We start from the raw sequence: 70,706 nt of genomic DNA, 5'->3' as shown, positions 1-70,706 counted from the left end.
TTGTTGATTAATTTTGATGCAGGGGAGTGAAATGGTTGAAGGTATTATATTTAACTCATATTCGTTAAGTAAAATATATGTTAAAGGCTTGAAGATGATGCCCAAATTAAGATTATTACAACTTAGGGGGCAAACCTCAAAGAGTGACTTTCAGTGTCTTCCTTCTACGTTGAGATGGCTGAGTTGGATTAATTGTCCCTCACAAAAGCTACCGGCTGATTTTTATCATGATCAACTAATTATGCTAGAGTTATGTGATGGTCATTTTAGACATACTTGGCAAGCTAATAAAAGAGGAGGATGCTGCAACTTGATTGAGTTCGATTATGAAAATAAGGTACGTTTCTTATTTTGCTTCCTTTTCTTTTGTCATTTACACAAACAAATAAACATTAATTCCACATTACTATTTGGCAATCCACTGACATTTTTTTTTTGTAATAATGTTTTGCAGCAATTTCGAAAACTAAAAATTCTTCGAATCAGGGGTTGTGACCAGTTGATCAAGTCTCCTAATTTCTCTTGCAAGTTTCCTCTCTTAGAGAGGTTGTATATTACTCATTGTAGATCTTTGGTTGATCTACATGAATCCATTGGACAGCTTCAACAAATGGTTTACTTGAACTTAGAAAATCTGTCGAAGTCTTGAGAAACTCCCAAACAGCATGTGTAGGTTGAGTTCTCTCCAAGAGCTTATCCTCAGTGGTTGTGAAAAATTGGTTATGTCTCCAATCTTCTCTGAATGCTTTTGCTTAAAGAAGTTATACTTTGATGGTTGCGTGTCTTTGGTTGATCTACATGAATCCGTTGGACAACTTCCACAATTGGTTTACTTGAACTTGGAAAACTGTCAAAGTCTTGAGAAACTCCCAAGCAGCATGTGTAGGTTGAGTTCTCTCCAAGAGCTTATCCTCAGTGATTGTGAAGAATTGCTTGAGCCTCCAATCTTCTCTGAATGCTTTTGCTTAAAGAAGTTATACTTTGATGGTCAGTGTGTCTTTGACTTATTTAAGTGAATCCATTGGACAGCTTCAACAGTGGTTTACTTGAACTTAGAAAAATGTCAAAGTCTTGAGAAACTCCCAAGCAAGCATGTGTAGGTTGAGTTCTCTCCAAGAGCTTATCTTCGGTGATTGTGAAGAATTGCTTGAGTCTCCAATCTTCTATGAATGCTTTTGCTTAAAGAAATTATACTTTGATGGTCTGAGACTTTGACTTATTTACATGAATCCATTGGACAGCTTCAACAAATGGTTTACTTGAACTTAGAAAAATGTCGAAGTCTTGAGAAACTCCCAAGCAAAGCATGTGTATGTTGAGTTCTCTCCAAGAGCTTATCTTCGGTGGTTGTGAAAAATTGGTTGCGTCTCCAATCTTCTCTGAATTCTTTTTCTTAAAGAAGTTATACTTTGATGGTGCGTGTCTTTGACTTATTTACATGAATCCATTGGACAGCTTCAACAACTGGTTTACTTGAACTTAAAAAATTGTCGAAGTCTTGAGAAACTCCCAAGCAACATGTGTAGGTTGAGTTCTCTCCAAGAGCTTATCCTCAGTGGTTGTGAAAAATTGGTTGAGTCTCCAATCTTCTCTGAATGTTTTTGCTTAAAGAAATTATACTTTGATGGCTGCATGTCTTTGACTTATTTACATGAATCCCTTGGACAGCTTCAACAGCTGGTTTACTTGAACTTAAAAAACTGTCGAAGTCTTCAGAAACTCCCAAGCAGCATGTGTAGGTTGAGTTCTCTTCAAGAGCTTATCCTCAGTGGTAGTGAAGAATTTGTTGCGTCTCCAATCTTCTATGAATGCTTTTGCTTAAAGAAATTATACTTTGATGGCTGTGTGTCTTTGACTTATTTACATGAATCCATTGGACAGCTTCAACAGCTAGTTTACTTGAACTTGGAAAGCTGTCAAAGTCTTAAGAAACTCCCAAGCAGCATGTGTAGGTTGAGTTCTCTCCAAGTGCTTATCCTCAGTGGTTGGGAAGAATTGGTTGAGTCTCCAATCTTCTCTGAATGGTTTTGCTTAAAGGAGTTATACTTTGATGGCTGCGTGTCTTTGACTTATTTACATGAATCCCTTGGACAGCTTCAACAAATTGGTTTACTTGAACTTAAAAATGTCACAAAGTCTTGAGAAACTCCCAAGCAAGCATGTGTGGGTTGAGTTCTCTCCAAGAGCTTATTCTTAGTGGTTGTAGAACATTGGTTGAGTCTCCAATCCTCTCTGGATGCTTTTGCTTAAAGAAGTTATACTTTGATGGTCTGCGTGTCTTTGACTTATTTACATGAATCCCTTGGACAGCTTCAACAATGGTTTACTTGAACTTAAAAAGTCGTCAAAGTCTTGAGAAACTCCCAAGCAGCATGTGTGGGTTGAGTTCTCTCCAAGAGCTTATTCTTAGTGGTTGTAGAACATTGGTTGAGTCTCCAATCCTCTCTGGATGCTTTTGCTTAAAGAAGTTATACTTTGATGGCTGCGTGTCTTTGACTTATTTACATGAATCCCTTGGACAGCTTCAACAGCTGGTTTACTTGAACTTAAAAAGCTGTCAAAGTCTTGAGAAACTCCCAAGCAGCATGTGTGGGTTGAGTTCTCTCCAAGAGCTTATTCTTAGTGGTTGTAGAACATTGGTTGAGTCTCCAATCCTCTCTGGATGCTTTTGCTTAAAGAAGTTATACTTTGATGGCTGCGTGTCTTTGACTTATTTACATGAATCCGTTGGACGACTTCCACAATTGGTTTACTTGAACTTGAAAAGCTGTCTAAGTCTTGAGAAACTCCCAAGCAGCATGTGTGGGTTGAGTTCTCTCCGAGTGCTTATCCTCAGTGGTTGTGAAAAATTGGTTATGTCTCCAATCTTCTCTGAATGCTTTTGCTTACAGGAGTTATACTTTGATGGCTGTGTGTCTTTGGTTGATCTACATGAATCCGTTGGACGACTTCCACAATTGGTTTACTTGAACTTGGAAAGCTGTCAAAGTCTTGAGAAACTTCCAAGCAGCATGTGTATGTTGAGTTCTCTCGTAGAGCTTATCCTCAGTGGTTGTGAAAAATTGGTTATGTCTCCAATCTTCTCTGAACGCTTTTGGTTAAAGAAGTTATACTTTGATGGCTGTGTGTCTTTGGTTGATCTACATGAATCCGTTGGACGACTTCCACGATTGGTTTACTTGAACTTGAAAAGCTGTCGAAGTCTTGAGAAACTACCAAAAAGTATAGGTCAGTTGGGTTCCCTCCAGTCGCTCGTTCTCACAGGTTGTGTTTCACTCAAGGAGTTGCCCGACTCCATTGAAGAGTTAAAGAAGCTGAAGAAATTGAAAATAGAGGATCTTTTACTCCTTAAAACAGTCTCTCTAGAGAGTATGACGTCCTTGCGTAAACTTGTTGTTCGAGATTGTGTATATTTCAAGGTTTTGGAGTCCCCTGGTTCCCATTTTTCCGGTACGCATGCCAAAATTGAAATGGATGAAAATGTTGAGCTGCAAGGGTTTAAGAGAATATGCGAGGCCGTTTAGAGGGTTTGTAGTGGCAAGTTACAGGGAAATTGGTGAATTGACTGAAGCGGCTCATGACTGCGTCCTGACAAATCGTGCTTCATATGAGCGGACCCAGGTGAGTGAGTGAGTGAGTGAGTGAGTGATTGATGAGAGAGAGAGTTAATTTCTTTTGTTCTATTCGTTTGACTGACTATTGTATTTGTATTGTATATATGGATGGATGGTTTCTTATTATGCAGTTGGATTACGGATTTGGTTGGGAACAAATTTGGGTGTGTTTGCGAAAGACGAACTGTGGTTACTTGATTCCTAGTGATGTTCTTGATGGGATCTATAGCGGCAGCAGGTTAATTTTGCATGTTTCTCTTAGATCTGAAGACTACCTTGTTGATGAATTCGTTCTGAAAATTGAATCTTGTATCCATGATCATCATGGCGCGAGCAGCCTTGAGGAGGAAACGAAAATCTACCACGAAACATGGCTGAAAATCTGGTTTTCCATTCCGTCGAGGATGAATGGAGATATGGTCTACCGTCTACATTCACGAATTCGAAGGGATTGATTGGTTTGGATTGCAGCTGGAAGGCGGAGAGGCTATTGAGATCTCACGTATGAGCCTACAATTCAGAAATACTACTCTTCCTGTGCAGCCACAAGGGAATCTCTTCTTAATCAAAGAGAATATCGATGACTTGGATACGTTTTATAGTCTAGTCAATTCCGTGCAGGCCCTTGTGCTGGAGGATTTGCTGTGGTTCTAGGACATTAAAGAAATCCTCTCTCCAGAACCATATGATCGATCCATCCATCCATAGAGGTGCTGCCCCCTTCTCTTATCTGTTAATTGTTGCTATATATCCTCCACTTTGTTTGATGAATAGACATATATTTACTAGAGATGAGCCAGAGACTGCTCTTTTCTTACATTTACTGTGAAAAATGAATCTAAGAAATTATATATAGAAAATGTAATGTTACATATACTATCCTTATTTAAAATTCATTTCAATTTTAGCGTTCCCTTGGCCCATATAAATTTCTTTTGAATCATAATCAAACCAAGATGCAGTGGGTGGGGGGGGGGGGTTCCAACCCAAGACCTGAGCATCGTCATCACCACAAGCTATGATTATGATGCTCTCATGGGTGATCATGTAGGCAGTGCCTGCCGTCCCGTGTTGTATGTGATATGTTTTCTGATTCATTAATGAATTGATTTGTATTCTATGTATAAAACATACTCAGTATCAACAACAAATATCTCTTAATTGCATGGACTAAATTTTTCAAAACCTGAAAAAAGGAAAAAAAAAATTTCTCAGCTCTACATTCTCCCCTCCTTGTCAATTATCTAATCTCGAAAGTCTAGCTCTTAAAGGTCGCAACTCCATATCTAGACAAATCAACTCCTCTTCTTTGCCACCATGTGAGAATGTGTCCCTTGTTCTTTTACTATTCTTGGTCATTTCTATTGCCTGAGATTTTATTTTTATAGCTTGTTTATGTCAAAATTTGGAGATTATTAGGGATTCACATCCTCTGTAATTCCTTTCCCTACAATTCCCTCTTAAGATTGTACCATGTGGCATTAAGTAATCCAATGGTTACCCAATTCAAACTAAATTTGAATCTTATTTAAAGTCACCCATAAATTTGAATTTTATTTAAACTCTAGTTTGAATTGGGTGGCCCTTGGATTACTTAATGCAACATGGCACAATCCTAGGAGGGAATTGTTGGTAAAGGAATTACAGAGCATGTGAATCCGATTATTAGTGGGTAGCTTTGCAAAAACTTTTTGAATTTTCTTCTGATTTAGGATGGAAATTTTTTGTTTCTTTAATTTGTGTGTTGAAATGTAATTATTCATTTATTTATTGTTGAAGCGGTCTTCCCTTTTTTTTTTCTTTTTTTTTTTTTTATGGGTTGTGGAGTGTTTGGACCCTCCACTTGTCAGGGTGGAGGTCTGTGCTCCCCTCATACCTCTCCATATATTATATAGGAGATAGACCCACATTTGAGTTTTGACTAGATTAATTAGAGGTGGGACCCTAGTAAGCCCCTTCTAGTGTGTGTTGAAATGTTTGAAAGAAATACAAAGCTCCACTCCTGATTGGTAAAGAATCTAGATTTAGATGTTATGGTGAAAATGTGAATTGGGTTGCATTTATATTCTACTTTGTAATTGTCTACTATTGAAGTACATATTTCATGTCTCTCTATGTTTTTTGTTTTTTGTTTTTTTTTTGTTTTCTCTGTAAGGTTATTTATTTAAAAAAAAAAAGTGGGGAAATTTACGTCAAGAAATCTTATATTTGCAAGCCCTACCTTCTCCCTCACACCCCTAATATTTCAGAAGAATAACTATAATAGAAAAATATCTTCCCTATAGGAAGAGTAATGTAGATACCGAATTTGATTGATCAAAACAGTACCCAAATAGGACATTTTCACAGGGAGACAATTGCAAATTTGATGGACTTAAAGTGAAACAAAGTTTAGGTGGGAAAGAGGGCTGAAACTAGAATGGTATTATAACGGGCTAAAAAGATATTCCAATAGGGGCAGAACTATAATGAAGAAAGTGACAATAACAATGTAACACGTAACACCCGGGCTTCACACCGCAAGGTGGATCGATTGGATCGAACACCAACCTACCTTGATCAAACACAAGGGTTCTCCAAAGAGGAGAAATGCTAGCAAGCAATTTGATTTCAATTCATCAGTTGTGTCTTCACCACTTACATAAGTCTCTTTATATAGCATTTTAAAGAGACATAAACACTAATGGCAACATCCAACCATTAGCTAACACCACCTACCTATTAATAACTCAACTACTACCTAACTCTTGACAAAGGAGAACTCTTTTGACAATGAATTCTCTTATTTTCAAACCAAAGCCCATTTTATTGACTTTCCAACAACTAGACTTAGGCTTAGATCTAGGCTATGAGGTTCAACATATGTGGCCTAACTTTAACGCACTAAAACAGCCTTAGCCCATGAAAACCATGGGCTGATTCAGGTGACAACTTTAGGCCCATCTAACCCAATGAGCTTCTCCTTTTGTAAATATGTCTTCAATTCTGCATCAAAGAGCCTATAATCTAAGTTTGATTGTCCATCCTACTTTTTTTCTCTCCATTAAAAGTCAATCAATTTTCACAATTTCGTAAAAAACTATATTCTCTTGCCTACTTTTTGAGATTTTTCTTTCTTCATCTATGCCGGTAGACATTGAGCGAAGCTATGTCTCTCTATATTAAAAGAGACTGGCAAGAAATAGATAAAGAATGTTTAGTTTATTTTTATTTTTTTAAAGTTCCGTAGCCAAATATTTGTTTATTCTCACATAATTTGTGTATGTTCTTATTGGTCTACTAAGGCACATATGATTCGTGGAAAAGATGCTAATCTGAAAGGATGTAGGTGCTGTACTGTCTTCTCCTATGTGGTTTTTCATTTTCTTTCATTTTGTGCTAATCAATGATAATATGTTGATTAATACAAATGACCTTTCAACAAAAAAATTAATAATGGGTTGACAATTAGCTGTCCCTTGTTTTATTGCTACTTATGATCATCTCTTTTGCTGACTTGTGTGGTACTTCTGATCATTATGAGGTGTATATATATCCTGTATCATGATAAAATGGATAAGGAATACTAAGAGAACGAGCAGAAATCCAGCTGGACTATTCTCTACTTTAGTTTTGTTTATTGATTTGTAGGAGTTGCTGTACTGCCAAGGGTAAGTGCTTATTAAGATAACTCAAGCACTACAAGAAAACGGGCCTATGGTGGCACTTTGGGTAAGGATACGGCGGCGCCGTATGTTAACTTATAACGGCATTTCCCAAAAAACGCCGTCATATATAGCTTTTTAACGGTGTCTACTAGTAACTGGTAAGACCTTTTAACTTAGAAATGCCGTTGTATGTCTATTTGTACTCTAACATGATATACAATTTTTTAGCGGCGTTTATAAGAAACGCCGTTGTAAAACCTTTTAACGGCGTTTCTAAGAAATGTCGTGGTATGTCTATGTATGTAACTCTAAAACTCGCTACTTGAACGATATGTAACTTTTTTAGCGGTGTTTCTAAGAAATGCCGTTGTATGTCTATGTATGTCTATTTCTACTCAAAGATATACTAACTTTTTAGTGGGGTTTCTAAGAAACGCCGTTGTAAAATCTTTTAACGGCGTTTCGTATCTCTATTTGTAATTATCCATTTCACTTCTTTCACTTCAGCGTTTATTACAAACGCCGTTTCCCATATTCCTCCCGCCCAAGCCCGCGCCAACATTTCCCTTTGTCTTCAATTCAATAGTTTTTGTTTCTTCGCACAGACCAACCTGTATCAGCTCCAATCACTAGCGGATGAACAGATCCAAGGCAAACCGAAATAAATGAGGCATTTTTGGAGTTCTTCTTCAAGCATCTTCTTTGGCACATCGTTTTTGCAAATTTCATCGCATTCCCTTTGTCTCGCGCTCTCTCTCGCAAATTTGATCGGTTTTCTCTGTGTGTGCGCCGGCTTCTTTACTTGACAGTCGTTACGACTCAGAGATTTGCGAAGCTTTGAAAAGATTGCTGGTTCTAATTGCTCAAAGCTGATTCCAGGTGGTTTTCACTCTTGAGCAGCAGATATACGCCCGAGATTGTTCGATCCAAAATCTGCCTCGGAGACTCCCTCCTCGTGAGTCTGGTAATTCCATTTATAATTTCTTTCTTTTAGTGTTCTTCTCTGCTCTCCATCTCTCGTGTTAATGAGAAACATCTGCTAGTTGTTCAATAGATAAACCCTTGCATTAGTTATTGTTTGTTTTCTCTTCTGTTGTTCATTATGTGTTGAATTTCTTCATGCTGTTTGATAGCCAGAGATTACTAATTAAGCCATCCAAATCTACTTTTATTGGATGATTTAGTTGTTTACCATGTGATATTTAAGTAATGTCTTGGTTGATGATTTAACTTTTTTTCCTCATCAGGCCGCAGGTCAATGTGACTTTTTTATTTTTGTTTTTTGCTTCCAATGATGCATTCTGACCTACTTTTCTAATAGTTATCATATTTGGAATATTAAACTTAATTTATTCTCACTTCTATTCTTGTAATATCCTGTGGGCGTTTCAGTATGAATTCATCAATTTTCTGAAACACCCGATTCCCTTCTTGAAATGGTCTTGCAAAGACAGCACCACTTAGTACCATTCTTCTGTAATGAGACAGATTAAGGAAATTTGGTTCCATGTCTGAATTGTTGTTCCATTCAATGAACCTCAGTCATTGTTTACACTAGTGTTCTGAAATTCAGGGGAATTGCAGAGAATTGTGTGAAAGTAGGATTCAAGAGGATAGGCCACATTGGTGAAGTACATAAGTAGTTTCCTTGGCATGTTATCCCACCCATGTATACAGTATTCCATGAAAGCTCTGCTCATGATGAACCATGGAGAACCTGCTCAGCAGGATTAAAACATTAAGAACCAGTAACCTAAGTGTTTGTCAGTGAGCTTTAAAATTCTGTAAACTTTATCTAGTCCAATAGCTTTAGTGCTGTAGCTGATGAAGTTGAGATCTTTTGGCAAGAACTTGAAGGCATGAAGGAGATCTGCAAAGAAGAATCAGTGTTTTCTAACATGATGAGTAATTGACTTCATGGTTCACATCAACAGTATTAGATTTGGTTGATTTCTTTCAAGAAAAATAACTGTCAATGATTATTGCAATACAATAAGGGAAAAAGAGAGGAGATTATTTACCCATAGCATCCAAGTCTGACCATCACATTCTTGGAAGAGAACCATTCTCAACCCATACACTAAAACCATATCTTTTTCAATATCTCTTCTTCTTCTTCTTCTTCTTCTTCTGTTTTCTTTAAAGAAAAGTCTGTTACATAAATCCGGCTGTCAGAGAGATTGCGGTATGATCTTTTGTTTCAATTAAATTTAGTTTATAGAGAATACCTAATAATTTCTATCATGGTACAAACTAACTTATTTTACATTTGTTTATAGGAAAAACTTGATAACGAATTAGAGAAACAACTTCTAGAGGTAAGAGACACTCATGCTGCCTAAGACAATGCTTTTGAGGTAGTCATTGGGAAGGAACGTCCGGGGCAGGTTCGTGGTGCAGGTGTAGGAGTTACGCTTACTAGTCGTCACCTCACTCAAAAAGACAATGAGATGCGATTGGAAAGAGAAAAAAATTGAATAAAAGTTGGAGAATGAGATCAAAGACATCAAACATAAATTAGTGGAGAAGGAAAAAGATCATAGTCAACTTCGGCTTGAAATGACCCAATTAACTCAACTTGTAATGGATAGGCTTGGTTCACAAGGTTCAACTCACTTATAGACCAAGGACTCTCAGTCACAGATATGGTTGCTCTTGTGGGTAAGTAAGCTTCTCATGATCTCCAGATTTTGACAACTGTGAAATGAACTGGATGTATTTTTGAGCCTTGGAAAGATTTTATGTGCATTTAAAACTTTGAGGTGATTGATTATTTATTTATTTTGTTTTTCCTGTTTCAGGTTCCACAAACTGGATGGGATAAGTTATTTGTATCTTTAATTCCTGCTGATTCTGGAAAAGCAACAGCAAAGACAACCAAAACAAATGTGAGAAATGGAACGTGCAAATGGGCAGATCCAATCTATGAGACCACAAGACTTCTTCAAGATCCAAAAATCAAAGATTATGATGAAAAGCTGTATAAACTTCTTGTGGCAATGGTATTAATCCTTTTTAATTTCATCTTGCATTTCCATTTTTTATGCTATTTTGAGCTAATTTGTTTGCATGCAATTGAGCATCATCTTACTCCTATGCTTCTTCCATTGTTCAGAAAGCTCTCTGAGAAATTTAAATTCTTCCAAATCAAAACTAAATTTTGTATTTGCTGTGGATCTTGTTGACATTAGGGTTCTTCGAGGTCCAGCTTTCTTGGTGAGGCTAACATCAACCTTGCTGATTATGCTGATCCATCAAAGCCTTGTGCTGTTTCTCTGCCTCTTCATGGTGATTCTGGAGCTGTTTTGCATGTGGTTTTTTGTGGATATTTGTTTTTCTAGTTCATCAGTATTTTCAGGATAACAATCTAAACACTTCCACCAACTGGTTTGAGATAATGATTCTTCTTTAGTTCCCTGTTTGGTAATCATGCCCATGATGGAGCTGATTCCTTTACTTTTTTTGATAGTATATAAATCAATCACAAATAAACTGTTTGGCAATTTTTTGTTTTTGGGAGGGAGGGAAGCCCAAGATTTAACATCATTTTCTGCATTTCTATACTTAAATCTTGAATTAGTGACTAGCTTTTGGTTATATGATTCTTGTATTTCATTTATGTTCTGATAAATCTTTCTGCTTAACAGCAAGCAGAGGATGTTTTTGAAAAATGCATCAACTCATATACCAATTAGGAAACTATTAATCTTACAGATTGAAGCATAGAGGGCCCGACTGGAGTGGGCTTTACCAATATGGAGACAATTTTTTGTCTCATCAACGGCTGGCTATAATCGACCCCACTTCTGGGGATCAGCCTCTGTTTAGTGAAGACAAGTCTATTGCTGTAACGGTACTGATTTGACTACAGGAACAGCAATAAGTTTTTTTTCTTTTCTATTTCAAGTAATGAATCCATTGTGTTTGTTTGTGCAGGTGAATGGAATGAAGAGCTGAGAAAGTAGCTGCATAATCACAAGTTCAGGACTGGCAGCGATTGTGATGTCATAGCCCATCTGGTGGGTGTCATGATTTCTCTTTTTTCTTCTTCACTTCAAAGACTAAGCTTTTTGAAACTAAGAAGGCAATGGACGATGCAGGATTGCAAAAGAACCAGATTGATGAGATTGTTCTCGTTGGTGGAAGCACCAGGATTCCCAAGGTCCAACAACTTCTGAAGGATTTCTTTGATGGGAAGGAACCTAACAAGGGTGTGAATCCAGATGAGGCTGTTGCTTATGGTGCTGCTGTACAAGGAAGTATCCTGAGTGGTGAAAAGGTATATTTTGAAGGTTGAACGTTTCCTGATCTGAATCTATTGTTTCTATTTCATCCATTGTTCTTCTCTGTTATAATTCTGGGTCCTGATCCAACCCACATTGGTGGCAGAGGATTTTCTTTTGGGGTCTATTCATTGATCTCTTAATTTTTCATTCTATTAATTATTAATTATTAATTGGATGCATATGGTTGTAGCTGGACGTGATAGGGATCGATGAAGCTCAATTTTTTGAAGACCTATATGATTTCTGTTGTAAGGCAGCTGACGATGATGGCAAGACAGTCATTCTTGCTGGCCTTGATGGTGACTACTTGAGGTACTAAATTTCTCTCCTCTCAGGGAATGCAATTTATGTATATCTATTACTTATTTGTTTTAATTGTTTTGATCTCAATTGGATTAATTTTCCATGCAGGAGAAGCCTTGGTTCTGTTCTTGATGTTGTACCTTTGGTTGATTCTGTAACCAAATTAACTGCTCGATGTGAGATCTATGGTAAGCGACACAAGCAGAACTGATTGGTGGAAGGTTAGAGTTCTTCATGCGAAAATCAACCATCACAGCTAACAATATTGTGCTAGAATTTAGTTTCTGGTTTCTTCTCTGATCACAATATAAAGAAGAATACTACTGATGAATACCTCGTGATAGCTAATTCCTGATTGTATATCACCCAAATGAATTCTTTGACACTTGGAATTAGATGCAAACTATATTGGAATTGTTTAAAAGAATATCAGGCTTCAGAGTTTCTGCTAGGTGTTCCTCTTATTGATTGGCCATGCTGGTCTTTTTACATTACAGTTGCAAGTAAAGGAAGATGAACTGATTAGCTTCAAAAGTGAACTTGCTGACATTGGAGTACTTCATCAAATTGATCAAGAAGAAACATGGGAAAGACATCAGCAAGGACAAAGAGGGCAATTGGAAAGCTCAGGATTGTTGATTACATGATTAATTCGTACATTTTGGATTGTTGGTATATGTATAATGGAAAGTGGCACATTTACATTTGTAAAATTGAATTTGGATCGATGGAATTGGATATTCATTTGTAAAATTAAATTTGGATTGATGGAATTGGATATTCATTTGTAAAATTGAATTTAGCTTTCTGGAAATAATTTATTTTTTAATTTAAAAAACATATCCTGGCGTTTTAGAAACGCCGGCATAAGTAAATCTGACGTGAAAAAAGAATTTTATAGTCAACGGCGGCATTTAATAAGCGCCGCCATAACATACTTTTGCCAATGTTTCCCAGAAACGCCGGCAATATTATGGCACTTTCTATTACGGTTAACAAATGCCACAAATAGAACTCCTATAACGGCAATTCCTAAACGCCGGTAAATGTGTCGTTGTAAGTTACCATCACCGTCGTTTGCATTTAGTGCCGCTATAACAATACAGCACTGCTTTTGCTGGGGTTTTTTGTGGCATTTTTGAAGCGCCGGGGAAAATCTACAGCGGCGTTTTAAAAACTGCGCCGTAGGTCTCTTTTCTTGTAGTGTCATCACATTTATTTCTTAATGGATTTATTACTCTTTGCTCAGGATTATGTTTTTATGTGCGATATTTATTACTATGGTTGTAATTTGATCTTGTGATTGTAGATCACATCCACAAATAGTTGGGGCAGATCTGATACCGTTGGGTGAGGTGTGACAAAAAGTGAAACGAAAATGTAAAGACTGAAGCTTGAAGACATAAAGACCAAGAGAAAAATTGAAGACTTGACGATCATGAATCAAGCAAGCTCAAGTGCACCTTGCAACTTAATATGCACTCATGCATCATGTCCATAGGTAGGACATGTCAAAGACTAAGTCCAAGCAAGTGTAGACACTTGCTTACTAAAACCGAGAACTATTTAGGAACATCGAGCCATTTCCTCCAAATGGCTCATCGTTTCAAATGCAATCCTCATGTTTGATAAACTCCACAACCGGCAAACAAAATGGGTTCCATTTCAACAAAAAGTGAGTCATCAAAAAATGGCCAGTCATTTGGTGTCCAACAACTATTTTTCAACTATCACATTGCTAAAAATAAGAGTTGTTTCTGCTAAACGTAATTGTTATAGATCTGTTGAGACTCAAACTTCAAGCCATATATAACTCCTACTATAAGTACACGCATACTGAGAGAGTAAACATTTTTACTTGTGCTCCTTTTACATACACTTATAAGTGATCAAGGCCACCATTCTCTCTCAATCCAAGTGTCCTAGCCTCTCACTCCCTTGTGCATATCTTGAAAAAAAATTCCAAGGAGCCAAGACCATCAAGGTTGATTGTGGCTAAGGTAATAAAAGGCTGATTGGGGTCATTAACTCCCAAGTATTGCAAGATCATTAAGAGTTGGTTATTCATTCCATCTTGCATCACATTCACTCAAGAGATAAGGTGTCAAATCCCTTAATAGGTGACCTCCTACCCTTGCATTTTTCATTTAGTTGTAATTCTAGTTCTGGGTAGAAATAGAATTGTAAAGGTATTCTTGTCTTGATAATAAAGATTGTAAATGGTGCTATCGGCCTTGTTAATAGAACTTGTAAATATTTGATTCTCTACCCACCGCATTGAAAGCAGTTTTGAAATACTCTATTGAGGGCAAAAAGAAATGAACATAGACTTGCAAAATTAAACCACTATAAAATCTTGTGTTGTGGATGTGTTAAATTGTTTCCTTGTATTCAATTAAATTCTTAATTTACAATTATCTTTAAACTTTGATCAAATGCACTAGTAGTAACCTATTCAGCCCCCACCCAACTCTTGGTTACATTTACACTATCCATTTAACCACATAATATTAATTCTCGCATTCCCACATACATGTAAGTAGTCACAATAATAATGCATCCATAAGGTAGAAAACTAATCAAAATAAGAGTTTAAAATATAAAAATGCATTTGACAAGAAGTCCTAGAATTCTATCACACATCACATCACCTTGGTGATGGAATTCAAACCCTCATTTCAATATCTAAACCTTCTCGTAGGCTTCTGAACTTGGAGTTTCAAACCCTATACATGTAATACAAGAGTTAGAGTGTGTGTGTGTTTGTCGGAGCTTTTACCCAAGCCCAGTCTTTAACATTCAGTATTTACACCCCCTGGTCATTTGATCAAATAGCAAGGTATAGATCTACAAAGGTAAGATCGCAAAGAATTGGATCAGTATATAGGTATAATAGAGATCATGGTCTCATAGAGCTAGAAACTTATTCGTCTAAAAAAGGAGATCTCAAATAACGCAGTCTTGTCACCAACCTAAATGGTCTAGATGATATGGCAGGCACTTCTTTTTATGTGCCTCTTCTTCTTCTTCCACTTTTTTTTTTCTATATCGAAAGATCATGTGCCTGCTACTATCAAATAACCTATGATCTCAATGATCAATGTGCACAACAATACTTACACTTTGAGAAGACCTGAAGATCTTGCAAAACCTGTTTGCAACAAAGTGGCTATGGAAACAGGATCATCTACTCCAGTAAAGGAACGAAAGTGTGTGGAAACAGAAGTGGCTTTGATAACATGCAGAAAACTAAAAGAATACTACACTCCAAGGACAATTTCATTTTTTTTTTTTTTTTGGCTGAATAAAAAATTCATTAAACAAAGGGAAAGGGAAAAAAAAAGAAGAAGAAAAGAAAAGAGGGGGAGTGGAGTGAGTACAATAAGAAAGCAAAGGCAGAGCCTTACCAAACCAACAAGGCTCACAGTGAAAGCAAAACAAGAAAAGTAACTAAGCACAATCAGCTAAGATTAAAGTGCCTAAACAAACTCATGGACCGAAATTAATTTTTCATATTTTTCATTTGTTTCTTTCTAGAATTCTTAAGCTCAACAGTTTAGTTCTCATAAGATGGTGATGGCCTTTGGTAGATCTTCAAGAATAATTTCATTCATTAACGCTAATAAAGTATTTACAGATTTACAATTCAGAGTAGGACTGACTTAAAGAGAAATTAGGAGTATAAAACATTTTATGAAACAAATAAAGAACATAAAAAATCCTATAAGGATAGCGAGAGGGATGTCCTAATTTGATTAGGACTCTCCCCTATAGGTTTGGGTCCTTCAACATATGCACAATGGAAAATGACCAAAATGCCCTTATAGTCCTTTTTTTCCAATATCAAAACATCATGTGATCAATGACGTCGGCCTCTATTGTCTTTCATGTCTTACGACCGTTATTAGATTGTCGAGGATAATTTCATTTATTTATTGTGATTTTTTTTTTTTTACAAAGGTACTTTATTAAGCCGGGGGACTAGGATATTAATATGCCTCAATCATAGTCGAACCCACAACTTCTTTACTAAGAAGTGTTGGTTTCACCACTAGAACAGCTCTGCGATAGTTTTGAACCAACTAAGAGAGAAGACAGGTATACAAAACACATTAAGTACATAATAATGAAAAAAAAATCCTACAAGGACGATGAGAGAGAAGTCCTAATTCAATTAGTACTCTTCCCAAAGACAGGTTTGGGTCCTTCAACATAATCAGTATGGAAATTAATCAAAAACGCCCTCATAGCCCACAAAATATAAAAGAATACTTCAGGTGGTGGTCTTGCATTGGAGGGGTGTTATCAAAGCAACTAAAACCCAAGACAACCTCAGCTACAGATTCCCTACTGCCACCCTTGATGATCATTGAGGTCTTACCATACAAGCAGAAAAATACATACGTTATTTATGTTTACCTTAACCAAGCCACAGAATCTTTTGGTTTAACTATTGGATGTATTATGCTACTTGTGTAGCATGATCACATAATAGTCAACAATAGTGACAGTTAGGGCTGCAATTGGGCCGGGTTGGGCCGGGCTTTTGCAATCCCAAGCCCAGTCCTATATGGTATAATTTGAGCCCATTCCTGCCCTGGCCTTAGTTCAGGGTCAATGATTATTGTCCCTGGCCCTAAGCCCCTACAGGGCCAAGCCAAGCCCATTTCCGCCCTAATTGGGCTGGGTCGGGATGGGTTGGCCCTGATTGGCCCTTATTGGCCCTGATTAGCCTTGACCCTGATTGGCCTTGATTGGCCCTGTCCCTGACCCTGATTGGCCCAGGCCCTAATTGGTCTTGTCCCTAGCTTTAATTGGCCATATCTTTGGTCGTAAATATCAAATGTAAGACAGGTAGTAATTAAAATACATATTAAAGTAATTAAATTCTTAAATTCCAAACTCAGTTGTGAAAAATAAAATAGTAAAGATGTCAACAAATAATCCAAAACTTATATTCAATATGTATTTAACTATTTATACCCATTTAGATTTTAAAGAAATAGAGAAATCCAAATTTCTAGGGTTTTCTAATTTGCTATTCGATGAAAATTATGGTTATTATACGTAAGCTTGAAGGGAAAAAGAAAAAAAAATTATCTCAATTCTAAGACAATGGTCAAACTTCATTCCAATTTCTCAATTTGTCTTTTCCCCCCAAGTTTCTCTCTCTCTCTCTCTCTCTCTCTCTCTCTCTCTCTCTCTTTTATTTTGTTTTTTCCTTTGGTTTTTCTCCAGCAGCAAAGAGTTAAAATTATTCATGAAATGGAATAAGTAGAGAGAAGAATTGTAATTAAATTTAGGTATATTTGAAAGTCAAGTCAATTATAGAGAATGTCACACAAACTCTTTTTGTAAACTTAGAAACATCAAAGATTCAAAATTCAAAAGGAATCTGATAAATGAAAATTTTATCTTCAAAGTCAAGAACTTAAGCCGTAGATAGGTATGTTTTCATTCACAACTGTTCAATAAATTGATATCTTTATTCAATACAAAAAAATTCATATTCAAAACCTTGTTAGCAAGTAAATCGACGATAATTTAGTATTCAACAAAAAAAAATGTATTTTTTTCATAGTTAAAGAAAATGATGTTTTAGTTACAAACATAGCTATATGTTTTTAATAAAAAAAATTTGAAATATCACAGTAGATTTGTTAGATATTCATGATGAGAAGTTGGGTTACAGATTTGTTAGATATTAATTCTTTATGTAATAGTTTTTATTATTTATAATATATTATCTCGCCTTACTCAAAAAACAAAATCAATATTTTATTGAACTAAAAATGACTTTGTTGTAAAAATAAAAATTACTTTAAAAATAATATAAAAAGTGAATTTATAGTCTAACATGATCAAAGTGACTAAATGTCAAAATCAAGACTCATATCAATGTTAGTATGAAGATCAAATTAGGGTCAAGATAGGGATAAGGGCCAAAATCAAATAGATGCTTATTACATTGGTAATGAGGTTATAATTTATTTTTATTAATTTTCTACAAAACATGATCATGTTTCTAAAATTTGATACGTGTCAAGTATCCACCCATATGTATTACAATTAATTCCTCTCCATGTGGGTGGAGGGTCCAGAGTCTTTAGACTCAAATCAGGGTCAGGATTAGGGCCAAAATTAGGGCCAGGATCAGGGCCAAAATTAGTGCCAAAATCAGGGCCAAAATCAGGGCCGGGATCGGGGCCAAGATCGGGGCCAAATTCAGGGCCAAAATCAGGGCTAGGATCAGGGCCTGGGTCAGGGCCAAAATCAGGGCCAGGCTGGGATGGGCTGAGCGGGCCAGAAAGTAGTCTCAGGCCCGCCCTTGGCCCTAGTTCAGGGCCAGAATATTTTGGCCCTAACCAGCCCTTAGGGCCAAATCTTTAGCCCAAGCCCTATTCGGGCTTAGGTCAGGGCTGCCAGGGCCAAACTTGCACCCCTAGTGACAATAGAACATCTAAGGGGTGGTAGAGAAAAATCTGTCTATGCAAGACTTATCTATAACAAGATAGACATAAAATAATATGGGGCCCTAGGACACCCATTCACCTCCCTTAGAATATGTTATTATGCAAGGCTATGCTTGACTTCCATTATATTATATGAAGAAGGATACCATTATTTGGACCATGAAAATCAAGTTAATATAAACATTTTACAGTTGGATGATAGATATTAAACATCCTCTTCATGCCAAATTCGTAAACTTTCATTAAAAGAAAATTTAATGGTCCAAAGTTTACCTAATAAGTTTAAATTAGTGTACCAAAAAGCAGTTTTTGAGTTCACAAGAATTGGAAAGAAAGAATTACTTCTATCACTTGCTTTGACTCTTCAACTAAATGTCAATTATAGAATATTAAATTTGATGCTAATTGGCTTATTATACTGGCCAAGGATTGCAAGAGTGGGTGTGAATTCTGATGAAGCCTGCAACTTAATCTTCAATGCTGGGCCTCAAAATAATAATAGAAGATCCTTTGCGTACTCAGCTTTCCTTCTTAAGGTAAAAAAGATTCTTCCTCAGACCTGATTGATATTCAAATGCCCCAATTGATTTTGAAAGGGGAAAGCTTAGTCACATAAAGCAAAAGATTTGGTCCTCCTTATTCTTACGGTTGATCAAGAATAGAGTTAGGCCTTAGAAAAAGAGGGTAGGTTATTTCCCGTCACAGGGAGCTCTCTGTACTCCTCCGATAACTTTACAATCACAAATTTATGTAGATTCCACAAGTAAAAAATATTTTAGAAAAAGCTCAGTATCCTAATCCTATGGGTCCCCTGTAATTTATGGTCAGTAGCTGTCGAAGAGCACAGACTGCTTCCCATAGGGAGAGATGATCCTGACTCCTAGAAAAATGAGATACTCCCTCTTTTTTTTTTTTTTTGGTGGAAGGGGTGCTACTGAAAAAGCTTATTTAAGCCAGCCCATCACATGAAACCTAAGAAGAAAAAACCTTTACCACTTCTTTTTTGGCCTTTAAAAAGATCTATGCTTTTACATGGATGAGTTAATAAAGAGAAAATGGATTTTACAAGAAAGGGAAAAAAAAATTTAATAACAATAAATAAAGAAATAAGGAAACGAATAATTCTTCATTGATGACGAAATTCGCATTTTCTTTTCTTTTTTAAGGAAAAGCTCCTCTAAAGAATCAGCTAATAAAGTTTGTGATTCATTGTTAGTGCAAAATATTGTCCATCTATGGTGGATTAATCCATCAATCATTACTCATGATTTATTAATAATTACTTGTGATTTCCCTTGCCCGTTCACAATTATCCTTAAACTCATGATTCTATTATTAAAATATGCGTGTGGATCATCTCTCCTGATGGGGAGCACTCTGTCCTCTCTTAATGGCTTTAAAATAATAAATTATGTAGAATTCACAAATAAAAAATAATAAAATCTTTTAACAAAATAAATTTCATCACCTAATCTTGTGGGCCCCCCAATAATTTGTGGTCAATAGCCGTTGGGAGAGCACATAGTGCTTCCCGTGAAAGCAAACAATTTGGACTCCTAAAATGATGTAGAAAATTGGTTGAGTTTCAAAAGATAATGTTTCATATGTAAACAAGCTAACAACTTGTCACAAACCCGTGCTATGGGGTGTGGGAACTTGGGAAGGCCACCATGTTACACCCAAGGTTTAAAATATCCCACAAGGCAATGCAATACTAGCCTATCTATATTCATAAACCTAATCCTTTGGACCCTAATAAGAAAATATTAAAAAAAAAATGAAAAAAAAAAAAAAAAACAATCACTCTAATCTTGTGGACCTCCTGTAATTTGTGGTCAGTAGTCGTCGGAGAGCACAGAGTGCTCTCCACTAGGAGAGATGATCCAGACTTATAGAAAAATGGGGTCCTCCCTCTTTCTTTCTTTTTTTATTTTTTTTATTTTTTATTTTTTATTTTTTATTTTTTATATTTTGTGTGGTAGAGGAGTTGCCACTTAAAAGAACTTGTTTAAGGCAAACCCATCACATCAAACCTAAGTTGAGCTTATCAAAGTAAGGGAAGATTCAATAGTGCACCATCGTCTAAGTTCTCTCTCCTCCTTGTGAGTGTTCCTTCTGGCGGTTTTGCTCGGAGCTATCTCGCCATGGCCCCTCCAACTATGAGAGGTGGGCGATCTTCACACGGAGGTAGGTGGTCAGGACATTTGAAGCCTCCGGTGAGTTCGGTTCTTCTGATGATGAGGCAGAAGTTCAGTTATCAGACAAGCGTACAGTGGAAATACGGCTGTCACCGGAAAACACATTAGTCGGTAGGGTTTTGATAGGAAAGACCTATCGCAGGCAAGCGGTTCTTGAAGCACTGCCAAAAGCATAGAATACCAGATTCCCTGTGGAGGTTTCCCCACAGGGTGAGGAGCTTTATGTGTTTCGATTCGAGCATCCAGCCGATTTACAAAATGTTTTGATCGAGGGACCTTGGGCTGTGTCAGGTACACTAATGTTGTTAGAACGATGGCGAGAAGATGGATTGTGGGAGTTTAACGAAATAGAGATTTGGATTCAACTACATCATTTATTGTTGGATTATACAACACCAACAAATGTATTCCAAATATTCAAGCGGCTAGGAGATCCGATTAAAGGTATGTTCGTGGAAGGTCTTCAGTTTGGTAAACAACTTAAGTTTTGCAGGTGCAAAGTTCGAATTAATGTTGCAAAGCCATTAAAATCTCTGATAAAGGTAAGTGGCCGGCGAATGGAGATTCAAGTGAAGTATGAACATCTTCCTCTCCTTTGCTATCAATGTGGCCTCTTAGGTCATGAAGAGTCCAGATGTCCTACCCTATATGATCAGCGAGCTTCGGAAGGCTTTGACTGGGAATCCGAGGAGGTGCTACTAGTTTGAAAATATTTGGCAAATCTTCGCGGCATTATTCCAGATGGAAGACTGATAGAGAAAGCAGAGAAATTCTCATATCATAAGAGGAATAATGCAGAGGAATGTCGTAGCCATACCCGACGACAGGAAAATGGAGCTAATATGACGAGGCAGATAACCGGAGTAGTGGCAGAGGAAGCAGGGTATTCTGAAAATTAGGTGCACCAGACTGATCTGGCAGTCGTTCCACTGAAGACTGCTCTGCGTCACCTGCGACAGAGCACGCGTATGGGATGCGATGGGTCTTCGGCCAGAACACAGGAATTACCTTTACAGAGTGCTGTCTCTCTATCTTGCCAAATAGGTAATACACCCTCCCGGCCTCCTAATCCACCCTCTCATCCAACGGACAAGATGAAATTAGTTCCCCACTCTTCAAAAGTAAATCAAGCGTTAGTTACACACCTACTGAATTCTACCTCACCCATATCCCCTCTTTTACACATGGCCTCTCAACAGGAACTTTCCACCCTATTATTGTCCATCATACCCCATCTATCCAATTTTTCTCTTAATCAAGGGCCATCACCTTTTTTCCCTAATTTAGGAGAGCCCACCACATCTGCTGATATCTCTACCAATTTCACTATGCGTGGTGATCACCCTCCTGATGGAACTTCCTATTTGCCAACAGTCAATACAGAGTCCAATTCTACTTTTGAGCACCCTGCACTTAGTGCAATTTCAACCTATTTCCAATCTCACAATTAGTTGACCAATTCCCATGAAATAATTTCCATTCCTTCCACTACACATCATCCTAATAACCTTCATCACGTATTAGTTCCATGCCCAATTCTACACCCCTCAACACCAACTCCTCCTGATAATCTCACCCCTACTTCAGCCCCATACCCCTGCATTCCAGCTTCTATGAACCCGTCACACTCCTCCTTGGTCTCGACTCTATCTGGCCTAGAGTCTGCAACCACTAAGACCTAGGTAGAAGATGCAGTTCGCAGCGATCACTTGCACTTTGAAGAGCTGAATAAGATTCATAGTATGGTTGAAGAGACAAGTGAGCCAAACTGTACAGTCTCTCCTCAAGCAAGTGTTGAGGAAACTCTACATATCAAACAAAAGACAGTTCAGAGTTTAAAAGCTAAGGTTAAGGCAAAGAAGTTGAAAAGTGTGGAGAAGCTCCGTAGCAGTTTAATGAATGCAGGTGAGCATTTTTTTATCTATTACCCCCGTGGAAGATGCAGGAAGTCATCTCCACAGGAGACAATAAAGATATTTTCATGGAATTGTAGAGGCAACGGGGGATCTCTCACAATTCGTCACCTATGCAATCTCACAAAAAAGAACAAGGCTGATATCATTTTTCTTATGGAAACAAAATCACAAAGGAAGAAGTTAGAACAACTTTAGAGGAAACTACGAATGGAGGGGATGGGACTGTGGACCCAATAGGATTGGCTGGAGGATTGTGTCTCATGTGAAAGAAGGAATTTGTAGTTGAGATTCAAAGTAGTTCTCAAAATTTCATCGATAGTTTCATTCAGCCCCAAAACTCTGTTGGATTTTATTTCACAGGGGTGTATGGAAGTCTGGTAAGATCAGAAAGGAAGGTGATTTAGAATACTATAACAAAATTTGGTGAGATTAGAGATCAAAGGTGGTTGATGGCAGGTGATTTCAACTCTTTTCTGTGGTGGCAGGAAAAAACTGGTGGCACTTGTAGAGGAAGCAAAGACCTTTCTAATTTTAGGAATATGGTGGATCAATGTGAACTCATGGAGATTAAATCCCAAGGTCCCTCATACATTTGGAGTAATAAGCGAAAAGGGAAGGATGGCATATGAATAAGGTTAGATAGAGCTTTGGCCAATTTTGTAACAACCCCCATATTTCTAACCCGAGATCCGTATTCCAGGTCCGAGAACCCGAAAGTCTAGTCGGGTGAACTTGTGGAGTGTTCGGATTGAAGCCCATGATCTATACCCTGGACCCATGGATCTGGATCCTTTATCTGAAGAGCCTGCCTTGGTTGGATTTTGGAATTCTGAAAGTCAGGTGTTGTTCAGAGATGTCCGGAATGAAGGTAAGATCTCCCCCATCTCTTCTTTAGGGCTAGGTTGGCCTTGGGTATCAACCCCCTAGCAAAAGCACCCTTGTATGGCAAATTACATGGGGGCGGTTACTAGTGGCGGTCGATCAAACCAAGCGACCGCCTGGAGCAACCGCCCGGTCTGTTTTCGGGGATTTTGCACTATTTTGCCCCCTGACTTCTATAAAAGGCAACCTTCGTCTAATTAACGAATACTTTATTCGTGGTTGCTTATTTGGGAGGTTAGATGGCTGCGGGAAAGATCCGAAAGAGTCTCTGGAGTGCTGGCAGTGACTTGGAAGATCAGTCCTTTCCTTCTCTGACTCTCTGGCGTGAGGTATTGAATTAATCCTTCGTTCTTTACTCTCTTTGTCCGTTAAATTAGTATTAACCCATCCCCTCGTCTTTGTGATTACCCCCTTGGATATTTTAACTCTCTTTTTAATCTACTTGAGATGGATCAACCGTAAACGAAACCCTGTTTCCGTGAGAAGGTTAATCCAGTCAAGGGGAGGGTTATGGGTAATCTATTGATGGTAATGGTTAGTTTTCCCTCACCCTTTTGGCTTAGGGAGTGTTAGATTCGAGACTTAGGTCAAGATTACTCGAATTCCGGATTGAAATTGAGTAATCAGAGGCCTGAGTTTTGGATTGAAACTCATTGTTTTTGGGGCGGTCACTAGTGGCGGTCGCTCAACCTAAGCGACCGGCTGGTAAACAGAGACCAAATGGTTTTTGGTTCTGATTCAAATTGATTCATTTAACTTATATGTTACTGTAACCTTGTATATAGGTAACCATTGTTTGAAAGAAAAGTCATATAATTGTTATCGGATTTTATTTTACGGACAATCTTATTATATGCAGGTAAGGACAATTCATCCTATCTCTTGAATAGACTTATAATATGTTAATCTAGTGTATATTTGAAATCATATTTCTTTATATATGCTGTTGTTTATATGCTTTATATAGAAATCATATTACTTTACTGTTGTTTGTCTTACTTATATACATATTGTATTGATTATGGATGTTATGGATTGATGGTAGTTGGTATATGGTTCTGATGGATGAGGTATCTACTTTGGGATATCTTAGCTAGGGATATCAGGAGGCTGTGGAATGCGACACATGCCTGCTGATGTCTCCAGCATTGTCTTTACTATTTGATGGCATTATTTAGGTAGAGTCTAGATTGCATGGTTAGGTACCCCACATGCTACTACCCTTTCTGTAGGGGGATTGAAACCGAGTGACCCGTGATGACAGTGACATGACTTGGTGGTCCACTGTTAGTCATATAAATGGTAGGGTTGCATATTTTAGGGTTGGGCTCATGGATGTCCAAGGATCAGACCGGGTGTCTTGAGGAATCATGAGAGCATCCGCCCCAATAATATGTGGATGACCATAGGGTTAAGGAGTGGAGTCCAACAGAGGTATCCAGTCTGTGAGGATTCTCTCTCCTAGGTTGCGAAGGATACTGAACCGAGTTGGTTGGTGCCATAGGGGATGTATCTGGACTTCATGTAAACATGTAACCAATATGACCTTGCATTTTTATTAGAAACCCCGACATGCGCCAGTACTCATTACCAATGGTCGTGGTAAGAGAGTGTTGACTTAACCCCCAGCCATGGAATTGAGAGTCAGGTGTGGACTTTCCCCTTTTACCCAGGATCCCTACAGAGGTAGCCAGTCCTTGCTGGATCAGAGTGATGAGACTTACCCAGAGGAGGGCTAGTGTCTAACTTAAAGCATGTCAACTATTAGAGATCTGCATAGTTAGAAATCATAGTATCATTCATATGTTGCATTCATTCATATTAATTATGTATCTTGACAATTGTTGGATGATTGATGGGATTGTGATTGTTTCTTACTGAGTTCTTTAGAACTCATGTCTTTATTTTGTATTATTTATTAGCCTGTACAGAAGAAGGAACTTTACAGGAAGATGGACTGGTTTCCTATAAAGGAACCATCCCGTATGAAGAAGATGTGGCACCGTCAGTGGGAGATGGAAATAGCATGTGCGGGAGCTCCTGTAGCTGCATGGAGTGCGCTTATCGCACCTATTGATGATCAAAGGCGGAGGGTGGTGAGAAAGTTTGCTCGGCGAATAGAGTTGAATTGGAGAACAACTTACCTTGAGATCCATGAAAAACATTTTTTAGATTTAGAAAAGGAAACTCAGAAGAAATTGATATAACCTTTTTATTTACTTCCGCTGAAACCTTTATCCATTTCATTCATTATTTCTTTCCTTTATTTATTGACATTGGAGTATTTTGGACTCCTGTAATTCATTTAATTCAGTTATTGAATAGTCTTTGCTCTTGATTATCTTTTTTTGTCTTAAATATTGTTGATAGACTAAAACCTTGGATCTTGTGACAGATTGCACCCATGGGTTGTCGGGCGGGTAACCGAGACCGGCGAGTGGGGTGTGACAGAGAATTTAGCGTGGCGTAGTACATTCCCTGAAGCACTTGTAACATCCAGCCCAAACCTAGCCCGGACACCCTATTTATTTTGGGATAAAGAAATACTAGTTCAATGTTAGACCTTAAAAGTTGGACTTTAATTTCAATATTTTTATCTTTGAAAACCTTAGGAAGCCATGTCAGACCTTTCTCTTAGGGTAGATCTGTAATGACTGGCCTTATCCTAACCTTGACCCAGCCCGGGACCTGTTATGTTTATAGGTCCGAAGACCCAAAGTGGGGGAAAATATACTTGTGGACCCTTTTGGTTGATGATTTGGTGTCGGAACCCAAGCCTGTGGACATTGACGATGATGCTCCTCACTTGAGAGCATTGTCAGTGTTAGTTTTGAATCTGCGCACCGAAGAGGGGTGAATTAGTTGAAATACCAAATGAACTCCTGTGCTCAATCCGAATATATTTCCCAAAACTAAACTTCTTGATGGACTTGTAGGAGAAAACCCCACTCCATTTGACCCCATATAGCCCTCCGAATCCCTATTCGAAGTTGCTGAACTATGTTTGGCAAATCCTGCTTGCGCATCGAAGAAGGTGAGCTTAGTTGGTGGACCTAATGAACTCTCATGCTTGATCCAAAGGTATTTCTGGAAACTAAACTTCTTGATGGACTTGTAGGAGAAAACCTCACTCAATTTGACCTTGTATAGCCCTCTGAATCCCTATTCGAAGTTGCTGAACTATTTCTGGATTTTCTGCTGAAACCTGTTACCTGTTTTGGTCGATGCCATCAACCAAGGACCATCGACCAAAGTTGCCCAGAATCGAGAAAAAGATGCTTTTTGGATATTCCTTCCTCTATTTAAGTGAAACCTCGAACCTAGAACGATATTTTACTCATTTCAACACCTGAGAACGTGGGAAGGCTCCTCTTAGGCTCCTCCTTAGCTTGGGTGATGACCTTCTACAAGAATCCTTGTCTCTCTTCTCCAACTACCATCTTCTAAGGTATGATTCTCTCTCTTGCTCTCTATTCTACTCACTTCCTTCTTCTTTTACTGATGAGACCATGGCCAAGGTGCTGCAACCTTGCAAACACCTTGCCATGAACGTCTCTTCCCATTTATACTTGCTTTTCCTTCATTCTTGCTATGCTTCACTTGCATCTTGATCCTTACATATACATTACCATGATTCCTTGCTTAACAACTTGATTTCTTATACTAAACTGAGATGTGGAGTATGATTAGTCTAATCTCTGGCTTGCAAATGATTGTAATCATGTTCCTAACCTATTCCCCAACTAATTCTCTAGCTTCCCTTTCAATTACATCAATTTCTCATGAATGCTAGGATTCTTGTCTTTAGAACATAGGACCTCAATTTGGGGGTTTTCATTTGGACCATTGGATTGTGATAATACTTGCTAGGTAGTGTTCTTACATTGCTATTAATCATCCCTCCAAGTTTCAGATCGATCCAAACCCCGGAAGACCCATTTCGGACCAAAATTCCCAAAATCCACTATTCTGTCCCGAAGAAAATTTTGGTCGATACCATCGACCAAGACCATCGACCAAACTTGTTGCTGACAGCAACCTTGCTCCGTTTTGATCCATTTGACATCCGATCTTCCCGACTTCTTCTCTAACTTATTATTGATGTTTGTTTAGGGTCTTAACAATTCTTTTGGACTAATTCTTGGTATTCTCAATTCATCATCAACTCAACCTAAGGTAAGGATGGTTATCTCCATAAACATATAGATCACCAACTTATGATTTATGTTCTTGTTTATGAATAGAACCTTTTGATTACTTTTAAATCTTTATAAGACTGTTATATATGTGTTAGAACAGTAGTATTGACATCTTCATACTTTTGTCATGTTACATTACTATTCTTGTTTATTTATGTCTATGATGATTCACTTCAATATCATGATTTAACTTTTATGATAAGATGCATTGGATGCATGAAAGATGATGAACTTGAATATGTGATTGCTTACGTATGACTTGGGATTGGGGAGTGTCCTATTGACGCTTCTGTCCTTGGGCACCGGAGGGAATAGTATGGGATGTTCTCCGAAGGTGCCTATCGACTCTTTCCCGGGTTATTGGATGACATACATAGGACTGTCTAGTGATTTGGCTAGGATGTCCCTGTCGTATCAGACCTGAATCGGAAGGGCATTGAGACCGAACGACTCGTGGTAGCAGTGGGGATTTGTGGGCACTCAAGACCGGTAACCAACCCGTGAGAGGTCATAATCTCATTGTGGGAGCCATTTATTGGTAGGGTTGCTAATGGATAGACTTGGGCTCACGGGCGCTCAAGACCGGTAACCAACCCGTGAGAGGACGTGAGAGCTTCCCGTTTATTATTTGTGGATGACCAATAGGGTTGATGAGTCCGTAATTCGGGATTACGCTGACTCTAGTGAGAAGGATACCGGAAAGGATCGCCGGGGGCGAGGAATGGACGTATCTGGATCTGAGTTGATATGACTGATTAGATGACTTGCATTGGGCTAGGCTTTACTGTGACATGCGCCAATACTTATACCAAATGGTGATGTGAGAGAGTGGTGACTAAATCTCCAACCATGGTTTTTTTTGAGGACTTTACCGATATTCCCTGGGCATTCCCAAGATATGGAATAGGAGAGTGACAGACGACCCAGAGAAGTATGGTGCTATGACTTAAAGCATGTATACCTAAGAGACCAGCATTAATAGAGTTAGAACCATACTTGCATCATGTGTTCCATATCATATTGCATCATGTTATGGCTTGTATCATATGGTTTATATTTTATGGAATGACTACCTTGCTGAGTTCTTTCGAACTCACTCTTTTTTGCAACATATTTTGTTAGACTTTTCTGCAGGTACTACCATTGTTGACTGTGGCAGTCAACCCTCTGGAGGCTGAGTTGAAGACTTGTATCATACTGGTGGCGATGAACCAGTTGATAAAGACGAGTAGACCGAGATCGGGACTTGTTTGTAGCAGTTCAGTTTTATATTTGTGTGTTAGGGATGGGATGTCGCCTCATTCCCTTTTTAACCTTTTTATTTGAATTGTCGGGACTATAGCTTAGTTGTTTCACTTGTTATTTGGTGAATCGGTTGTAACCTTTACTTTTAGTCGTTTCATCTTCCGCTAATATTATAGGATGGGTTTCCTCCCTCCTTTTCACACTTGATTGTTTATACTAATGAAATCATTTCCACACTCTGATGTTATTTGTGAATCCTTCTGAGGTACTTTCTTGATTTTTATTATTAAATTATTTGGATACAAAGAATTGTTCTTGCTTTTGATTATATTATTGTGCTAAGTGACTATGATCGTTTCTAAACTTGATCGGTGGGACTGTAATTCACTCCCCGGGTAATCCAGATAGGGTATCCCCTTGGTGGATTTGGGGCGGGATGTGACAGCACTAGTTTTCACTAAGGCTGTTGTGGGTTCGGATCATAATCCTTTAGTGATTAATACGGAAGGCAAACCTCAAGGGGGACCAAGACCTTTCAGATTTTAAGGCATGCGGATTTCAACCTATTGGTAGATTCGACTTGGAAGAAAGCAGCTCCAGGAGATTCAGAAAGTATCATAGCAGAGAAATTAAGCAGGTGTAAAACAAAATTTTCAGTTTGGAATCAGGAAGTTTTTGGGAAGCTACAGCAGAATATTCAGATCACTATGCAGCAATTAGAAACACTTCAAAGAAAACCCATTGAGGAAGCTGATTATGATCAGGAGTCTTACCTTTTAAAAAGAATGGAGGAACTATTAATTCAAGAGGAGGATTTTTGGGCTCAAAAATCAAGAGTTGACTGGCTGTCCTCTAGAGATCGCAATACGGGCTAGTTTCATGCTATGACTAATCAGGGAAGACAATATAATAGAGTCATGAAGCTGAAAACCCTTGATGGTGAATGGACTGAATCAGAGACTACCATTTACAAATGTTTTAAGGAGTATTACCAGAAGTTGTTCTCGACTGAGGGATGCGAGCCAAATGTTGTTAAGGAGGTTCTAACTGCTATGACCCCAAGTGTAACTGCTCAACAGAGTCAATTTCTTTGCAACCCACCATCTGAAGAGGAAGTTAAAGCTATTTTATTTAAGATGCAGCCTCTCAAAGCTCCAGGAGTTGATGGATTTCCACCTCTTTTTCTGCAGAAATATTGGGACCTTATCAAGCCAGAACTCATGATTTTTCAAACAACATTTTTTGCAACAGGTACGCTCCCTACTCAGGCTAATGTGACTTTAATTAGTCTTATCCCTAAATGTCCATGTCCTGAAGAGGTGGACCAATTTCGACCTATCAGTCTAGTAAATACCTACATGAGGTGGCGACAAAGATACTAGCTGATCGACTGAAGCCATTTCTGCCAGAGATAATTGATCTAGAACAATCAGCATTCGTTGAAGGGCGTATAATTTCTGATAATGTAATGGTTGCCCACGAGCTCTTTAATTATGTGAAAAAAAAGAAGAAAGGGAAGAAAAAACTAGTAATTATGAAGATGGATATGCGTCGGGCGTATGATAGGATGGAGTGGGATTATATTCACTAGCTTTTAACTCATATGGATTTTGCAGCAGCCTTTGTTAAGTTGGTCATGGAATGTATTACGTTGGTTGAATATTCATTACTTATCAATGGGGCTATAAGGTGTGACATCAAGCCTACTCGGGGGTTGAGACAAGGTGATCCCCTATCCCCTTCTCTATTTGTGCTTTGTACTGAAGGCCTCTCAGCTCTGATGCGGCAGCAAGAAGAACAAGGTTTGATCCAAGGTATACAAATCAGAAATAAGGGTATGAGATTGTCTCATATGCTCTTTGCTGATGATTGTTTAACTTTTTTCAGAAATGAAACTTAAGGTGTTACATCAACTAAAGGACACCCTCAATACATATTGCAATGCAAGTGGCCAATACATAAATCACTCAAAATCAAGCCTTTGTTTTAGTGGCAATACCCATTCTAAGTTCAAGCGCTAGATCTCTCACATGTTTTGCATTCCTTATGGAGATGGTCCCACTAAGTATCTTGGTCTTCCTTCAATAATTGGTAATTCAAAGGTACAGATTTTTCATGAGATTAATGATAGAGTGGAGAAAAGACTACAGGGATGGACTCAGAAACTTCTATCACCAGGCAAAGGAAATACTTTTAAAGAGCTCAACTCTATCTATTTCAAACTATACAGCATGACACTTCAAGTTACCAGAATCTTTTCACAGAAAGAATGCAAAGATGGCAGCAGAGTTCTAGGTTCCCAAGAAGGAGGTGGAAAAACACATTGGATTTCCTAGGATCGAATGTGTACAGTTAAGGAACAAGGAGGATTGGGATTTAGGAATGGGTCTTTGCATAACAAGGCTATGTTGGCCAAACTAGCATGGAAGTTACTGAAGCAGCCTACTTCTCATTGGGCGAAGGACATGAAGAACATCTATTACCCAACCTGTAGTTTCTTCGAAGCTAAGGTAGGCAGCTCACCTTCCTGGGGATGGCGTAGTGTACTACTTGGACGGGAGGTGTTGAAGAAAGGTCTAGCGTGGAAGGTAGGCCGCGGTGACTCCATCCATATTTGGCGAGACAGATGGATACCTGGATTGGATAATGGGCGTATTCCAGAGGAAGTTACTCAGGTGGCACAACTAATCACAGAGGAAGGTATATGGGACAGCAATATATTGCATAATTTATTCCCAACTGCTATTAGATTGGCGATTCAGAGGATTCAGTTGCCCTTGTTTCCTATGAATGATCAAATCTATTGGTCTGCTGAAAAATTAGGCCTCTTTTCGGTTAAGTCAGCATATCATCTGCTATCTAATGACAGGAAAAAAGAGAGAAATTTAAAAGCCTCTTCTTCAGTTCGGAAACCATGGGAGTTGATAGCTAAAGGGACCTAGAGGAAAGTATGGAACTTTAATACTCTTCCTAAGGTTAGATCGTTCCTTCGGAGGGCTTGTAGTCAAGCATTGGCCACGGGTGCAAATTGTGTCCAGCGGGGTATGAAGATGGAGGACTCTTGCTCTAGATGTGAGGAACTTGAAACTATTGAACACATGTTTTTGCACTGCACGTATGCTAGAGCAGTATGGCTGGGTTCAACTTTGGGGCTGTGAATCAATGAAAATCAAGAGTACTCAATCGAGCATCGGATTCAAGAATGGGGACAGATTCAGCTAGCAGATAAGAAAAGACTTTAGTTTTTGGAAGCTCAAATCAGTTTCCTACTGTGGTACATCTGGAGAGCTCGAAATGTTAACCTTTTTACAGCAGTCAAATGGCAACCAGTGAGGTTATTCAATTGGCCAGAACAAGCTGCTATGGATTTCACTAATGCTAAAGAAAATGCTGCTGAACACCGACTAGGGGGGACCTCCTTCTAGCCTTCTCATTCATGAGTTGGTCATAGAACAATCAGCCATTGGTAGCCACCATTACGAGGAGTCATTAAAGTTAACTCAGATGCAGCATTGCGCACTAATGGGACTGCTAGTGGCATTGGTGTTGTAGCTCGTGATTGGTAAGGTGAACCAATATGGGCTAAATCTATACCAGTATTGTTTGGAGATGCGGAGGTGGGGATCCGGAGGCTTTAGGGTTAAGATACGTTCTATGGTCCGCAATCGAGGAGGGGTGGCTACATGTTATTCTTGAATCAGATTGTCTCTCCGTTGTGCATTTGCTGTTAAACCCAGCTCTTTAGGTACCTACACAGCTTCAAAGTGTAGTTTATGATATTAGACATATGGCTATTGCTCCCCTATCCTGTGTGTTTTCTTATACTTCAAGAGAGGCCAATGGTGTGGCTCATTCTTTGGCTAAGGAAGCCCTGACGCTTGAGACAGCGTTGGTTTGGCAAAATTCCACTGCTTGGTTGAGGGAGCCTGTTCCCCAGCCAGAGCCTGTGTCTCCTTCAGCTTAATACAATTTTCTACCAAAAAAAAAAAAAGCATCAAACCTAAGAAGAGAAAACCTTGACGATCTCATGCTCTTTCTTTCTTCTTCTTTTTTTTTTTTTTTTTTTCAAACTTCTCATGTATTTGATGTTACTAAAAAAAGCATCTATGCTTTTACATGGAAGATTTAATAAAGAGAAAATGGATTTTACAAGAAAGGAAAAAAAAATTAATAACAATAACTAAAGAAATAAGGAAACGAATAATTCTTCATTGATGACGAAATTCGCATTTTCTTTTCTTTTTTAAGGAAAAGCTCCTCTAAAGAATCAGTTAATAAAGTTTGTCATTCATTGTTGGTGCAAAATATTATCCTTTTATGGTGGACTAATCCATCAATCATTACTCATGATTTATTAATAATTGCCAATGATGGGTTAGTAAAGCGGTTAAAGACTCTACCTCCCACGGGGAGGTTTTGGGTTCGCACCCATTCGGCGGCATTAATTTGAGGATGTAATCGTGGTGCGCACAAGCTGGCCCGGATGAACCTCATAAAAAAATGTAAAAAAAAGAAGTTAAATTTGGCCAAAAAAAAATTTATTAATACTTAAAAATGAGAGTGTGGATCATTTCTCCTGAGGGAGAGCACTTTGTCCTCCCTTTGACGGTTTTACAACAAAAAATTACATGGGACCCACAAATCAAAGTAATCAAACATTTAAAAATAAAATAAATTCTATCACTTAATGTTGTGGCCCCCTATAATTTATGGGCTAAATTCTATCACTTAATGTTGTGGCCGCCTATAATTTATGGTCAATAGCCGTCAGGGGAGCACAGAGTGCTTCTCGTCAAGGCAGACAATCTGAACTCTTAAAATGATGTAGAAAATTGGTTGGGTTTCAAAAGATAATGTTTCATTTGTAAACAAGCTAATAACTTGTCACAGACCCTTGTGCTATGGGGGTGTAAGAAGGTCACCATGTTACACCCAAGATTTAAAATATCCCACAAGGCAATGTGATACTAGCCGATCCATAATCATATTGAATACAATCGATACGCTACACATTGATACTTCTCCCTTTTTTCTTCTTAAATGACACATATTAGATTATACTGAAATATATTGGCCAATATGATGCGTCTCTTAAAATATTTGACCAATACGATACTCAATACCGATACTTTAAACCTTAGTTACAACCTCCATATAAAGACCATAATATATAAACTTTTAACCAAAGTCATTTGGATCCAAGTATTGCAATTTTTCAATTTTTTTTCTAAAACTTATTTATGCCCATCAATATAAATGAATTTCTAAAATTCCAAGGATGTTTCCAATTCTTTATAAAAGTGAAGGAATTGGTTGTTAACCCAGAAAAGAAAAAAAGAAAAAACAGAAAAAGAAAATTGAAGGTATGTTTCATGATCATTTGCTTTTTATATTTTGGGTAAAAGATATGATCATCCTTCACTACTCTAGTACATGAACTTGGTCAAACATTGCGACCTTAAAAAAATGAAATAAAGAAAGAAAAAAATAATAATAAATAAAGAAAGAAAAAAAAAAAAAACCTTGGTCAAACATGTATAACACTTTATGGTGGGGTCCACAAGTTGGTCACGCGTGCTCCTGGCCTGACTACACGTGGAAGTATTCTAAAGAACCGGATCAAATTTTTCTTTTTTTGGTAGCAAATTAGGGATCAATCGGAGGGATACCAATTTTGCTGAGGTCCTGCGTAATTAATGCGCAGGACCGTCAAGCCGGCTGTCCAATTAGATCGGACGGCTGGCTGCATCCTTCTATTAAAAAAATATAAACCCACTTTTAATGCTTACTTTTTGCTGACAGTTCGGTCCAATGACAAACCAGCGGTTCGAGTTGGGCGGTTCGAGTGGTTTATGTAACTGAAGTATTAGTATTTCATACAAATTTGGTTAATACGTTTTAAAAACACAAAATACAAAACACGTATATACGAATTCAAAAACCAAAACCAGCGGTTCAATTTTGCTTTTCAAAATGTTTTGAAAATACCCAAAACCCATGGCTTTCACCTCGCCCAACTCATTTTACGATTTGGAGCTCTGAAAATCTGGAGAAGAACAGCAAGCCCTCTTGAGAACGAACTCGCTTCCGTTGATCGAAATCAGTTGCTCATCTTGAGGATGAACTCGCTTCATTGATCGCATCTTGGCATCTTGGAGAAGCTTCTGTTTCATTTCAAAATCAAAAGCCTAACAACTCTAAACACAAACTTGCAGAGGAGAAATTTCGGACGAACTTGCAGAGGGAGAAGATGAAGACGAAGACGAACTTGGGGCTTGCAGCTTGACGAAGGCGAACTTGCATGTTCATAGTTTTAGAATCTCCAAGCTTTACTAATTCGGTAGCTAAGGAACCCATTTCTTCACTCTCAAGCTTCGTCACTTGCTGCTTTTCTTCTCCTTCTTGTTGCCCTTCCCAGCTTTACCCAATCCCTACATCTCCATTGCCCGCGCTACATTTCACTTTGGGAAAAAACGAAAAACCTGCGCCTAATTCTCTTGCCCAATCCCTAGCTCTCTCTCGCATACCAGCTTGCAATCTCTCTCGAGGTTTAAATCAGTGGTTGGATCACTGAACTTGTTCAGAGGCTTTCGTTTGGTCGATCAAAAGATAGTTTTAGTTTGCTCGAATCTCTTGATCGCTGAATTAGAAGATAGTTTGCTTTCGTTTGGTCATATCTCTCTTCTCCTTATGGTTTTTGTTTATCTGATTACAAAGAGATCGGGGTGGAAGCCCGACCAAGTATATGGAGGAGAGAAGATCTACTAGTCTGTTAAGGTATGGAATTCATTTTCTCTTTTCGTCTATTTTACTCTCTGTTCGAAGTAAGGAAGTGGCAGAATTACCAGAAATCTGTGATTGCAATTTGTTGATATACATTTTTACTCTCTCTCTCTCTCTCTATATATATATGCTATTTGCTAGCTTCTTGGCCTTGAGTTTAGATCGATTGTTCGTTTTATTGTTTAATTAGGGACGCGTCTTACAGTTCCCAGTTGAAAATCCGTGGCTGTCAAAGGTATCTTATCTTGTTCTATGAGTCTGCTCACCATGAATAAATATAAATTTTTATTTTAAATAATTCTTTTTCCTTTTTCCCCTCATGTTCTTCTCTTGATTCATATTCGGTGACAGATCCAAGATGATAGGGCTGAGTGTTTTCTAGTAAGAGAATTAGTGCTGGATATAATCTATACATTAATTTCGTAAGGATTAAGTGAAATATCTTTGGAAATTTGAGTATTTTTAATATCTTTTGGCATATATTATATATTAGGTGTGAATTTTGTCCTTTTCTAATTGTTCAATCTGAATGATCTTAATTGCTTATGCATTTGGGGCATATGAAACTCCTCCTGGATTTCCAACAACCCAAAATCCCTGTTTGGTAAGTAAAGCTTCAATCTGGAATTCCATTATTAAAGTTAAATTTGGACTATTGTGTTTTGGCTGCAATGATTCATTTAAGATTTCTCTAAGTCAGCATTTACAGGGCCTAGTTCATTTCAAAATCCCATCTGGTATTTTTCTGATGGTGGTTTATCTTTATTGTTACAGGTTGTCAGGTGTTTATTGATTGAGCCATTTCCAGAATCAGCTTTGAATGAACAGGCTGGCAAGATGTTACTTGAAAATTATGAAGAGTATGCTAGGCTTGCCAGGTGAGTGGTTCCAACTTGTTTTGTTTAATGACATGTCATGATGTGTTTGGATTTATTATCTTTCGAATATGAGTTGATACAATATCCTTAATTCTGTGCCCTTGTAGATTATTGTAATTTAAGTTGTTATATGTTTGAGGTTTCAATGACTATTTGTTGCCTCTTCAATTTTCAAAGAGAAATTTCTGATTTATTTGCTTTCGGGGTGACCTTGACAAATTAGAGATTCTTGGATTAACTCTCACCAATCAGTGAAGAGGCTAGACAGTGGGATATTAGCAGAGCTGAAGATTAGACACTGACCAAAGGCATATTTGTCTTCGAGGTCTAGAGCTTTAGGAACAATAAGAACCTGTGCTAACCAGAATAGTTTGTCAATCAACCACTTGCATTTTCTTTTTGACTTCCTTAACAATCTTCACTTACCGCTCCTCGCCCAAGCACCTAGAACAAGACATTCTCGTTGTGTCGGTGGTGTTTTTACATCGTTGATATTCATGCAACATGCACAAATGCATTTTTGATGCCTTTCTTTCCTGTCAAGCAAACAATTGGTTCCCTTCCATGTGTTGGTATATTGCTTCCCATCTCCATTGATTAATTACTTTGTTTGTTGGGTTCTTTCTTTATTTCTCTACAGTCTTTTCCTGAACAGTTGGTTCTTCTAATTAGGGATTTGAAGTTCAAGATGCCAGGGAATTCAATGCTACACACCTAATGCTCACCCTGTTCGATCGATGGTTTTACTCTTACTACACATCTGGTGCCAAATCTCAAATGCTGAATGATTTTGTGTGACTCAAAGGTGAACTTGATGATGACAGTTTTGGGAGCAATCTCTTTCAGACCATTTTCAAAATTCCTCTATTTTCTCTGTGCCTTGGTGAACTCATGAGGCATGTAACAGCATGCAAACTAATGATCCAGATTAAGGTTAGAAGGGTAAATCTTCGTCGACTTATATTCCTTTTCATTGAAGGTCAAGGTGTAAACTTTTTAGTGTAAACAGGAGGTTGAGACCTTTTCACTGGCGTCATTCATTCGGAAAATTTAGTTATGTTCCTTCTGATATGCAGTATATATGGTTGAAGATTAGAAGCTGTACTTTTTCCTACAAAGAATAACCTAGTGCAGGTATGTCGAAATCTGAACCTTGATGACAATCAAATCTATAAGACTTGTGAAGACTTTTTCTCTCTTTTGTTGATTGATAGACTTTTCTATATTGCTTTCTGGTAGTGAACCTTGATGTTCTGTTAAGGAATGTTGGCTTTCTAACTTGGTTTTGGTATTGCCTATGTTTTTGCCATGTATCTGTAGGGCTAAAGTGTTTGGTTAATTTTTCTTATCCTGTTTAATGAATTGATTCTCCATTTTTGCAATGTATGTTTTTCTTTTGTGTGATCTGGGATACAGATTAGAGTCTTTTATCAGTGAATGACCTGTTAACTGTTTGTTTAACTGAGACTTCTCCAATGAAACCCCAATGCAAGTTGGTTAGTTGATGGGCAGCCTCAACTGCATCTTAATTTCTTCATTTTACACTTCAGTGGTGTTGAGGACAGAAGTTAAAAGTGTTTTGCAACAACTTCCTCTTTTCATGTTATGCAAGTTCTGCTTACCTTTAGTTTCTTCCATCTTTGATTTTCATAATAGATTCGGATTTGAATACTCATTTGATTACTGGCTTTTCATTTGTTTCTGCTCTTCCCTGGCTGAGAAGTAAGGCCAAAGCTCTAGGACTCCAAGTAATTCGTAAAACATATCATCATGTATGGAAAGAACAGAGTAGAAAAGAGACAACTGGATTCAGTTGGTTATGTATTAAGGTATGGAACAAGATTCCATGGCTCTCTTTCCTTATACAGCAGTATTCTCTCAAGACGGGTACAAAGACTATGAGTCAGATAAGGATGATCTAAATAAGGTTTATATTAATCATGAGGCTTGACTTTGTATTATGTGTGTTCATTATACAAAATCTGGTTTAAAATAATATTTTGGCTCTTTGGGAATCCAATTAATTGTGGGTTTGATCCTGCTTAATTGAAATGGTTCCAGGTTGGTTCTATAGTTTAAATTGAGGCTTGAGCCTCTCCCCGATGGAAGCTTACCTACCATAAATATTCGATCTGCAATTCTGAAAATATTGACTGATGTAGGTTAACTTTATTGTCATTTGTGTTTACTGATCGCTATGAGTTTGCGCACAAGCTTGGTCATTCAAATAAAATTCTGTGCTGTTGTGCAGTTTCCAATTGATTTAGAACAGTATGATAGGAGGGAGCAGCTCAAGAAAAGTGGTCTAGGGAAGGTGTGGTGCATTTTACAAATTTACAGGCTTGCTATTCTTGCAATGGGAAACATGAGTAGTTAATCTTCTTGTTCTTTTTTTTTTCTTCCACACTAGTCATTATGTTCTTGTCTAGGTCAGATGAGGAGACCACATCAAACAGGAAACTTGCGAAGGATTAAGTCGACAAATGGGTAGGGCAATAAATCCTAAGTTCCTGTGTATGTGGGTATGCTTTGAAAAACCCTTGGTTGCTGTTATGCAACTTCACTTATATAAAATACTTAAGGTTCACCCAACATAAGTTGGAGAAGTCATATGGTCATGGTTGGTGTACGTTACCCACCGGTACCAAAAATTCCAACCCCAAAGTAGTTTAAGTAACTTTTAGGTTCTGCTTTGTATATAATGAAAGTAGAACAAAATGCTAGTTGTTACAGCGAAAAAGGAAAAGTGAATGAAACAAAGCCAGCAAGTGAAATTGGCCATAAATGAAATAAAATTAAAATATTTTACATTAAAAATTTCTATGTGCTAGGATGCAATGCAAAGTTCTGTGTTCCCTGTGTTGGTTCTTTTCCTCCTTTCTGAATGATATTTTTTCATGTAACTTTTACATCAACTTTATTCCAATCAAAGACTCTTGGAAAGTATACTTGTAAAATCTTTATTACAATCCTCTTTGTTGTTGTATTGCTAGAGTGTAGTTTCAGTCTGTTAAGGAAAGAAAGAATCTAATCTGTTGAAAGACTCAAATAAAGTCAAGATCTGAACTAACATATGTGAAGTATGGGCTGAGCTGGACACCAACTAACCACCACGGTTCAATTGCCTGGAAGCATGCAACAGGCTATACAGTCGTTGCTTAATTCTATGGTAAAGATAAAAAATGGTTTGCCATTCTAAGAATAGAATATAGACTTAGGACTATATGTAAAACCCTTTAAATCAAGGGAAGTAAAAGAGAATTTAACAACTGTGCTTTGAAAGAATATCTAAGACAATGACTCCAGCAGTGCCCTGAGCTATTTCGAAATGGATATTTGTTTTAGAAGCACAAAACCAGTTTTTGATTATCTGTAACTAATTCAGGAATGGAAAAATAGAGGTGGTAGTTCAGTTTATAGTTGTGTATGCAGTACCTGGGCAGCAGGTACCCTGTTGGTGTTGCCTTGCATCCCTTAGACATGGCAACAAATATAAGATAGCTGTTGACGCCAATTTAACACAGGGAAATGCAGGGAAGGGAAAGTTTTGGATTGGAGAATATTATAAGCTCATTTTATTTCTTACATGGCCAGAACAAATTAGTGAAATGTCTCTCATATCTCTGTAATTTTGTTAAGTAATGCCGTTTCAGAGTCATTTTTATTTTCATTAAACTCAGGCATATGTTTCATTAAACAGGGAATGAAGAGTCAGCTCGAACTATGGCTTTGACAGCACTGGTTAAGGTTATGCAGGAGTTGGAGTCCTCACACTCCCAGAAAATCCCGTTGGAATTGCAGGTTGCAGGACAAAGTCAAGAAGTTGTAGGGAGACAGACTCAGGAGAATAAGGTGCTCAGCTTGGAGGAAGAGAAAAAAGAAGTGCTAAGGCAGTTCTGCATTTGGATTGACCTGCAACTTTGGTGAAATTTATTTTCTAGAGGAATTGTTCATTAATGGAAGAGTAAAATGCCCCAAGGACTACCTTTGGTTTTTCATTCTTTGCTTGTGGTGCATTGATTGACACTCACAAAATCTTGTTATCCTAACCACAAGTTCAAGAGTTAATGATTAACAAGCAGTTCAGTTTGTTAAAACTCTCAGATTATAATCCATCTAAATGTTCAGGTTATGGTTCTTCATTCTTTGTTGCATTTTCCAGTGAAAGCTTATAAGTGTTACAGACTCTCAATTTTTCACTTTACTTCTTTGGGATGTCAAGATCACATTTGTTGTGTGTATTGGATATGAAGGAGCTTCCTGAATCTAGATTGGCTGAGATGACAATCTTCAGATTTTTCAATTTTTAAATACTCAACTCTTCCACTGAATCTAAGAGATTTCTCTTTTATCAGGTACATCACGGTAAAACATTTTGTCGAAATTTGGCTGGTTCAAATACTATCGAAATAGAAAATTCACCAAAATTGAATTTGGCTTTTCGGAAACCAAAATTTTTTTTAATTAAAAAAAAACTTATACCGGCGTTTTGTAAATGCCAACATTCCGTTCAAATGGGTCATGAATATGCTAAAACGGAATGGTTCATTTTTAAACATAACCTTTCCATTTCAACACCGTGATCAGTCTGATGAAACGAAATGGTTCCTTTTTAAACGGAACCATTCCGTTTCAACACTGTGATCAGTCTGATGAAATGGAATGGTTCTTTTTTAGACGGAATAATTCTGTTTCAACACTGTGATCAGTCTAGTGAAACGGAATGATTCCTTTTGATCAGTCCGTTTCAACACTGTGATCAGTTTGATGAACAGAACCATTCCGTTTCAACACTGTGATCAGTCTAATGAAACGGAATGGTTCCTTTTTAAACGGAATAATTCCGTTTCAACACTGTGATCAGTCTGATGAAACAAACTAGTTCCGTTTCAAAAGGAACCATTCCGTTTCAAATGGAATGGTTCTTTTTGATCAGTCCGTTTCAACACTGTGATCAGTCTAATGAACGGAACCATTCCGTTTGAACACTGTGATCAGTCTAATGAAACTAAATGGTTTCTTTTTAAACGGAACCATTCCGTTTCAACACTGTGATCAGTCTAGTGAAACGGAATGGTTCCTTTTGATCAGTCCGTTTCAACACTGTGATCAGTCTGATGAACGGAACCATTCCGTTTCAACACTGTGATCAGTCTGATGAAACGAAATGGTTCCTTTTTAAACAGAACCATTCCGTTTCAACACTGTGATCAGTCTAGTGAAACGGAATGGTTCCTTTTGATCAGTCCGTTTAAACACTGTGATCAGTCTGATGAACGGAACCATTCCGTTTCAACACTGTGATCAGTCTAGTGAAACAGAATGGTTCCTTTTGATCAGTCCGTTTCAACACTGTGATCAGTCTGATGAACAAAACCATTCCGTTTCACTAGACTGATCACAGTGTTGAAATGGAATGGTTTTGTTCATCGACCGATCACAGTGTTGAAACGGACTGATCAAAAGGAACCATTCCATTTGAAACGGAACATAAGAGTTTAATTTTATTACCATTTGAAACTGATCACAGTTTTTTTTTTGCGGCGTTTTGGAAATGCCGTAGTAGACATAAGAGTTTAACTTTATTACCATCATTTTTAATAAATGCCATTATATGCTACTTATCCTGGTGTTTTTAATAAACGGCGTCATATGTTACCTATGCCGATGTTTGAAAAACGCCGGGATAATTTTTTTAGTTAAAAAAAAAAATTGGTTCCAAAAAGCCAAATTCAATTTTACAAATGAAGATCCAATTCCATCAATCCAAATTCAATTTTACATATGAAGTACACTATTTAACAGGAAAGCTCTGCTTTATCCCTACTTTACAATTTTCATTTTTATACTTGCTCTCCAGTGAGCTTCTTCACCATAGATAATATCAACTCCATATCATCACTTCTCCTCCAACTTACTCCAAGTGAAGGCACTTTCTTTTCCCTCTCAACAAGACTCTGAGCACTCAAAACAAACCTGAGGGGAAAGAATCCGACGTTTTGTTATGCACTGAGAAGTAAATGTCATCGATCCAATATGCATAGTGCAATGGTACAAAAAAGTACAGCCACTGAAGAAATGAGGCATAACTGCATTGGTTCATTTGCAGTCATGAATATCCATCCAATTTGCTGATATCAAAATTTTACATTATAGAGAAAAAACCAGCTTTTTTCCCATAGTACTGAAGAAAAACTCAATAAAACAATAAAATAATATAAAAACCAATAACATTACGTTTACCAGAATATGATGAATCTCAGATACCTCTGATATAAAATATTATATTACAAAAACAAAACCTGTATGTGATATAATATTCAGAATAGACATCACAGATTTTCTAGAACTAGGTTTCACAACAGTTAAAGCCTCCAAACCCTGGAAAAAAAAGTTAAAGGTAAACATCTAAGCTAAACCAAGGGAATGTCACTGCAGCATAGGTAAAACAAAAACTCTAGTAGGACTAGGAAGTCTCAAACTTGGATCAGGCTTACGGGGGAGTCTTGAGAATTATGTGGAATACATAAGAGTGAAATAGACATCACAGCAATGAACAGAATCATATGGCTCACGGAACCAGAACTGGAGAATTTAGTCTCCCAAATCTGAGTCATAATATGTGTTAGAATGTTAATGTTTGTGCCCTACTAAACAGCTCTAACTTTTGGGCAAGGTGGACCAGAGCCAGGAGGCCGCATATTTGATCCTTTCTAACTTGTAATTGTCAGGGGTTCATGTTGTTTGTTGTCATGCCCCCCTTTGTTACCACATGTAAAGCTGCCTGTATATCGCCCAGCACTTGGAGGTGTTGTGTTGAAATACATTGCTAAGGCACAAGCTTTTAAGATTAGCAGTTGTAACTAGTTGGATTGGTTCAAAACTCTGGTCGAGTAACCCACTGGTGCAAGGAACAGTCTTCCAAATCTGGAACAAAATCCAACTTTTAGATCAGCTGATCTAGCCTTGGACAGAAAATAGAAATTTGCCAAGTCAGTGTCAGAAACTGTGAAATAATAGTAAACTTATAGCAGAAATAGAAGTTCAGTTGGGACCATGAAAGCTGCTTACAGTGAGTTATAACCATTAGACAAGTGAATCTGACCTAATGGATAGAATATGATTTGAGAGAGTCAGCAATTCTAGAAAGAAATGCTATTAAACAAAAACCTACTGGACTGAGAGAAGAGAGGGAAGAGAGCCAGAAACAGTTTGGAAAAAGGTCTGACGGTGACTGACCTGATAACCTGAGCCAATGACCTCCATACAAGCCAAAAAAGCAACCACCGTCTTGCCACACCCAACATCACCCTAATAAGGAATTTATTTCCATTTTGAAAAAAAAAATTAGTGGCTCAAATGATTAACAATACATTATATTTCTAATAAACAACACCAACTCAATGCAACAAGCCTTGTCCCAATTAAATAGTGTTGGTGACATGGATTTTAGCCTTCCAATCAATTCTATTTGAGGTCATACAAGATACAAGGCCTAAGCTATGCATATCCTTTCTCATCACTTTCCTTAAGATTATTTTAGGTCTGCCCTTAGTTCTTCTAATTCCTTCAATCTGAATTAAATCGTTACTTCATACAGGACATCTAAGGCCTCTGTTGAACGTGATCATGCCCCCTGAAACGACTTTCTTGTAGCTTATCATTTATCGAAGCTACTCCCTCACCAGCTCTAATATGATCATTCATTATCTTATTCTTCCTAGTTTTGTCAGTCATCCATCTTAGAATCTTTATTTCTGCTACACTAAGTTTTTCTATATGATGCTTCATAACAGTCCAACACTTTGCATCATACACATAGCTGGTTGTACGATGGTTTTATAGAATTTTCTTTTGAGCTTTAAAGGAATACGTCGATCACACAAGCCCCGGACAAACCTCTCCACTTTATCCATCCCATTTTAATTTTTTGGGAAACATCATCCGCTATATCACCTTTTTTATTTGTGGTTGAGCCAAAGTACCTAAAATGATAGTTCATGGGATCTCCTCATCAAGTTTCACCACCTCGTCATCCTCCCTACCATGACCAAAGGTCTGAATCCTTCCAACATAAACAATGAGATGCAGCATCTAATAAAATCCTCAGCAACTTATTCTCCTATCAAAAAGAGTGCTGAAGTTTTCTTTTTCTCCCGCTCCAACACATTGCTCCATAATAAATGCCCCTTCTCACCAAAATGAACATGGTCAAAAGAAAGAAACTTGTTGATTTCTGAATCCTCCAGTTGTATGCTAGATATAATGGAAAAATTGAGAATTTTTGTGACAAGAAGTCCTATGAAAACGCAAGTAACATCAGCCATTCAAAAACACAATAGTTTCAAGATTCAAATTGAAATAATTGCAAAAAAAATCTGAGATTGACAGGGGACAAGTCAACTCAGGGATACTTGATTTGAATAACCAATAAAGGAGTATTTCACAGCTTTAGTCTTTGATGGGAGATACTGATATTTTATATCCAAATCTCTGGGTAACTTTACCAGATTATTTTCTAGCTAAACCAATTTTCTGAGGCTGTATAGAACTAAAAGTAACATGCAGTCATGTGAATACCTGATGAATACATAGTTACGTAATCAGTGGAGATGGTTAATAGATAAACAAAATAATTAAAATTAAAAAAAAAAAAACTAAGGTTTTTCCACGTGGGGGCTCACTAGTATATCATGATTCAAGAAATAATCAAGGTATGGTGGTAAGTATAAACTATTCATGCCTCAATTATTAATATAGGTTACTTGATTAGTTAAATCCTTTTTCTGTTTTTCTTTTCTTTTTTCCTTCAGTTTTTTTTTTTCTAATTTTATTATTATTTTTATTTTTTTTTGGGGGGGGGGGGTTGTGAATGTGGAGAGAGGCAAAGGTTCATTTGAGGGGAATGGGAAGAAATCAAATAAAATGTTGCAGAAAATGTACAACCTGCAGAAGCCGGTACATTGGGACCTGGCTGTTTGAGATCCCAAATAATTTCTGAAGCTGCATTTAACTGGCTAGGAGTAAGGGAATATGGATGTGTTTTTAACAGTATCTTTGTGAGACTGGACCATTCTTCCACACGAAGAACATCTGATTCATTTCCCCGGTACTTAGCCAACAAACCATCTTTCTCTATCCGTGTACCAAGTGCATCAAGCATTTGAAAGAGTCTTCCCAACTGAAAACAAGAATTAATATGAAAGGTTACAAGAGATAAAAGTACATGAATCCGAAACATAAAATCGTAATTACATCAACTGTATAACACCATGAGGTTTAGCACAAACAGAGATACCACCAAAATCTCTAAAATATAATCAGTACATTCCCTATTGCCTCATTTCCATCATGAAATACTTTTTTTAGATGAATAAATAAATATATTAAAGAAAAGAACACAAGAGAACAAGATCTTTAAGAAGAAGACCGAAAAGAAGAACTAAGGCCCCAGGATAGGGTCCTAGGGAGGTTGCTGCCAAGGTGTGGCAGCACGGGAATGGGGTGGGGGTGCTTGCACAGAACAGGGGAGGGGCGGGGAGGGTCTTTTTCTTTTTCTTTTGGTTGGGGGGGGGGTGTCACACCCCGCCCGCGCCCGGTTCCCGCCCGAAGTGGGTGGATGTCCGGATCCATGGTTTTAGTCTATCAATAATAATAAATACAAATACATGAATCAAGAGAGAATAATACAATAATCAATAGGTTCGAGTCAAATACTCAATAAAAATCGCGACAAAGAGGAAATCAGAATCAGTAATATCGAGTTCACAGCAATAAGTAACTAAATAGTCTTCATCTTGGGAGGCTTATGTTGCAAGTTCATGTATTTTCTTTGAATGGCTTGGGCTCTTTCATCGAATCATCTCCAACTTGATGTTGTGAACCATTGTCGTTTATATAATACATACTGAGGAATAGTTCAACGAACTCGTAGGAACAGCAATTCTCATATATTGTCAATACAATCACGAATGCACATATGAAATGATATGGATATATGCGAAATATGAATGCTACTAAGATCTAACTATGCAAGTCTCTATGTGAATGCTTTAAGATATACACCAGCCTCCTCTGGGTAAGTCTCATCACTCATCGGGTGGTTACCTCTGTAGGATCTGGGCAAGGTAATCACACGCTCTCCATGGTGGGGTTATCAACTCTCTCTACCACGACCATTGGAATGATCTGGCGCTGTCGGGTTTCTAATCAATGCAAGGTCATTGGTAACATACTATATGAAGTCCAGATACTTCCCTATGGCAAACCAACTCGGTTCGTATCCTTCGAACCTAGGAGTAAGAATCCTCACGTGCTACCTCTGTTGGACTCCACTCCTTAACCCTATGGTATCCACATATTATTGGGCGGATGCTCTCATGACTCCTACACACCGGTCCGTTCTAGGAGTCCATGAGCCAACCCTAACATATGCAACCCTACCATTACATGACCAATAGTGGACCACGAGTCTCGAGGATGGTTGCTGTTGGATGAAACATAGTCACGTCACCATTGTCACGGGTCACCGGCTTCATTCCCGCGAAGGGTAATAGCATGTGGGGTACCTAGCCTGCAATTCTAGACTCCTAGTATGTCATCAAGTAATCATGATATCTGGAGACATCGCAGCATGTGTCCCATTCCACGCTTCGATATCCCGCCAAGATATCCAATGAATACCCTTCATCACAATCACACTACAACACTCTTTATCATACATGAGCAGTTGTGCAATATCATGAAAGATGAAGTACATCGAGAATACCACAACGCAAGTGTACAATAAGATTCACATACTTTATACAATTCGCAGTTCATGATCAAAGAATAGTAAATAGACACGAATCATCATGTATATGTAATTGCATATAAATAAGAATCATGTCCTTACTGTAATTTAGTAGAGTCCTCTAACTTGAATCCAAAACTATTATAAGACTTTTATTTGAAGCGAGAACACCTAGGCATGGTTACAAGTGTATAAGAGTCAGTCAAACAATTCAAAATCAAACCTACACGTTCTTGAAACGCGTTGCTTGTGGCGGTTCTTGTTACCTCATTTTCAGTTTCAACTCAAAATCGGACTTTTTATCATCGATTTCAATCGTTTGGGATGATCTTAGTCCAAATTCAAGCTTAATAAGTCTACAACAAGGGGTACAGAAACCCTAGAATTAACAAGATTTATTACCAAATATTCCTTGATGGGATCCATCCATTAAACAAATGCGGATTCGTTTGACGGATCTCATCAAGAATATTGAAAAGAGATACACAAATCAATTGGGTAACCACTAACAAAATGGGGATGGGTTCATATCAATCGAGGTTAAAAAGAGAATAAGATGAGATTCATTACCTTAATAGAATCACCAAGAATAGAAGAAAGGTTTCATATCATTAACGCCTTGACCTAATCCGATTCCTGCCTATGAAAATAGCAATCCCAACATAATAATCGTTAATGGCGGATGTATTTATACAGCGGGGATGGCATTTTCGGAACTCGCTTGGCGTCGCTTGTTTAATCAACGACTAGTAACCGCCCCAAGTATATTGCTATAAGGTGCTTTGCTCATGGGTTGAAGACCAAGTACAACCTAACCCAAATGAAGAATGGGGAGATCTAGTCCAAAATCAATCATAATAGGTTTGTAAAAGAGGTTAGGTTTCATCATAACATATGGCTCATGAAAGGTTATGATCACGGAGAGAGGGAATGATTGTTATCAAAAATAACAGAATCATAGGAAATCTAGTTTATGTTAAACATTACCCATGAGGTTTCCACTGGAAGGTTCGAGGTTTCGAAAGATCATTGGTTAGGGTTAAGGTTTCGAATCTATTAGTTAGGGTTAGATCATGATGATGATCTAGATCTCAAAGAATGAATGAGATCTGGAATGATGGTTGCAGATGATCATCTTCTTCGATCTCAAAGAACAAGAGCGAAGAAGAATAATTAGAAATCCTAATTAGGTTAAACATGGATCATGAAGAAAATATAGTGATCAAGTTTAGGTAAACACAAATATCACCAAGGAAGAAACAAAAATGCACAATCTGAAGTGTTGGAAGTTTCAACAAATAAAAGACAATAGGGTTTCATATATGTTACCTCTCATGAGAGTTGTTACCTCCATGAGAGTTACCCATAATTAATTCTCATAAAACACCAGATAGATAAGGACATCTCTTAGTATTTCAAAATAAAGTGGAATTAGGAGGGTCTACTAATGAGAAAATAGGTTCTCATTAGTGGAAACAATTCAAATCATACAATTGGATTTACTAACGAATCCATGTATCCACAAAAGCTAGAGAATAAGATTCACCCTTAGGGTAGGTTTACAATCAGAGGTTTTGGGGAGGGTCCTGATTAATAGAAAATAAGGGTTCCAATTGTTCCAAAGAAAACAGGATCAACTCATCAATCATGAGACCAGGAAGGTCTGGTATTTGAGACCTTCCCACAATATAGATGGTAGGATTAGTATTATTAGAGCTTTGGTGGAATCAAATTCGGATCTCCCATATGGCTTCAAGATCATAGAGTGAATTGGAATTCACTCTAGGGCTAAAAGAATTAAAGAAGAGGCATTGAATACCAACATTTTAGAAGAGAACCGATGAAGAAATCGAAGAGATGCTTGAGGATCTTTCTTGGCCGAAGGAGAGGTTATAGGGATCTTCCCACGTTCTCCCAAGGCTTAGAAACAGTTGAGAGTGAAACACTGGAGTTCCCCCTTTTAAATAGCCAAAGAGTTCAAGAGTTCTGGGTTTCACCAACCGCCAACCGACCCGATGGTTGATTGGTTGCAAAGAGGAAGTTCAAAGGTCGATCCCACACTATCTAGAGGTTTAGAAACATGGTGGGAATAGTTTACCACGAAATTAAAGGAAATAAAGCTTTGAAAACCTTCAAAACAGATATTTACCAAAATGCCATTGCCGACTGTTCAAAAATAGGGATTTAATAGGCTAAACTTCAATATTTTTGGATGGGCTTCTTTCAACACATCATACTACTTACCTAGTATGGAGGGATGTCTTCAAACCAGGTCCAACTAAGCTTTAGGTCCACCAACCAAGTTCTTCTTCACAAATAAATAGTTCAACACCAAATCAAGTAAGGTTTCCATAAGGAAACACCATCATCAATATCTATGGGTTTTGGGTCAAACACCATATCTTCTCCTGAGACGGCCCACAAAGACATCTTCCTCATTTTCAAAGATAGTGACACTGAAATCACGGTCAAACTTCAAAGTCAACATTAAACAAACCCTACTTCCGCAGAACAGATCGGGTTTCCGGCCAGATTTGGGCTGGGTGTCCCAGGGGGGGGTAGGGGGAAGGTGAGAGAGGGGCTGGAGCTTGCTGGGATTGAAGGAAAAGGAAAGGGAATCAACTGCGATGGAGAGAGAGAGAGAGAGGGGAATGGGTTAGGGCTTGCTGTACTTGCTTGGAACTTGTGAATATTTGCTGGAATTTTCTGAAAAAAGATGCTAGACAAAGTTGCTGATCATTGAAGAAGAAAGCTTTACTTAAAATTTGCCATGGCCCCCTCACACAGGAACCACGGTTCTCAATTTCAATATTCTTGTTCAAATAATCAAACTTAAGAAACTCACAAAGGAAGAATAGGCTATTTATAGTCTACTAAAAGACTCTAAACCTAAGTCGGACTCATTTATGGATTAGGATCCCATTTCATTGAATCACAACTGACCAAATAAATAATAAAAGATTTAATGGACTACAATTGACCCATGCTGAAATAAAATCCTAATTAACAAAAGAATCTAATTGACACATGCTAAATTCAAACCTATTCAACTCGAACGTGACTTCCTAACTGACTGAAACTCTTCAGAAAAAAAAAGAGAAAATTCTGAAAATAAAACCAAGCAATTTTTAGGGCTGGTTTTGACCAAAATACCCTCTTTAGGGTTCGGTTAGGCCTAGATGGGCCCACTTCAGGGTTTTGGCCAAGGGGGGGTCAACCCGATTCACAACACCTTTATTCGAGGCTACATCACTTAGCTAGTTAGCTTAGGTTTTTCGAATATAGAATAACCTTTTTCTCCTTCTTTTGGGGTTGAGGGGGACTGGGAGGACAAGTAATAAGAGGAGAGGCCTAATAACCAAGAACACAAAGAAGAAACACATCAATATATTGCATATTGAAGATTACCTGAAGATAAAAAAAAGTCATCAAATATTAGCCGTCTGCGAGCTAAATCAGCTTCTTTCAAATCCTTTGGATGATGGATCCCCTTGTATGCCTACAGCAACAATAAGCAAGAGATTAGCCCCCCAAGTGTAACATGTCGATAGTGATGAACAACATTTTTTTAGGATGAATAAATAATTTCATTACCAAAAGGAAGGGGGAAAAAAGAAAAAGGGGGAGGGTGGGGGGTGGGGGTGGGGGGAGGGAGTGAACAACGGGAGCCAAGTACAAGGTCCTGCCAAATAGTGGCAATGACCAGAAAAGAGGAGGAAAAAGGAGCCACCAACCAAAGGCAACCACAACTGAAAAAAAATTCTTGATCGGTACATGTCTTGGATGAAACCATGCAAGGATCATGTAGAAGAAACTGAAAAAGAAATGCAATTGTAATCAAAATGATTCAAGAACTAGTAAATGAGTGAACGCATGCATGTATAACTGGCATGGGATTTGTGTATGCATATGCACTAACCCAATGAGACTAATCCTTTCCAGTAGGGGTTCACATACTAGATGAGGACACATCCAACACCTTGCCTGAAGTTCATAAGGTAGGTTCCCCAAAAGCTCAGGAACACCAAGACCAATGATGCAAGACAAATCCTTGTCTTAAGTTCATGAGAGATAATCCCCCCCAACTTCAGGAATGTTTCCCCCAAAGTTTGTGATCACAACCATTCAATCAACCGAGTCTTTTGCCTCAATCTTGTGCAGGCTACAGTCACACAATTTTCTCTTTGGCTTCTTCACTTACGTAGCTTTTTCTATGATACGCACCTCTCAAGGAAACGAGAAGACCAATCAGAAAAAGATCAAATGCTAAAAAAATGAAAGCAAATACACCAACTCATCGATAAACAGAGCAACCATATAATAGGAACATAGACATGCCTAACGTCATCTTGATTTTTGGCTCAATGCTACATTCGTGCATATCAATAAGCGCCACCAACTAATATGTAATTTCCTCCATAGAACCTGACCAAAGAATATGAGATCATTATTTCCTAGCTTTCATACTTTTATCTCATGACCAAACTCCAAACTTTCTTGAAAGGAACATACATTTGGTTGATGTTAAAAGTAGGCTCCCAAAGTGAACTCAAAAACATGAAAGCATAGGACAAAGTCCACAAGACTCATCGTTTTCCTTTTCCTCCAAATAGTCAAATCATAAGCCAAAAAGATGTGTCTCTTTACCATCTTTAGCTTCGTTTTGGTTCATCACAAGATTGATTTTTCCTCCCCAAACCCAAAAATACATAAAGATTTTGGCTTCAGAGGCCAAAGGACTCCATGCATTTTATTAACCCATAAAATGAATGCAAAAGACTCTCTTTAAAATTACAGAGACTATTAAGAGGCCCAATAAAACTTTTTCATGAATAAAACAGAACCAACATGCATTAAAGTTTAAAAACGAAATAGGATGTTCTTTCAAATCAAAAGAGAAACAACAAAGGGGATTAGAATACAAATTAAAAAGGAAACGATGGTAAAAGCAGTGGAAGGGGTCGAAAAAGCCAAAGAAAAGCCACAATCCAAAGAGGGAATAGAGAGAGTAAAAGAATGATGGATTTATTAATAAAGCCAGAAGGTAGAAGAGCCCGAAGCCACACAAGAATAAAAACAAGCAGATAGAGAGCATTACTCCTTCTGTGCAAGTGCCACTCATTTCGGTTGCAGGCTTTTGAGGGCCCGTCTTTATCTCTCTCCTCTCGTCTTCTGATCTTCTTTGTCTTCCACACCTCCTCTTCGGCTGCTTCTCTGCAATCATCACAAACGAAATATCTGGAAAATATCAGCACTATCCCCTCCCCAACATGGATAACATTTTGAAAATCCAAAATTTATGGTTTGGATTGATTCCTCAATTCTATCTCTGCAAATCTCTCTTAGATTGTTGTAGATTGAGGGTCTTTGGTAAGCTGTAAGGAAATCATACTAAGGTAAAAACAGGGGAGAACCCAAAATAGAGAATGGAAAGTATGTTTAACTTCATAACATATTTATAATTAATTCAGGATGACACTCAGCTAATCGAGCTGTTGCTTATGCACAGTTATGAGGACAAGGAAGGGTGATTAACCATTCTCATACTAAGTATATCAGAAGAAATTACCTGAGATAACTGGAGCAGCTTGTTCAGATGTTGAGTCCTAGCCTTGTTGTAGATACAATTTGGTGACTTAAATAGCCTTTGCAAAAAGGATACACGTGCAAATATTTAACCCCATCGTATTGAAGATGCCATAGCACATAACCATTGTTACTATTATGCCAACTCAATAAGTTCAGTCAACATCATATGAAGAAACAAGAATGGTAAGGAAAATAGCATTTTCCAGATGAATCACGGCTAGAACTATTCCAAAATATTTACATATAGGAGTCACATTAAAGAGGTGAAGGCTAGAAAATTTGGTCCTACTAATGATCAAATAAATAATTCTTTATATGATCTACAATGTTCAACTGAAAAAATTCCAAAATTAGACAGGGATAAAGAAAATCCAGTATTGTCACTTAAAACTTTAAATCTCTTACAATTGGAGATAACCAAGGCTAGTTTAATATCATATTGTTCAAATGAAACTAAAAGAAAATGCACAGATGGTCTCATCAATATTCAGTCAGTTTGAACTTTGATGAACCAACTCACATGGTAAAATAAAACCCCCAACTAAAATGTGCAAGACTAGTTTACACATTAATTTTTATGCCATCCAGAGTTTGAGGGGAACCCAAAATGTTATTCAAATCAATATCACTAAGGTCCCTTAAGAAAAAGGGCTACCAGATCAAAATCTCATCTAGCAACACAGCTTCTAATAAATAAAAACTTCTCTGCCATGATTCTATCATGTCCTGAGGAAAGTTCAGACCTCTTTACTTACGGATGATCTCTTCTGACAACAATGAAGAGAAAAAGCCATCAAACCAGACTGTCAACAAGCGTAAGCCCATGCATCAAACCTTTAGTTCAACATTCTGTTTTGAAGTCCTGAACCCTGAGCTTATATTTGATCACAACAGCCCCAGAGAAGGGGCAACGAGCTCCATCAGCTTACAATCCCTTCATCAAGTAAGAATAGTTAGTCATAAAATTTCATTTTTGCTGTTTTTGAACTTCATTAGTTTACAGTATTAAACTTTAATTGCTAATCTTAGAATTGAACGCTAACTGACAGAGAAGAGATACAGAGACTGAAAGCTAGAGAACCCAAGATCACCCACAAAGAAGCCTTCAGTACAGCTGCCAAAAATGTAAGTGATGTTTAAGCTGAATAAAATGCTTCTCTTTCCTTGATAAAACTCATAAACACAAAACTGAGATTGTTGTATCCATTTCAGATATAGACTCTTAAGAGTGTATTGTGAAATCTGATTCTTCTCTATTTTCAACTTCAAATGCGTTCTAAACCAAATAATTTTCTTGGAATACATACCAAACATGTTTTGATTGTGTTAGACTGTTTACAGTGGGCCTATATATTTCCATCGAATTGAGTACAAAAGAGATGGAGAGAGGAGCACTCAAGAAAAGGGAAAAGTGACAAAGAATCTGGATGTTGACGAGCTAAAAGCTTGTTCATGAAAGAAAACTCTTTGAAAATCAGACATTGAAGAATGACTAACAGAAACTCAAACATCGTTGAAAATCCTCCACTAAGGCACAAAACCACACCTTCGAAGAATTGCACTTCCGTATGAATCCTATCAAATGTAAAAGCATACACAAAAGAGATTGGGAGAGATGATGGATACCTGAATTTGAAGGATATCGCCTAGAACAAGAGGATTCGAGGTTGACCTAGAACAAGAGTTGGGGCTTTTGATTTTGAAATGAAACACGAGTTCAACTCGTCTTCTCCTCTGCTTCTTCTTCTTCCAATGACAGACAGATCTTCTCAAGCTTCTCCAAGATGCGATCAACGGAAGCGAGTTCGTTCTCAAGAGGGCTTGATGTTCTTCTTCTTCTCCAGATTTTCAGAGCTCCAAATCGTAAAATGAGTTGGGCGGGTGACTGCCATGGGTTTTGGGTATTTTCAAAACATTTTGAAAAGCAAAATTGAACCGCTGGTTTTGGTTTTTGAATTCGTATATACGTATTTTGTTTGTTGTGTTTTTAAAACGTATTAACCAAACTTGTATGAAATACCAATACTTCAGTTACATAAATCACTCAAACCGCCCAACTCGAACTGCTGGTTTGTCATTGGACCTATCTGTCAGCAAAAAGTAAGCATTAAAGGTGGGTTTATATTTTTTTAATAGAAAGATGCAGCTAGCCGTCCGATCTAATCGGACGGTCGGCTTGACGGTCCTGCGCATTAATTACGCAGGACCTCAGCAAAATTGCTTACTACATTGGTAATGAGGATATAATTTATTTTTATTAATTTTCTACAAAACATGATCATGTTTTTAAAAATTTGACACGTGTCAAGTATTCATCCATGTGGATTAGAATTAATTCCTCTCCATATGGGTGGAGGGTCCAGACTCAAATCAGGGCGAGGATCAGAACCAGAATTAGAGTCAAGATAAGGGCCAGAATTAGGGCCAAGATTAGGGCTAGAATTAGGGCTAAAATCAGGGCCAGGATCAGGGTCAGAATCAGGGCTAAAATCAGGGACGGGCCGGGACGGGCCAAAGAGTAATCCCAGGCCTGCCCTTGGCCCTAATTCAGGGCCAGAATATTTGGCCCTAACCCGCCTTTAGGGCCAAAATATTTAGTCTAAACCCTATTTGGGCTTAGGGTGGGTCAGGGCCGCCAGGGCCAAACTTGCACCCCTAATTGATGTAGTCATTCTGATTATCTAGAAAGAATGCTTCTTGTCATTAGTTTTTGGGAAAATTATATATAGATTTCTTATGTTTGTAATAAATTATATTTAATATTCTTAAAAAAAAAAAATCAATTAGGCTGCATTTGTTAGCAAATGTGGGGTGGGAAAAAAAACGTGTGGGCCCCATGTGCAGTGGGGTGAGGGAGAAGTAAAGAAAATGAAGGGATTTTGTAGAAAAATGTTAATTGTGGATCTCACATTTTATTTTCTACAAAGTTTCACAAATTTTGTAGGGTTTTGAAAAGGCTTGGGGTGGGAACATTGGGTTACCACATCACTAGACAAGTTTCCTTAATTTAAGAAAACTTGCTCTAACGTTCTCACTCCAAGCAACCAAACAATCTACATTTTTAGGATTTAAAGGAAAAGTAGGAAAATTTTATTTTTTTCAAGAATTTTCCCACCCCTTTTTTCCATCCTATTTTTATTCCAACGTAGTCTTATAAATGCACTAGAATTGTCCACTTTTAATTTTTAATTTTTAATAATAAAACTGTAATAAATTTTAATAAATATACTTGGCTATAAACAAAAGGAGTTTATATGTACAATGATTAATTAGACAAAAGTTGCAAGTGGTTGCTCTGGAAAAAGATTTTGGGGTATTTTTCATCTGGACCCCTGAGGTTTGATCTATGTCACTTTTAGTCCAAATAAATAAACACTTTGCATCTGCCTCCCCTGAGGTATCCAATAGGATCATTAAAGGACAAATTGTAATTTTTATGACCAAATTACCCTCGTATATATTCTTCCTTTACCACCTTCTTCTACTCCAATGATCAATTAGAAAAATGCCTTTGAAACCCTTTCGTCCAAACCCTAATCCAAACCTAGATTAGACATTGAGGAGCAAAACATTTTTACTCGCTGTTACCATCTACCGTCAGAAATCATATATTTCTCCAAGTCGGCTGGAGACAATCGCTAAAGAAGACACATCGAATGGGTTCAGAGCCTCCTCCAAAAGAGAAGGCAATTGCCTTCTCTTTTGCTTTTCTTTTTCTTTATATGGTCCTTTGCTTTCGTATACAGAGAAGTAACTTTGAAGCTGAAAACTTCCATTAATGAGAGAATTTAGCTTGTGAATTAATTAATGTTTTTACATAGATGTTTCCTGTAAATCTCTGTTATTTTTCTAGACGAATCACCTTCCGATTTAATCCTCAAGATACCAAAATTTGAAAGCTTTGCATGGTAATCCGAGCTCAAGAGAACATAACTTGGTTTTATATCACTATGGATGTCCGGATTGTCTCATTCCAAATGCAAAAAAGCAAGTGCTCGAGCAATTTCGATGATGATATCAAACCTTTGTTTCCAATCCAGAATTGGAAATTTAGAACCCCTGGTGCTTCTGCGAAAAGCAATACCTGCAAACTCTTGTTGGGCATACACTCATACACTAGAAATCTCTTCTTCTACTCAACACAATAACCGAGCAGCGTAACCACATACGGCGATCGAAGACTCCCAAGAACCTGCAACTCGTTCTGAAACTCTGTTTCAGCTTGCAAAGAAGTTGCATCAAGTCTCTCAACTGCAACAGACTTGCCATCACGAAGAATACCTCGAAACACAGCACCTGATCCACCTTTCCCAATTGAATTACCACCACGAAATACATTCGTCGTCGATTTAAGCTCCTTGTAAGAGAACCTCTGCAACCTTAAAGGAGCACAAGGGTCAAAAGGGCTGGTGTGAGAACACTTAAATAGAAAGTACCAGAGGTGGCAGATCAAGAACAAGAAGCTAAGAAAGATAAGACCAGAAGACGAGATAGTAACAACGAGTAAAAATGTTCTGCTCCTTAATATTGAATCTAGGTTTGGATTAGGGTTTGGATCGAAGTGTCTTGAAGGCATTTTTCTAATTGATCGTTAGTGCAGAAAAAGGCGGTAAATGAAGAATAGATATGTGGGCATATTGATCATAAAAATTATAATTTGTCCTTAATTGATCTTATTGAATACCTCAAGGGAGGTAGATGCAAAGTATCTATTTATTTGAACTAAAAATGACATAAGTCAAACCTTAGGGGTCAAAATGATAATTACCTATTTTTTTATTTTTTAGTTTCTAGAAAGCATTAAAAAAATGCGATGCGACAAATCAATAGTATTTCTTAAGAAATTTCATATAAAACATCCAAAAAGTGAAAGTGACCGGAACTTTCAGTCTTTTGTCTGTTTTTTGGGTGAAAAGAAAGTTTTCATTTCGTTATTGGTATTCTCATCAACGCGGTTTTCTTGAAATATCTTTATATATTTTGAGTTTTCATTCAAGCAAGGTCTGCATTATTGGGAATCGAAATTTGGATGGAGATTTTAATCGGATCGTTTGTTTTGCAAAAGTAATTTTCTATACTTGTGTCAAAATGGTGGAGATAAAATCTTGCCCGTCGTTTTCATCTCAACTGTACACTCCAGATGATGGACAATTAAAGCGTTGCACTTGCACCTAAGCAATACAGCACCCAAACAAGACTAGCTGGTTTCCACCCGCCTCCTTGTTTGACTGCTGGGTGTGGATTCAACTCATCCACTCAGTACCTTCTCTAGTACCTAATATCATATCTCAAACCGATTTCTCCCTCACAAAGAGAAGCAGTAACGGATCGAACTTGCAGTTTCTGCTTCAATCAACATATCTCTAGATTTGTTGGCAAAATCTCATCTCCATGGAGCCACTACCCAAAAAGAGAAAAAGTCTCATCTACCTGGAGCCACTACCCCAACAACAGATACTGATGCCACATCAAGTCGCTGGATCTTCTTCGAGTTATGTTGTCGCTGGATTTTCTTCGAGTCACGATGTCTTTATCAACTTCAGAGGTGAAGACACCCGTGAAACATTTGCTGGTCATCTTTATGAAGCGCTAAAGGATCGTGGAATCCATGCTTTCATAGATAGCAAAGGTATGTGGAAAGGAGAAGACATTGGGCCACAACTTATCCAAGCAATAAAAGGCTCCAAACTCTCCATCGCCATCCTCAGTGAACGATATGCAGAAAGCAAATGGTGCCTGCGGGAGCTTGCTCAAATGATGGAATGTCATAGAACCAACGGTCAGATCCTTTTACCCATTTTCTTCAAGGTTACCGCATCAGATGTTAAGAATCAGAGTGGAAGTTTTGAGATTTCCCCTCAGAGACATGGCAAAGAGCCTCTTGAAACTCTTACAAAATGGAGGGAAGCTTTGCGGGCAGTTGGTAATAAGAATGGATGGGTTTTTGATAAAGGGTGAGCCTTAATGATATCATCATGTTCAATTGTGTATGTATTTCTGAATTCTGTTGACTTCCTGTTTTTCTTTCGTTCACTAATAAATTTGATCGCTCGCAGGGATCAATCTGGGTTAGTCAGTGAAGTTGTTGAAGAAGTTTGGAACCGATTGCACATGCAATCATCCTTGACTGGCGCTAGATATCCTATTGGAATGGAATCACGTGTATGCTCTGTATTATCTCTGCTACCAAAAACCGGCTCCAACGGTGTTCACTTCTTAACCATATGCGGTATGGGGGTATCGGGAAGACAACTCTTGCAGTAGCTGTGTACAATCGTTTATTCAAAAACTTTAGCAAGAGTTGTTTTCTTGAAGATGTAAGAGACCAAGCATCACGCAATGGTTTGGTAAGTTTGCAAGATAAACTCCTTTCCACTATCTTTGGTAAAGAAAGCCAAAAAAGCATAGGCAGCTCTAGAGAAGGATCAACATTGATAAAAGCTACACTTCAAAAAAAAGATGTGCTTCTCATTCTTGATGATGTAGATGATCATACCCAATTAGATGCATTGGCTGGTGGTCTCGATTGGTTCGGTCCTGGCAGTACTGTAATCGTAACAACCAGAGATCGAAACATTTTGAGTAGAGTGCCTGTGAATAATAGAAAAATATATGAGCCTGAAGAATTGAATGAAGTACAAAGTCTTCAACTCTTCAGCTCGTATGCTTTTCCAACACACAGAATTCCGGAGGATTTTAAGCAGCTTTCAATCGATATAGTACGTACTACAGGGGGTTTGCCTTTGGCTTTGGAGGTTTTGGGTTCTGACTTATCTTTTACAGAAGATAAAGAAGTATGGGAAAGCATGCATCGAAGGTTGAAACTAATCCCCCATGATGATATCTATAGAAAGTTGGTGATAAGCTACGATAAACTAGATGATATTGAGAAATCAATGTTTCTTGATGCGGCATGCTTTTTCAAGGGATGGAAGGAAGAAGATGTACTTTTAATATGGGAGGCTTGCGGCTATGAACCAAAATGCCACATGGAAATTCTCAAAAGAAAATCACTCTTAAAGATTGGCTGGTTGGATGAGTTAGTGATTCATGACCAAATCCGAGATATGGGCAAGAAGATTTCACTTAATGGAAACCTTAAAGAACCCAATAAACATAGCAGATTATGGTCCCTTGAAGACTGCATGGATGTTGTAAATGGTGGCAAGGTAAAAGTCAAATTACAAGATTTTTTTTTTCTTCTTTCCTTTTATTTTTCCTCTGCTTTTGTAGTACATAATGAAATAAAGTGCATGCACTAGTAGAGAAGCATATGCAAATATTATGGAGCACTACACGGGAAAAGCCTAAAACGTTTTTATCTTTTTCATTTTTAATATACTTGTTGGATTAATTCTGATGTAGGGGAGTGAAATGGTTGAAGGTATTGTATGTAACTCAGATTCGTTAAGCAAAATATATGTTAAAGGCTTGGAGATGATGCCCAAATTAAGATTATTACAACTTACTGGGGCAACCTCAAAGGGCGACTTTCAATGTCTTCCTTCTACGTTGAAATGGCTGAGTTTGATTGATTGTCCATCACAAAATCTACCAGCTGATTTTTATCATAATCAACTAGTTATGCTCGAGTTAAATATTGGTGAGTTTAGACAAACTTGGCAGGCTAATATAAGAGGAGGATGCTGCACCTTGGTCGAGTCCGATTTTGAAAATAAGGTACGTGTGTCTTATTTTGCTTCCTTTTCTTCTGTTATTTAAACAAACAAATAAATATTTATTAGGCATTAATTTTTGGCAATTCACTGACCTTTTTTTATAATAATGTTTTGCAGCAATTTCGAAAATTGAAAATTCTTCGGATCAGTAGATGTTGGCAGTTGATCGAGTCTCCTGATTTCTCCTGTAGGTTTCCTCTCTTAGAGAGGTTGTATATTATTCATTGTGTATCTTTGGTTGATCTACATGAGTCCATTGGACAGCTTCAACAACTGGTTTACTTAAACTTGGAAAACTGTGTGAGTCTTGAGAAACTCCCAAGCAGCATGTGTAGGTTGAGTTCTCTCCAAGAGCTTATTCTTAGTAGTTGTGAAGAATTGGTTGAGTCTCCAATCCTCTCTGGATGCTTTTGCTTAAAGAAGTTATACTTCGATCATTGCACGTCTTTGACTTATATACATGAATCCATTGGACAGCTCCAGCAGCTGGTTTACTTGAACTTGAAAAACTGTGAGACTCTTGAGGAACTCCCAAGCAGCTTGTGTAGGTTGAGTTCTCTCCAAGAGCTTATTCTTAGTGGTTGTAGAGAATTGGTTGAGTCTCCAATCCTCTCTGGATGTTTTTGCTTAAAGAAGTTATACTTAGATCGTTGCACATCTTTGACATATTTACATGAATCTGTTGGACAGCTCCAACAGCTGGTTTACTTGAACTTGGAAAATTGTTACAGTCTTGAGAAACTCCCAAGCAGCATGTGTAGGTTGAAATCTGTCCAAGAGCTTATTCTTAGTGGTTGTGGGAATTTGGTTGAGTTTCCAATCCTCTATGGATGTTTTTGCTTAAAGAAGTTATACTTTGATCGTTGCACGTCTTTGACTTATTTACATGAATCCGTTGGACAGCTCCAACAGCTGGTTTACTTGAACTTGAAAAACTGTGAGAATCTTGAGAAACTTCCAAGCAGCATGTGTAGGTTGAGTTCTCTCGAAGAGCTTATTCTTAGTGGTTGTAGAGAATTGGTTGAGTCTCCAATCCTCTCTGGATGTTTTTGCTTAAAGAAGTTATACTTTGATCGTTGCATGTCTTTGACTTATTTGCATGAATCTGTTGGACAGCTCCAACAACTGGTTTACTTGAGCTTGGAAAACTGTATGAGTCTTGAGAAACTCCCAAATAGCATGTGTCAGTTGAGTTCTCTCCAACAACTTATTCTTAGTGGCTGTGGAAAATTGGTTGAGTCTCCAATCTTCTCTGGATGCTTTTGCTTGAAGGAGTTATACTTTGATGGTTGCCTATCCTTGACTTATTTACATGAATCCATTGGACAGCTCCAACAGTTGGTTTACTTGAACTTGAGAAACTGTCACAGTCTTGAGAAACTCCCAAGCAGCATGTGTAGGTTGAGTCTCCAAGAGCTTATTCTCAGTGGTTGTGAAAAATTGGTTGAGTCTCCAATTTTCTCTGGATGCTTTTGCTTAAAGAAGTTATCCTTTGGTGGTTGCAGGTCCTTGACTTGTTTACATGAATCTGTTGGACAGCTCCAAAAGCTTGAGTTCTTGGACTTGACAGGTTGTCGTTGTCTTGAGAAACTACCAAAAAGTATAGGTCAGTTGGGTTCTCTCCAACAGCTTATTCTTAGTGGCTGTGGAAAATTGGTTGAGTCTCCAATCTTCTCTGGATGTTTTTGCTTGAAGGAGTTATACTTTGATGGTTGCCTATCCTTGACTTATTTACATGAATCCATTGGACAGCTCCAACAGTTGGTTTACTTGAACTTGAGAAACTGTCATAGTCTTGAGAAACTCCCAAGCAGCACGTGTAGGTTGAGTCTCCAAGAGCTTATTCTCAGTGATTGTGAAAAATTGGTTGAGTCTCCAATCTTCTCTGGATGCTTTTGCTTAAAGAAGTTATCCTTTGGTGGTTGCAGGTCCTTGACTTGTTTACATGAATCTGTTGGACAGCTCCAAAAGCTTGAGTTCTTGGACTTGACAGGTTGTCGTTGTCTTGAGAAACTACCAAAAAGTATAGGTCAGTTGGGTTCGCTCCAGTCGCTCATTCTCGCCGGTTGTGTTTCACTCAAGGAGTTGCCCGACTCCATTGAAGAGTTAAAGAAGCTAGAGGAATTGAAAATAGAGGATCTTTCACTCCTCCGTAAAACAGTCTCTCTAGAGAGTATGACGTCCTTGCGTAACCTTTTTGTTGGAGGTTGTATACAATTCTTGGCTTTGGAGCCCCCTGGTGCATTCGAAATTCATGCTTCTTTTCTTCCCCCAGTACGCATACCAAAAGTGAAATGCATGAAAAGGTTGTGCCGCAAGAATTTTTTAGTATATCCGAAGCCGTTTAAAGGGTTTGTAGTGGCAACTTACAATGAAATTGGTGAATTGACTGAAGTGAATCATGGCTGGGGCTGCGTCCTGACAAATCGTTTATGTGAGCCAACCCAGGTGAGTGAGTGATGAGAACAAGAGGGAGGGGCTGAAAATAAGTACTTAATTTCTTTTGTTTTATTCGTTTGACTGATTATTATATATATATGCATGGTTTCTTATTTTACAGTTTTATTACGGATTTGGTTGGGAATGTAGGTAATACATCAAAAGTAATTCAATTCAATTAATTGATGGGGAAAAAATTCCTTACCTGAATTCGCTTTCCCTTACTTGAAGTATTCGCAGCGGAAGTCTAGATCCACGTTCTCGTTCCACCACCAAAGGTTTACCGGCGAGATTCCTCAATCACAGGGAAAGGGAATAATATCCACAACCCAAATGCCGTGGATTAATGGAGTGAAGATCAAATACTAGCAAAGAAGAAAATCTAAGCCTGCGATTCTAAGAGAGAGGGAGAGAGAGATGGAGCCGCCGTTTCTCAGAGATTCGCTCGTGCGAATGAATTACTCCGTTACTTACTCACTAATGCGGTGGTTACTAAAATATATAACCTATTTTGTAACCGCCCTAATAGTGAGTTTCCAATATTGCCCTTGGGCATTTAATTTATTAATCAAATTAATAAATTCCAACAGGGAACAAATTTGGGTGTGTTTGCGAAACACGAACTGTGGTTACTTGATTCCTAGTTATGTTCGTGATGGGATCTATAGCGGCAGCAGGTTAATTATGCATCTTTCTTTTAGACCTGAAGACTACTTTATTGGTCAACTCGTTCTGAAAATTGAAGCGTGTATCCATGATCATCATGGCACGAGCCTTGAGGAGGAAACGAAAATCTACTACGAAACAGGGCTGGAAATCAACTACTGCTTAGCCATCTCATCGAGGATGAATGGAGATATGGTCTACATTCACGAATTCGAAGGGATTGATTGGTTTGGATTGCAGCTGGAAGGCGGAGAGGCTATTGAGATCTCACGTATGAGCCTACACTTCAGAAATACTGTTCTTTCTGTGCAGCCACAAGTGAATCTCTTCCTAGTTAAAGAGAATGTTGATGACTTGGATACGTTTTATAGTCAATTCCGTGCAGGCCCTTGTGCACAGGGATTTGCTGTGGTTCGAAGATATTAAAAAAATTCTCACTCTCCAGAACCATATGATCGATCCATCCATCCATGATCAGGCATCATCCATCCATAGAGGTGCTGTTCCCCTTCTCTTTTCTATTGTTGCTATATATCCTCCGCTTTGTTTGATGAATAGATATTTAGTAGAGATAAAGCAGAGACTGCTTCTTTAATGAGAAAAGTGAATCTAAGAAATTATCTCTAGAAAATGTAATGTTACATATACTATCCTTCTTATTTGAGATTTATTTCAATTTTAGCAGTCTCTTGGCCAGTATCAATTTCTTTTGAATCATAATCAAACCAATCACAAGGACTCAAGATGCAGGGACTAATTTATGTGATATGTTTGATATATGGTTTCTGATTCATTGATGAACTAATTTGTATTCTATATATAAAACATAGTATCAACAAAAATTCCCTCAACTGTATGGACTAAATTTTTCAAAACCTAAGGAAATTTTTTTTTCTTTCTTTCTCAGCTCTAGCTTCTCCCCTCCTTGTCAATTATCTAATCTCAAAAGTCTAGCTCTTGAAGGTCCCAACTTTATAACTAGACAAATCAGATCCCCTATTTTGCCAAAATGTGAGAGGTCTCCCTTGTTTTTTTTAGTATTCTTCGTCATCTCTATTGCCTAGGATTTTATTTCTACAGCTAGTTTCTGTCAAAATTTGGAGGTTATTAGTGGTAGCTCTGCAAAAAAATTTTGAGTTTTCTTCTGATTTAGTATTGGAATTTTTTTTTTTAATTTGTTTGTTAAAATGTAATTAATTATTTATTTATTGTTGAGGCATTTTTTTGGGGCTTGGGAGTTTGGACCCTCTATCCATCAAGGTAGAGGTTTGTGCTTCCCTCATACCTCTCCATTATATATTACATAGGAGGTCGACCCACTTCTGAGTTTTGACTAGATTAATTAGAAGTAGGACCCCTAATAGGCCCCTTCTATTGTGTGCTAAAATGTTTGAAAGAAACACATATCTCTATTCCTGATTGTTAAAGAGTCTAGATTTGGATGTTATTATGGTCAAAATGTGAACTAGGTTGCATTTATGTTCTACTTATCTACTAATTAAGTACATATTCATGTCTATGTTTGTTTGGGTTTTTTTTTGTTTTGTTTTTTTGTGTGGTAAGGACATTTGTTTAAAAAAAGAAAAGGGAAATTTACATCAAAAAATCTTATATTTGCAAGCCCTGCCTTCTCCCTCACACCCTTAATATTCCAAAAGAATATTGTCATAAAAATAGAAAAACTTCTTCCCTATAAGAAAACCCTATAATCTAAGTTGGATTATTCATCCTATTATTTTCTCTCTCCAATAAGAGCCAATCAATTTTCACCATTTCTTAAAAAAGTTATATTCTTTTTCTGTACTTTTTGAGATATTGTTTTTTCATCCACACCCATAGACACTAAGCAAGGCTATGTGTGTCTATGTTAAAAGACACGGGCAAGAAATAGACAAACAATGTTCAGTTTATTTTTATTTAGTTTTAAGCCGGTAGTGAAAATTTTGTTTATTCTTACATCATTTGTGTAGGATCTTATCGGTCTAGCGAGGCACATATGGTTCGTGGAAAAGATGCTAATCTGAAAGGATGTAGGTGCTGTACTCTCCTCTCCTATGTGGTTTTTCATTTTCTTTCATTTTGTGCTAATCAATGGTAATATGTTGATTAATATAAATGACCATTCAGTGAAAAAAAAAATAATAGGTTGATTAATCAGTTTTCGTAATTGATGATACAGTAATTCTACTTTCAGGATTTTACTTGCAGTTTTGACGCCACTGAATTCTTTCCGCATCAAATCTCCTCTTTGTTTTGTTAAACTATGGTTGTTGCAGTTGTTGCTGGATCACTAATTCTTTGTCAATGGTGCAATGTTGATGCATGGTCTCTTCTATTTATGGTGGCTAGAGAGATGCAGGTTGATGGTTGTTGATCAATCTCTTTCTTTACTGCCCATTGCTAAACATTCATCTTGGAGTTTATTGCGTTTAATTGATCTCTTCCACGGGTTCATGCTGGAACCAAATCAGTCTGATCCAACATGCGTGTCACAAGCTATGAATATGGTGCTCCGGCCAATTGATGGCCATGGTATGCAACGCCTATTATCCCCTGTTTTACTGCCACTTATGATCATCTCTTTTGCATGGGCAACTCAACTCAAAAGTATCTTGGGCCTTCATCCAACGGTGGAGGTGTTCGCATGATTTCTGGGGATTATTGAAAGGAAGACTCACTGTTATAGAGAGGCAAACCCGACCACAGACTTTTTAGCTAATTTGGCAGCAAAGGAGCAACTCTCATTCCAGGTGCAGCTGTGGCTTTCTAATGTAGCTAGAGAAATTATGGTTAGATGTTAAGGAAACGAATGCATCTATACAGATTTGGGTGATGTGATGGGGCTGCCAGTAGGCTGGGGAGAGGGCCCTTCATAAAAAGGTTGCCGCGATGTACATATCCATTTATTTACGTTTTCGTTTTGCTTTTATTTGTTTCGTCAGAATTTGGAGGCTATTAGTGGGTTGCTATTTATTTATAAGCCTAACAACATGTTAGGCTTTGGGTTTCCATTAGCCTGAGTGTAGTAACCCAGTTCGTTGTTATTTTATTTTATTTTCAATTTTGCTTGTCCGCCTCTGTGCATGTTTTTACAATACTTCATTCTAGCAATCTTCCCTAATTCTCCACTAATCTTTCTGCAATACTTATTATGATCAATACAAAAAGGGTTGTTATAATTCGTGATCATCTCACCAATTCTGATCCATCACCATCATCATCAACACCTAATATTTCTACAATGGGAGACTACTACGTATTCTACTTCGTTCTATTCCACCAGATTTACCAGCGATGTCAACGTTGATGTTGGACGATGATACCGAGGAGGAAATACAGGCGGAGTTTAAACTAGTACTCATTGGTAAGGTTTTGATAATTCGACCATTTTTAACCGTAAGCAAGGGGTGACTACAGCACTTCTCCGTGCATGGAATACCAAACATCCAATTTCTATTGAACCCATGGAGAATGATCAATTTAGTTTTCAGTTTTCCCATCCAATGGATCTGGATCGTATCCTATCTTCTGGACCTTGGTGTGTTAATGGGAATGGTATTTTATTTGAGCGATGGAATCCGACGGAGAAGTATGCATTTGATACAATTCAAATGTAGGTTCATTTTCATGATATTCCTTTGGCATGTCGGAAGGAGTCAGTAGTGATTCCTTTGGCACGCATGCTTGGTGTGGTTTCTGAAATCCAACAACTAACAGGGGGTCCTAATGGTGCTCAATCCGTGTTCTACCGTTGTCGTATCAGTTTGGATATTTACCAGCCATTGCAAGGGACTATTGCGATCGAACGAAAGTCAAGAGTGAAATTTGTGGTTCGTTTATCGTATGAACGCATGCTCAATTATTGTTACTACTGTGGCAGTCTCCTCCATGAATGTCAAAGTTGTCCAGGATATTATGAACATTGTCAACATTACAAGAATCAACAAGCAACAGAGGATGAAACAGGGTGGTCTCAACAGCCTGAGCTCTCTCCTACCAGCATCCGTGCACACATCCCAACTTCACGCATGCTAGAGTTTGCAATTAACATTTCTCTAAATCTGACATCTGTGACTTCTTCCTCAACATCTCCGGCGGATGACATGGCGGATAAGTGTAATTCAAGCCCTCAAACGGTTGTAACTACTATTCCTAATCTATCATATGATAAAACCGCTTTAGCTTTCGGCACGTCAACCACCAACAACTACTCCTCTCCAACGCTTGCCATACCCACTCACTTACGGCCAGCTGATAAATTCAAATTTCAACACGTGTTCTCATTTATCAACATTGATGAATATTCATGCACATGTGTTGGGTCGTGGTTCACATAATGATCAATCTTTAGTGCAGCCTCTACTCAATTCGGAGAACAATTCATTCATCTCAGCACCACATCATGAACAACAACTAAGTTTTCACGATGACTGTGGAATTTCAGATATCTCTCGGAGCATCAGCCTGGTTAATGAAACTCATAAATGACCTAGAATTGAAATAGGGGGCTTACCGGATTCTTCTGTCGTCTTCTCAATTTTCACCCGTGGGTGCTGTGGAACAAGCCCATGGGCAACAATGAAAATGTTAAGTTGGAACTGTCAGGGTATTGGGAGTCCCCTGACAGTTCGGATGATTGCTAATCTCTCCCGATCTGAGCACTTAGACTGTATCTTTTTAATGGAGACAAAATGCAATGTCAGAAAGCTTCAACGTTGACTTCGTCAATTTCATATGGATGCAGTCATAGGAGTTGATTCTGTTGGGGCATCTGGAGGTTTGGGTCTTTTCTGAAGGCATGATATCCACTTGCAGCCTTCTATTTTAACAGATCGGATTATTGATGTATCTGTTACGATACCTGGTTTGTTACCTTTCTAGTTGAGTGCATATATGGCGATCCGGATAGATCACTACGTCCGATCGTGTGGGATCAATTGATTACCTTAAATGGCAATCGCTCTTCTTCTCCCTGGGTATTAATTGGAAACTTTAATTCTTTCCTTCACTAAAGGGAGAAATCTGGGGGTCAACCTGTCACTGCTTCAGAACTGAGTCCGTTCAATAATATGGTGCACCAGTGTGCATTACTTGATTTAGGATGCCATGGTTCAACTTATACTTGAACAAATCGCAGGCATGGATCTGCTAATATAAGAATTAAATTGGATCGTGCTCTTGCAAATCATGGATGGAGAGTTCTATTTGAAAGTGCTGCTATATTTGTAAAGCCTGCAATTGGTTTTGATCATTCTCCTCTAATTTTTGATACTGCTGCTGGCTCCTTTAATGGAGATCGTCCTTTCAGTTTCGAGGCGATGTGGTTTCGTCATCCTATCTGCGAGGATGTGACAACCTCTACTTGGTCCTTACCTCACTCTGGCAATCATTCATCCATCTTTACTGGGAAATTATCTCAATGCCTCCATGCTTATAGAAGATGGAATACGCAAGTGTTTGGTGATCTGCAAAGCCAGATTCGTAACACAGCCAATCGATATCTCACCTTGAAGGCTTGCCAAGTTTGGAAGAATTTCATCTAGCTTTAAACAGTCTAAATAATAAATTATCTGATTTGCTAGAAAAAGAAGAATTATTTTGGCGACAGAAATCTTATTGACTGGTTAAAGGAAGGTGATAAGAATACCAGCTATTTCCATTCAACTACCCTACAACGGCGGCAAAAAACTACTCTGCGTAATTTTGAAGGTGAGTGGACTACGGACTCGAATCAAATTTATGCAACAATTTTATCCTATTTTGAAGGGATATTTGGAAGAGAAGGAATCGATTCGTGTTGGAATTTATTAATATGATTAATAAATTAAATGCCCAAGGGCAATATTGGAAACTCACTATTAGGGCGGTTACAAAATAGGGTTATATATTTTGGTAACCACCGCATTAGTGAGTAAGTGTGTGATTCATTCGCACGAGATTTATCTCTGAGAAACGGCAGCTCCGTCTCTCTCTCCCTCTCTCTTAGAATCGCAGGCTTGGAAATTTTTTCCTTTCCTCGCTTTTGATCTTCATTCCATTAATCCACGGCATTTGGGTTGTGGATATCATTCCCTTTCTTAGTGATTGTGGAATCACCCCGGTAGAGCTTTGGTGGTTGAACGAGAACGTGGATCTAGACTTCCGCTGCGAATACTTCATAAAAGGGAAAGCGAATCCAGGTAAGGAATCTTTCCCCCGTCAATTAAACAATATTGATATATATGGAGTATTACCAACATTGGCATCAGAGCCATTGGTTCCCACGGTTTTTGTTCCTCCCCATTGTTTAACTTTATTGTATGGATCCAATGGGAGGATCAAGGGTTTACGGAGACTCTAGGGTTTAATACGAAACCCATGGGAGAATTGATAGGGTTTTTGGAAACCCTTAATTTTGATTCGGATCCGAGTGGGAGGATCTTGTGAATTTCCCTAATGAAGATTTGCATGAATTGATGATAATTTTTGTTAAGATTTAATGCTGGATTTTTTTTCTCTTCATGTGATCGTGGATGTTTTTTCTTTGAAAAAAAAGAAAAAATCGTTAAATGGGGAATTGACGTCTGTGTACCAGACGGATGCTGAGACGGTGAGCCGTCTCAGAATCCGTTTGGTCACAGAAGCCAGACGGACTCTCAGATGGTGCGCCATCTCATAATCTGTCTGGTCACAGAAGCCAGATGGACTCTTAGACGGTGCACCGTCTCAGAATCCGTCTGGTCACATAATGCCAGACGGACTGTCCGTCTGGTGAGACGGCAGTCCGTCTGGGCAGATGGACTCCCAGACGGAGGGCCGTCTTAGAATCTTTCTCAGACGGATTGTCAGACGGTGATCCGCCTCAGAATCCGTCTGAGTTTTTTGTCCAATTTTGAATGTGTTTCTATTTATTGGATATCTATGGCTCACAATCTATGTGATGTTTGAGCATTAAGGGCCTAATGGGGGCCTAGTGGGAGCTAATGAGGTAGAAGTGTTCTGTGTGAACCGCCTCATAGCTTGAACATGATTGCATGTTTTATTTTAATAAAACTATTTTTTATTTATGGGTCTATCAATCATGTTTCTTGCACAGAATGAAGCTAGTGTATAAGTCTATGTGGGTTTGCATGAGAAT

General features: G+C 38.0%; 4 protein-coding genes and 3 long non-coding RNA genes across 17 annotated transcripts in view; 5 read left to right on the top strand and 2 right to left on the bottom strand.

The window, feature by feature from the left end:
* The window catches only part of LOC149029188 (TMV resistance protein N-like), a 4,451-nt gene extending 2,309 nt beyond the window's left edge, over positions 1–2,142 (top strand). The window contains exons 3-7 of the mRNA XM_089142515.1: positions 23–337; positions 455–600; positions 644–995; positions 1,242–1,310; positions 1,456–2,142. Of these exons, the coding sequence (XP_088998641.1) occupies positions 23–337; positions 455–600; positions 644–995; positions 1,242–1,310; positions 1,456–2,142 (1,569 nt within the window). The remainder of the gene's footprint in view (positions 1–22; positions 338–454; positions 601–643; positions 996–1,241; positions 1,311–1,455) is intronic.
* A 146-nt stretch (positions 2,143–2,288) lies between these two features.
* Positions 2,289–12,667, top strand: LOC149029187 (disease resistance protein RPP4-like). Of its 8 annotated transcripts, none has more exons than XM_089141085.1 (12): positions 2,289–3,621; positions 3,746–3,852; positions 3,952–4,324; positions 7,867–8,225; positions 9,541–9,922; positions 10,063–10,263; positions 10,453–11,114; positions 11,198–11,280; positions 11,362–11,540; positions 11,738–11,859; positions 11,959–12,071; positions 12,348–12,667. In XM_089141085.1, exon 1 carries the CDS (start codon positions 2,319–2,321, stop codon positions 3,522–3,524), a length of 1,206 nt encoding a protein of 401 aa, XP_088997211.1. In that variant the 5' UTR covers positions 2,289–2,318; the 3' UTR covers positions 3,525–3,621; positions 3,746–3,852; positions 3,952–4,324; positions 7,867–8,225; positions 9,541–9,922; positions 10,063–10,263; positions 10,453–11,114; positions 11,198–11,280; positions 11,362–11,540; positions 11,738–11,859; positions 11,959–12,071; positions 12,348–12,667. The 8 variants fall into 8 exon arrangements, with proteins under 8 accessions (XP_088997211.1, XP_088997219.1, XP_088997182.1 ...); XM_089141093.1 differs by having other exon boundaries at positions 3,746–4,324; positions 10,453–10,549; positions 10,976–11,114; XM_089141056.1 differs by having other exon boundaries at positions 3,746–4,324.
* A 22,109-nt stretch (positions 12,668–34,776) lies between these two features.
* Positions 34,777–40,547, top strand: LOC149029186 (uncharacterized). 2 transcript variants are annotated; one of them, XR_016170914.1, is made up of 5 exons: positions 34,777–35,540; positions 36,321–36,424; positions 37,097–38,582; positions 38,676–38,911; positions 40,125–40,547. It is a non-coding gene; the product is annotated as an uncharacterized LOC149029186 (long non-coding RNA). The 2 variants fall into 2 exon arrangements; XR_016170913.1 differs by having other exon boundaries at positions 37,097–38,911.
* Positions 40,548–42,163: 1,616 nt separating this feature from the next.
* LOC149029185 (uncharacterized) lies at positions 42,164–51,392 on the bottom strand. Of its 3 annotated transcripts, XR_016170916.1 has the most exons (5): positions 51,136–51,392; positions 50,625–50,715; positions 45,371–45,605; positions 43,664–43,735; positions 42,927–43,351 (listed from the first exon to the last, which is right to left on the bottom strand). It is a non-coding gene; the product is annotated as an uncharacterized LOC149029185 (long non-coding RNA). The 3 variants fall into 3 exon arrangements; XR_016170917.1 differs by lacking the exons at positions 42,927–43,351; positions 51,136–51,392 and adding an exon at positions 42,164–42,400 and having other exon boundaries at positions 50,625–50,814; XR_016170915.1 differs by lacking the exon at positions 51,136–51,392 and having other exon boundaries at positions 50,625–50,814.
* A 36-nt stretch (positions 51,393–51,428) lies between these two features.
* On the bottom strand, positions 51,429–54,729 carry LOC149029184 (uncharacterized). Its single transcript, XR_016170905.1, has 3 exons — positions 54,432–54,729; positions 52,786–53,739; positions 51,429–52,430 (listed from the first exon to the last, which is right to left on the bottom strand). It is a non-coding gene; the product is annotated as an uncharacterized LOC149029184 (long non-coding RNA).
* Positions 54,730–57,830: 3,101 nt separating this feature from the next.
* LOC149029183 (toll/interleukin-1 receptor-like protein) lies at positions 57,831–59,069 on the top strand. Its single transcript, XM_089141109.1, has 2 exons — positions 57,831–58,759; positions 58,862–59,069. Exons 1-2 carry the CDS (start codon positions 58,197–58,199, stop codon positions 59,067–59,069), a joined length of 771 nt encoding a protein of 256 aa, XP_088997235.1. The 5' UTR covers positions 57,831–58,196.
* LOC149029182 (uncharacterized) lies at positions 59,034–66,194 on the top strand. The gene is made up of 6 exons (XM_089141046.1): positions 59,034–59,974; positions 60,171–60,485; positions 60,602–62,932; positions 63,045–63,068; positions 63,518–64,086; positions 65,560–66,194. The coding sequence occupies exons 1-5, from the start codon at positions 59,612–59,614 to the stop codon at positions 64,013–64,015; spliced, it is 3,531 nt and encodes a 1,176-aa protein (XP_088997172.1). The 5' UTR covers positions 59,034–59,611; the 3' UTR covers positions 64,016–64,086; positions 65,560–66,194.
* The last annotated feature ends 4,512 nt before the right edge of the window (positions 66,195–70,706 follow it).

Source organism: Hakea prostrata, chromosome 1 (assembly GCF_041222555.1).
Source record: "Hakea prostrata isolate BN-2017 chromosome 1, UWA_Hpros_2, whole genome shotgun sequence".
NCBI classification, from domain to species: Eukaryota; Viridiplantae; Streptophyta; class Magnoliopsida; order Proteales; family Proteaceae; genus Hakea; species Hakea prostrata.
This window is presented reverse-complemented; position numbering and strand designations above follow the sequence as displayed.

What these genes read in the sequence shown, in the direction of transcription:
- LOC149029182 (XM_089141046.1), top strand. Translation starts at nt 59,612, where the DNA reads ATGCATCGAAGGTTGAAACTAATCCCCCATGATGATATCTATAGAAAG. An exon ending in AGTCCGATTTTGAAAATAAG is followed by an intron (nt 60,486 to 60,601) that starts GTACGTGTGTCT and finishes AATGTTTTGCAG; the next exon opens with CAATTTCGAAAATTGAAAAT. An exon ending in GTTTATGTGAGCCAACCCAG is followed by an intron (nt 62,933 to 63,044) that starts GTGAGTGAGTGA and finishes CTTATTTTACAG; the next exon opens with TTTTATTACGGATTTGGTTG.
- LOC149029183 (XM_089141109.1), top strand. Translation starts at nt 58,197, where the DNA reads ATGGAGCCACTACCCAAAAAGAGAAAAAGTCTCATCTACCTGGAGCCA. An exon ending in GGATGGGTTTTTGATAAAGG is followed by an intron (nt 58,760 to 58,861) that starts GTGAGCCTTAAT and finishes GATCGCTCGCAG; the next exon opens with GGATCAATCTGGGTTAGTCA.
- LOC149029187 (XM_089141085.1), top strand. Translation starts at nt 2,319, where the DNA reads ATGGTTTACTTGAACTTAAAAAGTCGTCAAAGTCTTGAGAAACTCCCA.